This window comes from Somniosus microcephalus, chromosome 18 (assembly GCF_052327205.1).
Source record: "Somniosus microcephalus isolate GS21.2 chromosome 18, FLI_Smic_1.0, whole genome shotgun sequence".
Classification (NCBI taxonomy): domain Eukaryota; kingdom Metazoa; phylum Chordata; class Chondrichthyes; order Squaliformes; family Somniosidae; genus Somniosus; species Somniosus microcephalus.
The window spans coordinates 73232511-73304599 of NC_141004.1; the positions used below are offsets into that span (position 1 = coordinate 73232511).

At 47.5% G+C, this 72089-nt stretch overlaps 1 protein-coding gene across 2 annotated transcripts; it reads right to left on the reverse strand.

Annotated features, from left to right (window-relative positions):
- Positions 1–5130: 5130 nt before the first annotated feature.
- LOC147105381 (mitochondrial carrier homolog 1-like) lies at positions 5131–60177 on the reverse strand. 2 transcript variants are annotated; one of them, XM_086011676.1, is made up of 7 exons: positions 60127–60177; positions 59289–59348; positions 58257–58350; positions 40660–40707; positions 30845–30912; positions 15650–15725; positions 5131–12386 (listed from the first exon to the last, which is right to left on the reverse strand). In XM_086011676.1, the coding sequence occupies exons 1-7, from the start codon at positions 60159–60161 to the stop codon at positions 12315–12317; spliced, it is 453 nt and encodes a 150-aa protein (XP_085867802.1). In that variant the 5' UTR covers positions 60162–60177; the 3' UTR covers positions 5131–12314. The 2 variants fall into 2 exon arrangements, with proteins under 2 accessions (XP_085867802.1, XP_085867803.1); XM_086011677.1 differs by lacking the exon at positions 40660–40707.
- Between the last annotated feature and the right edge of the window lie 11912 nt (positions 60178–72089).

The following is a 72089-nucleotide window of genomic DNA, read 5'->3' on the forward strand; positions in this document are numbered from 1 at the left end:
GGCTCCGCCCCTGGCTCCACCCACAGGCCCAGGTATAAAGGTGATTGCCCTGCAGCCCCCTGCCTTCTTGGAACCCAGTCAACCATGAGAGGCATGCTCTGTTCTTTGCTAATAAAAGCCTTTTAGTTACTCTCCTAACTCTCCGTCTTTTATGAGTAATTGATAGCGCATCATGGTCCCATATTGTTCTTTTTGGAGGGCCTCCTGGGCTCTCTGAGTAGAGAATCTTTCTTGCAGTGTAGACCCCTGCACAAAGCTGGGGTGCTGCATGCTAGACCCTGGGTGCCCCTTCCCTGGTTTGTTGAGCCATTTGCGTTAGTGCTGAAGCACCATTTTTTTTAGGTGCGAAAGGCAATTCAGCTTTAAAAGCTGAAGACTCCCATTTGGGAATTTTTAATTTTAATTTTTTTCAGAGGGCAGTTAAGCTCGAAGGGCTAAAAACTGCCTATTTTTAAATGGTTGGTTTTAGTCATTTTAGAAGGCATTTTCCTTTAAGATATCGATACTGCTTTTTAAGATGACAGCTTGCTTTAAGACAGCGCTGTTCTTGCTTCAGGGTCACTACGGCTATGCTACATTGGGCTACCTACTGAGAGTCTGGGCCTGCGACAGGTGGTGAGAGAACCAACACGAGGGAAAAACCTACTTGACCTCGTCCTCACCAATCTACCTGTCGCAGATGCATCTGTCCATGACAGTATTGGTAACAGTGACCATGATGCGCTGTGGGCCATCAGCAGCAGCAGAATTATATTCTGCCACAATCTGTAACCTCATGGCCCGGCATATCCCTCAATCTACCATTACCATCAAGCCAGGGGACCAACCCTGGTTCAATCAGGAGTGTAGAAGAGCATGCCAGGAGCAGCACCAGGCGTACCTAAAAATGAGGCGCCAACCTGGGGAAGCTGCAACACAGGACTACATGCATGCTAAAAAGCAGAAGCAGCATGCTATAGACAGGGGTAAGCAATCCCACAATCAATGGATCAGATCAAAGCTCTGCAGTCCTGCCACATCCAGTCGTGAATGGTGGTGGACCATTAAACAACTAACGGGAGGAGGAGGCTCCATGAATATCCCCATCCTCAATGATGGTGGAGCCCAGCATGTGAGTACAAAAGACAAGGCTGAAGCGTTTGCAACCATCTTCAGCCAGAAGGGCCGAGTGGATGATCCATATTGGCCTCCTCCTGTGGTCCCCACCATCACAGAAGTCAGTCTTCAGCTAATTCGATTCACTCCATGTGATATCAAGAAACAGCTGAGCGCACTGGATACAGCAAAGGCTATGGGCCCTGACAACATCCCGGCTGTCGTGCTGAAGATTTGTGCTCCAGAACTAGCCGTGCCTCTAGCCAAGTTGTACCAGTACAGCTACAACACTGGCATCTATCCGACAATGTGGAAAATTGCCCAGGTGTGTCCTGTCCACAAAAAGCAGGACAAATCCAATCCGGCCAATTACTGCCCCATCAGTCTACTCTCAATCATCAGCAAAGTGATGGAAGGTGTCATCGACAGTGCTATCAAGCGGCACTTACTCACCAATAACCTGCTCACTGATGCCCAGTTTGGGTTCCGCCAAGACCACTCGACTGCCGACCTCATTACAGCCTTGGTCCAAACATGGACAAAGGAGCTGAATTCCAGAGGTGAGGTGAGAGTGACTGCCTTTGACATCAAGGCAGCATTTGACCGAGTGTGGCACGAAGGAGCCCTAGTAAAACTGAAGTCAATGGGAATCGGGGGGAAAACTCTCCACTGGCTGGAGTCATACCTAGCACAAAGGAAGATGGTTGTGGTGGTTGAAGGTCAATCATCACGGCCCCAGGACATTGCTGCAGGAGTTCCTCAGGGCAGTATCCTAGGCCCAACCATCTTCAGCTGCTTCATCAATGACCTGCCCTCCAACATAAGGCCAGAAATGGGGATGTTCGCTGATGGCTGCACAGTGTTCAGCGCCATTCACAACTCCACAGATAATGAAGCAGTCCATGCAGCAAGACCTGGACGACATTCAGGCTTGGGCTGATAAGTGGCAGGTAACATTTGCGCCACAGAAGTGACAGGCAATGACTATCTCCAACAAGCGAGCATCTAAACACCGCCCCTTGACATTCAATGGCATTACCATCATCAAATCCCCCACCATCAACATCCTGGGGAGTTACCATTGACCAGAAACCTAACTGGACCAGCCACATAAATACTGTGGCAACAAGAGCAGGTCAGAGGCTGGGTATTCTGCAGTGAGTGACTCACCTCCTGACTCCCCAAAGCCTTTCCACCATCTACAAGGCACAAGTAAGGAGTGTGATAGAATACTCTCCACTTGACTGGATGAGTGCAGCTCCAACAACACTCAAGAAGCTCGACATCATCCAGGACAAAGCAGCCCACTTGATTGACACCCCATCCATCACCTTAAACATTCACTCCCTCCACCACCAGCGCACTGTGGCTGCAGTGTGTACCATCTACAAGATGCACTGCAGCAACTCACCAAGGCTTCTTCGGCAGCACCTCCCAAACCCGCGACCTCTTCCACCTAGAAGGACAAGGGCAGCAGGCGCATGGGAACACCACCACCTCCAAGTTCCCCTCCAAGTAACACATCATCCTGACTTAGAAGTATATCGCCGATCTTTCATCATCGCTGGGGCAAAATCCTGGAACTCCCTCCCTAACAGCACTGTGGGCATACCTTCACCACACGGACTGCAGCCGTTCAAGAAAGGGGCTCACCACCACCTTCTCGGGGGCAATCAGGGATGGGCAATAAACGCTGGCCTTGCCAGCGACGCCCTCATCCCATAAAAACGAATAAAAAAATAAAGTAGTGCTGGAAAAAGAGGGTTGCACGATAATTTAAATGAGCAGGCAGCACCAAAATACTGGTACAACTGGGCTGCTGAGTATTTCCAGCATTTTCTGTTGTTATACCAAAATACTGGTGCTGCCTGCGCGATGAATTCTGGCTGCTGTTTACTGCGGCCCTTGGTGGTACCAGCAGGTTTTCGGCCTCCTGGAATTTCTAGGCCCATGAATCATAGAATCATAGTACAGAGGGAGGCCATTCGACACTTTGGTAGAGCTATCCAAATCGTCCCATTCCCCTGCTCTTTCCCAGAGACCTGCACATTTTTTCCTTCAAGCATTTTTCCAATTCTCTTTTGGAAGTAACTACAGGTAGACTACCCTTTATCCGAACTTCCGAAAACCGAAACCCTCTAAAAACCGAAGGTTTTTTCATTCAGCGTAAGTCGTGCGCACGACCCCGACCCCCGCCGACCCCCACCCTTTCGGATAAGGGATAGTGTATCCTTTATCCGCACTTCCGAAAACCGAAATCCTCTGAAAACCGAAAGGTTTTGTTCAGCGTAAGTCGTGCGCACGACCCCGACCCCCGCCGGCCCCCACCCACGACCCCCCGCCGACCCCGACCCCCCCCCCGCCGTCCCCCACCCCCGACAAATTTCCCAGTCTTATAAAATACCTTCTGAAATCCGAAATTTTCCGAAAACGAAACATGGCTGGTCCCGAGGTTTTCGGATAAAGGATAGTCTACCTGTATTGAATCTGCTTCCGCCGCCCTTTCAGGCAGTACATTCCGGATCACAGCAACTCGCTGCACACAAAGTCTTTCCTCATGTCGCCTCTGGTTCTTTTGCCAATCACCTTAAATCTGTGCCCTCTGGTTATTGACCCCACTGCCTCTGGAAACAGTTTCTCTTTGTTTACTCTATAAAACCATTCATGATTTTTGAACACCTCTATCAAATCTCCTCTTAACCTTCTCTGTTCTAAGGGGAACAACCCCAGCTTCTCCAGTCTCTCCACATTCAATTGAAGTCCTTCATTCCTGGAACCATTCTAGTAAATCCAAAGTATCCAAGGTTGCTGACGATACATAGCTAGGTGGGAAAGTAAGCTGTGAGGAGGACACAAAGAGCCGGCAAAGGGATATAGAGAGGTTAAATGAGTGGACAATAAGGTGGCAGATGGAGTATAATGTGGGGAAATGTCAGTGTTGTGTCGGTACCTTTCTACCTAGACACAATTTAGGACTCAGAACTCAGAGATTCAAACATGAAGTGCTTTATTGGAAGGAAAGGAAGTTCTGGAAAGTTCCGAACAAAGAGAGCTAAAACTTAACAGAGAACACCCAACCATTTATCTCCTGTGACAGCGCCACCACAGGTGGGAGGAGAACACACAATACATAACAGTCAGGTTATTCACTTTGGTAGGAAGAATAGAAAACAGAATATTTTTTGAATGGTGAAGAACTATTAAATGTTGGTGTTCAGAGAGATTTAGGTAAGAGACTAGTAAATGTTGGTATGCAGAGGGATTTGGGCGTCCTTGTACATGAATCACAGAGAGTTAGCCTGTAGGTACAACAAGCAATAAGGAAGGCAAATGGCATGTTGGCCTTTATTACAAGGGGGTTGGAGTACAAGAGTAAGGAAGTCTTGCTACAATTGTACAGGGCTTTGGTGAGACCACGCCTGGAGTACTGGGCACAGTTCTGGTCCCCTTATCTAAGGAAGGATATACTTGCCTTAGAGGCGGTGCAACGAAGGTTCACTAGATTGATTCCTGGGGTGAGAGGGTTGTCCTGCGAGGAGTGATTGGGCCTATACTGGAGTTCGGAAGAATGAGAGGGGGTCTCATTGAAACATATAAGATTCTGAGGGGGGTTGACAGGGTAGATGCTGAGAGATTTTTTCCGCTGGCTGGAGTGTCTAGAACTAGGGGGCATAGTCTCAGGATAAGGGGTCGGCCATTTAAGACTGAGATGAGGAGGAATTTCTTCACTCAGACAGTTGTGAATCTTTGGAATTCTCTATCCCAATGGGCTATGGATGCTGAATCGTTGAGCATATTCAAGGCTGAGATAGATAGATTTTTGGACTCTAGGGGAATCAAGGGATATGGAGATCGGGCAGGAAAATGGAGCTGAGGTCGAAGATCCGCCATGATCTTATTGAATGGCGGAGCAGGCTTGAGGGGCCGTACGGCCTACTCCTGCTCCAATTTATGTTTTATCATTTCTGCACCCTCGCCAAGGCCTTGAGATCCTTCCTAAAGTGTGGTGCCCAGAATTCAACACAGTACTACAACTTGCATTTATATAGTGCCTTTAATACAGTAAAACGTCCCAAGGTGCTTCACAGGAGTGTTATCAAACAACATTTGACACTGAGCCACATAAGGAGGTATTAGAACAGATGACCAAAAGCTTGATCATAGAGGTCGGTTTTAAGGAGTGTCTTAATGGAGGATAAAGAGGTAGAGGGGTTTACAGAATCACAGAAACCCCACAGTGCAGATAGAGGCCATTTCGGCCCATCGAGCCTGCACCGACACATATCCCACCCGATCCCCGTAACTCCTACACCAACACATATCCCACCCGATCCCCGTAACCCCTACACCAACACATATCCCACCCGATCCCCGTAACCCCTACACCAACACATATCCCACCCGATCCCCGTAACCCCTACACCAACACATATCCCACCCTATCCCCGTAACCCCACGTATTTAATCCCCCTAACACTAAGGGTCAATTTATCATAGCCAATCAACCTAACCCGCACATCTTTGGACTGTGGGAGGAAACCGGAGCACCCGGAGGAAACCCACGCAAACACGGGGAGAATGTGCAAACTCCACACAGTCGCCCGAGGCCGGATTCGAACCCGGGTCTCTGGCGCTGTGAGACAACAGTGCTAACCACTATGCCACCGTGCTGCCCTAGAGAGGGTGTTCCAGAGCTTAGGTCCTCAGCAGCTGAAGGCATGGCCGACAATGGTGGAGCGGTTAAAATCGTGGACACGCAAGAGGCCAGAATTGGAGGAGTGCAGATATCTCTGACAGTTGCAGGGCTGGAGGAGGTTACAGAGATAGGGAGGATAGAGGCCATGGGGAGAGTTGAAAACAAGGACGAGAATTTTAAAATCGAGGCTCAACCAGGAGCCAACATAGGTCAGCAAACATAGGGGTGATGGGTAAACAGGACTTGGTGCGAGTTAGGATATGGGCAGCAGAATTTTGAATGAGTTTAAGTTTATGGAGGGTCCAGGAGAGCATTGGAATAGTCAAGTCTAGAGGTAACAAAGACATGGATGATGGTTTCAGCAGCAGATGATCTGAGGCAGGGGCAGAGTTGAGCAATGGTATGGAGGTGGAAATAGGCGGTCTTAGTGATGGCGCGGATATGTAGTCGGAAGCTCATCTCAGGGTCAAATATGACACCAAGGTTGCGAACAGTCTGGTTCAGCCTCAGACAGGTGCTAGGGAGAGGGGCTGAAGTCGGTGGCGAGGGAACGGAGTTTGTGGTGGGGACCGAAGACAATGGCTTCGATCTTCCCAATATTTAGTTGGAGGTAATTTCTGCTCATCCAGTACTGGATGTCGGACCAGCAGTCTGACAATTTAGAGAGTGGAAGGGTCGAGAGCAGTGGTCGTGACGTAGAGCTGGGTGTCATCAGCGTACATGTGGAAACTGACGCCGTGTTTTCAGATGATGTCACCGAGGGGCAGCCTGTCGATGAGAAATAGGAGGGTGCCAAGGATAAATCCTTGGGGGCCACCAGAAGTATCGATGCGGGAGCGGGAAGAGAAGCCACTGCAGGTGATTCTCTGGCTACGATTAGATAGATAAGAATGGAACCAGGCGAGCGCAGTCCCACCCAGCTGGACGACGGTGGAGAGGCATTGGAGGATGATGGAGTGGTCAACCGTGTCAAAGGCTGCAGATAGGTCGAGAAGTACAAGGAGGGATAGTTTACCTTTGTCACAGTCACATAGGATGTCATTTGTGACTTTTAGAAGAGTTGTTTCAGTACTGTGGCAGGGGCGGAAACCTGATTGGAGGGATTCAAACATGGAAAGATGGGCACGGATTTGGGAGGTGACAACAAGTTCAAGGACTCGAGAGGAAAGGGAGGTTGGAGATGGAGCGGTAATTTGCAAGGACAGAGGGGTCAAGGGTTGTTTTTTTGAGGGGTGATGACGGCAGATTTGAAGGAGGGGGGACAATACCTGAGGAGAGAGAACCATTAACAATATCAGCTAACATGGAAGCCAGAAAAGGAAGCTGGGTGGTCAGCAGTTTAGTGGGAATAGGGTCGAGGGAGCAGGAAGTAGGTCTCATGGACAAGGTGAGTGCGGAGAGGGCATGAGGGGAGATTGGAGTGAAACTGGAGAAAGATAAGAGTTCAGGGCTGGGGTATAGGTGAACACTAGAGGAAGTTTGGCCATGGGGAAAGAAGGGAAGTGGCAGAGGCAGCTGATCGGATGGTCTCAATCTTAGAGACAAAGAAGTCCATGAGCTCCTTGCACTTGTTGTTGGAGGTGAGGATGGAGGAGTCAGTGGAGAGGCGTTTAAGAAGATGGTTTTCAGTAGAGAAAAGAAGCCTGGGGTTATCTTTGCATTCCAGAATCATCCTGGAATAGTGAGCAGTTTTGGCAGACGAGGGCAGGACCCGATGATGCTTTATGTGGTCCAGCCAGATCTGGCAGTGAATGGCTAAACCAGTTGTCCGCCATATCCGTTCAAGTCTACGTCCCTTGGACTTAAGGGAGCACAGGTAGCGGGGGGGGGGCGTTCAGCCAGAGTGAGAAAGAGTAATGGTTTTAATAGGAATCATGGCATCAAAGGTGGTGGTGAAGGTGTGGTTGAACAGATCGGTTGCTTCAGAAATGTCGTGGTAAATGGAGGGCCAAAGGCTGGACAATTGGGATTTCGTAAGTGCAGTTGTAAGTGAGTTGGGAGAGTTTTTTTCCAGGAGCGGACAAAGAAGTAGGGTTGCGGGGGAGGTGGGTGGAGAGCTATACAAGGAAGTGGTCAGAGATGGCCTTGTCTGTTATTGACACGATGGGAGTAGCGAGGCCACGTGAGATGGCAAGGTCAAGGGGGTGACCATGAATATGGGTTGGGGAGTTTACATGGAGGGAGAGATTAAGGGAGGATAGGAGGGCAATGAGCTCGGAGGAGAGAGAGCATGATGAATTGAGATGGAGGTTGAAATCAATGAGGATGAGAAGTCGCTCAGTGCAGAGGCTGAGGGAGGAAAGTAGTGAAGATATCTGTGTGAGAAAAGTTTTTGGTACTTGGGTGGGCGGTAGAGAATGAGAATTTTAAATGAGAGGTGAGAGGGGTGGAACAAGGTGAGATGTTCAAAGGAGGAGAAAGTGCCGGACGAGTAGGTGTGATTTGGTGATGAGATCCATACCACCGCTGCGACGGTCTGGGCGGGGCAAGTGGTGGAAGGTATAGTCAGATGGGGAGGCTTCATATAGGGGTAAGGTGTCACCACCCCTCAACCAGGTTTCCGTCAAGGCCATAATGACGATGTAATCGTCCACAATAAGCTCATGGATGGCAAGGGCCTTGTTCACAAGTGAACGGATATTCTGGAGGGAGAGGGGCAATGATGGTTGATCTACTGCCAAAGTAAACAGGGTCAACACTGGGAAGGGTGAGTTGGACGGGGAAGAGATTGGCAAGATTAGCCCCCAGTACGCGTGGTGGGCGGGAAGGTTGGCTGAGGGTAGGATGGGACAGTTGGGGTTGCTGCCCATGAGAAGGCAGCGACGAGTGCCTTGATGGGTCCTTTGGAGGATGCCAAGAGAGGCAAAGAGGGAAGCTGTACGGTTACCGAAGAGGGGGTCAAGCTTGGGACGGCGGCAGTAGAGTAGAAAGGTCGAAGAGTAATGAAGGGTTGAGGTAGGGATTTGGGAGGGTAGAGTACCCGAGAGAGGAGAAATGAAAGGAGGCAGGACACAGGAGTGGTCAAGGAGGTAGCGGTTCGGGTCGAGTGGCAGCAAAAATGCGCTCGCGAATGGACACAGGGAAAACATAGGCCTGGTTATGTAGCAATTATTAGGATAGCTATTTCCTGGTAGTAAAAGGGACTAGATAGGAGACTATAGGAGGGAGTCCAGAGTTAAAGTCAGAGGTTCTGTGGAGGGTTAAAGTTGACGTAGGTAGGGTGGAGTCGGCATGGAGTATCTCAGTCCTAAATGGCCAACCCCTTAAATCTCTATTGTAGAATGGGTTTAATCTTCTCCCCATGTTGTACAGGAGCTGAGTACATCACTAGTGTGCAATGTGTGTAATTCTTGCACCATCTCGTAGAAGAGTTGATTACATCACTATTGTACAATATATTTAATACTCTCTCCAGGATCTAGAAGATTTGATTACGTTGCTATTATACAATGGGTTGAATCCACTCACCATGTTATAGCAGAGCTGATTGTATCGGTTTAATACTTTCACCATGTTGCACAAGAGCTGATTACATTGCAATTGTACAACGGGTTTAATCCTCTGACCATGATCAACAGGAGCTGATTACACAATTATTGCACAATGGTTGAATCTTCTCACCGCGTTCCAGAAGAGTTGATTAGATCATTATTTTACAATGGATTTAACCCTCGCTCCTTGTTCTACTGGAACTAACATTGCTGTTGTACAATGGGTTTAATCCTCTGACGATGTTCTACAGAAGCTGAATACTTCACTTTTGCACACTGTGTTTAATCCTCTCACCAGTTTCTGGAAGAGCTGATTACATCGATATTGCACAATGGTTGGATCATGTCACGATGTTCTATAGAGTTGATTAGATCACTCTGTACACAATCCTTTTCCCAGCTTCTACTGGAATTGATGATATCGTTATTGTAGAATGGGTTAATCCTCCCAACATGTTCTAGTAGAGCTGATTACATTACTATTTTACAATGGATTTAATCTTCTCTCCATTTTCAAGAAGATCTGAATACATCATTATTGTAAACTGGGTTTAATTCTCTAACCAGGTTCTAGAAGATCTAATTACATTGCTATTGCACAGTGTGTTTAATACACTTACCATGTTCTTTACATGGGCTGATTAAATAGCTATTGTACAATGGGTTAAAATTCTCACCATTTCTAAAAGAGCTGATTACATCGCTATTGTGCAATGAGTTTAATCCTCTCACCATCTTGTATTAGAGTTGTTTACATCGCTATTGTACAATGGGTTTAATCCTCTCTCCATCTTGTATTAGAGTTGTTTACATCGCTATTGTACAATGGGTTTAATCCTCTCTCCATCTTGTATTAGAGTTGTTTACATCGCTATTGTACAATGGGTTTAATCCTCTCTCCATCTTGTATTAGAGTTGTTTACATCGCTATTGTGCAATGGGTTTAATCCTCTGACCATCTTGTATTAGAGTTGTTTACATCGCTATTGTACAATGGGTTTAATCCTCTGGCCATCTTGTATTAGAGTTGTTTACATCGCTATTGTGCAATGGGTTTAATCCTCTCTCCATCTTGTATTAGAGTTGTTTACATCGCTATTGTACAATGAGTTTAATCCTCTCACCATCTTGTATTAGAGTTGTTTACATCGCTATTGTACAATGGGTTTAATCCTCTGACCATCTTGTATTAGAGTTGTTTACATCGCTATTGTACAATGGGTTTAATCCTCTCTCCATCTTGTATTAGAGTTGTTTACATCGCTATTGTGCAATGGGTTTAATCCTCTGACCATCTTGTATTAGAGTTGTTTACATCGCTATTGTACAATGAGTTTAATCCTCTGACCATCTTGTATTAGAGTTGTTTACATCGCTATTGTGCAATGGGTTTAATCCTCTGACCATCTTGTATTAGAGTTGTTTACATCGCTATTGTACAATGAGTTTAATCCTCTCTCCATCTTGTATTAGAGTTGTTTACATCGCTATTGTGCAATGGGTTTAATCCTCTGACCATCTTGTATTAGAGTTGTTTACATCGCTATTGTACAATGGGTTTAATCCTCTCTCCATCTTGTATTAGAGTTGTTTACATCGCTATTGTACAATGAGTTTAATCCTCTGGCCATCTTGTATTAGAGTTGTTTACATCGCTATTGTACAATGGGTTTAATCCTCTCTCCATCTTGTATTAGAGTTGTTTACATCGCTATTGTACAATGGGTTTAATCCTCTCACCATCTTGTATTAGAGTTGTTTACATCGCTATTGTACAATGGGTTTAATCCTCTCACCATCTTGTATTAGAGTTGTTTACATCGCTATTGTGCAATGGGTTTAATCCTCTCTCCATCTTGTATTAAAGTTGTTTACATCGCTATTGTGCAATGGGTTTAATCCTCTGGCCATCTTGTATTAGAGTTGTTTACATCGCTATTGTACAATGGGTTTAATCCTCTCTCCATCTTGTATTAAAGTTGTTTACATCGCTATTGTACAATGAGTTTAATCCTCTGGCCATCTTGTATTAAAGTTGTTTACATCGCTATTGTGCAATGGGTTTAATCCTCTGGCCATCTTGTATTAGAGTTGTTTACATCGCTATTGTACAATGGGTTTAATCCTCTGACCATCTTGTATTAGAGTTGTTTACATCGCTATTGTACAATGAGTTTAATCCTCTGACCATCTTGTATTAGAGTTGTTTACATCGCTATTGTACAATGGGTTTAATATGCTCCAGAATCCAGAAGATTTGATTACACTATTGTACAATGCGTTTAATCCTCAGACATTGCTCTACAGGAGCTGATTACATTGCAATTGTGCAATGGGTTTAATCCTCTCACCATGTTGTACAGGAACCGATTACATCGCTATTGTAAATCATGTCTCCAATGGCTCAGTTGGGACTACTCTTGCCTCTGAGTCAGAGATGTAGGTTAAAGTTCGACTCCAGAGACTTGAGCGCAAAATCTAGGCTGACACTTAAGTGCAGTACTGATTGAGTGCTGCACTGCCAGAGGTGCCATCTTTGAGATGTTAAACCAAGGCCCAGTATGCCCTCTTAGGTGGATGTAAAAGATCCCATGGCATTATTTGAAGGAGGGCAGGGGAGTTCTCCCTGGTGCCCTGGCCAATATTTATCCTTCAACCAATCACTACTTAAACAAAGTTCTGTTTGCAGCAGCTCGCTGTGTGCAAATTGGTTGCAATATTTCCTACATTACAGTGACTACACTTCTGCCTGTAATTCATTGACTGTGAAGCACTTTGGAATGTTCTGAGGTTGTGAATGGTGCTATATAAATGCAACTCTTTCTTGTATATTGGGTTTAATCCCTCTCCAGAATAGCAGAATGCCGGATTTCTATACCATGATTCTACATGAAGACATAATGATTCCAAGGAGCGTAGTGAGAAGCACGGGGTAATAGTCCAGTGACGGGGATGCAGTATGTCTTATAGACATCGCCAGGTGTGCTTTCTTCAATGTCCCATTCTACTACGGTAACAAGTGAGCAGAAACATCATTCAATAACTGCGAGCTTGTCCATAGCAACTCTGCGAAAGAACAGGCTGGAGCCTCGAAATAACTGCCCCTGGGGATTAATACAGGAACAGGCATTACCTATTAATACAGTGCAAGTGTACAACACCCGACTGAAGCTTTTAACAATGGAAATGTTGACATTATTGGGGAACAGTTTGGCAAACAAAGATTGGTGCCCTTCGATTAAAAAAACAATTTTATATTCCCATATACTATACACACACCCATATATATAGATAGACACCCATATATGCTATACACACCATATACACACACACCCATATATACTATGCACACCCATTTATATATATATTATATAAGTATACGCACACCCATTTATACTATACAAACCCAAATATTACATCTACCCATATACTATACACACCCATATATACTATGCACAACCACATATACTGTACACATGCCCACATATACTATGTGCACGCCCACATATACTATGCGCACGCCCACATATACTATGCGCACACACATATACTATACACACACATATACTATGCACACACACATATACTATGTGCACGCCCACATATACTATGCGCACGCCCACATATACTATACGCACACACATATACTATGCACACACACATATACTATGCGCACGCCCACATATACTATGCGCACGCCCACATATACTATGCGCACGCCCACATATACTATACGCACACCCATATACTATGCACACACCCACATATACTATACGCACACCCACATATACTATGCACACACCCACATATACTATACACACACCCACATATACTATGCACACACCCACATATACTATACACACACCCACATATACTATGCGCACGCCCACATATACTATGCACACACCCACATATACTATACACACACCCACATATACTATACGCACACCCACATATACTATGCGCACGCCCACATATACTATACACACACCAAATATTACATCTACCCATATGCTATACACACCCATATATACAATCCGCACACCCACATATACTATACACACACCCACATATACTATACGCACACCCACATATACTATACACACACCCACATATACTATGCGCACGCCCACATATACTATACACACCAAATATTACATCTACCCATATGCTATACACACCCATATATACAATCCGCACACCCACATATACTATACACACACCCACACATACTATACACACACCCATACATACTATACACACCAAATACTACATCTACCCATATATACTATATGCACATCCATATATATTATACACACCCATATATACTATACTGTTTACATACAAGGTATACATACCCATATACTATATATACACCTATATATACTATTTACATATAAGACAATAGATACAACCATATACTGTATTACAAAGTACAGCACAAAAACAGGCCATTCGGCCCAACTCGTCCGTGCCGGTGTTTATGCTCCACACGAGCCTCCTCCCACCCCTCTTCATCTCACCCCATCAACATATCCTATTCCTTTCTCCCTCAGGTGTTTATCTAGATTCCCCTTGAATGCATCAATTATGTTATTCGCCTCAATTACTCCCTATGGTGGCAAGTTCCATATTCGAACCAATCTCTGGATAAAGACGTTTCTCCTGATTCTCGCCTTCGAGTCAGAAGGTTGAGGGTTCATGTTCCACTCCAAAGACATCAGCACAAAAATCTAGGCTGACACTCCAGTACTGAGGAAGTGCTGCACTGTCGGAGGTGCCGTCTCTCTGTCTCAGTGTATTACAGTCCCAAAGTCCGACTCTCTCTGTCTCAGTGTATTACAGTCCCAAAGTCCAACTCTCTCTGTCTCTGTGTATTACAGTGCCAAAGTCCGACTCTCTCTGTCTCAGTGTATTACAGTCCCAAAGTCCGACTCTCTCTGTCTCAGTGTATTACAGTCCCAAAGTCCGACTCTCTCTGTCTCAGTGTATTACAGTGCCAAAGTCCGACTCTCTCTGTCTCAGTGTATTACAGGGCCAAAGTCCGACTCTCTCTGTCTCAGTGTATTACAGTGCCAAAGTCCGACTCTCTCTGTCTCAGTGTATTACAGTGCCAAAGCCCGACTCTCTCTGTCTCAGTGTATTACAGTGCCAAAGTCCGACTATCCCTGTCTCGGTGTATTACAGTGCCAAAGCCCGACTCTCTCTGTCTCAGTGTATTACAGTCCCAAAGTCCGACGCTCTCTGTCTCAGTGTATTACAGTGCCAAAGTCCGACTCTCTCTGTATCAGTGTATTACAGGGCCAAAGTCCGACTCTCTCTGTCTCAGTGTATTACAGGGCCAAAGTCCGACTCTCTCTGTCTCAGTGTATTACAGTCCCAAAGTCCGACTCTCCCTGTCTCAGTGTATTACAGTCCCAAAGTCCGACTCTCTCTGTCTCAGTGTATTACAGTCCCAAAGTCCGACTCTCCCTGTCTCAGTGTATTACAGTGCCAAAGTCCGACTCTCCCTGTCTCAGTGTATTACAGTGCCAAAGTCCGACTCTCCCTGTCTCAGTGTATTACAGTGCCAAAGTCCGACTCTCTCTGTATCAGTGTATTACAGTCCCAAAGTCCGACTCTCCCTGTCTCAGTGTATTACAGTGCCAAAGTCCGACTCTCCCTGTCTCAGTGTATTACAGTGCCAAAGTCCGACTCTCTCTGTCTCAGTGTATTACAGTCCCAAAGTCCGACTCTCCCTGTCTCAGTGTATTACAGTGCCAAAGTCCGACTCTCCCTGTCTCAGTGTATTACAGTCCCAAAGTCCGACTCTCTCTGTCTCAGTGTATTACAGTGCCAAAGTCTGACTCTCTCTGTCTCAGTGTATTACAGTCCCAAAGTCCGACTCTCTGTCTCAGTGTATTACAGTCCCAAAGTCTGACTCTCTCTCTCAGTGTATTACAGTGCCAAAGTCTGACTCTCTCTGTCTCAGTGTATTACAGTCCCAAAGTCCGACTCTCTGTCTCAGTGTATTACAGTCCCAAAGTCTGACTCTCTCTCTCAGTGTATTACAGTGCCAAAGTCTGACTCTCTCTGTCTCAGTGTATTACAGTCCCAAAGTCTGACTCTCTCTGTCTCAGTGTATTACAGTCCCAAAGTCTGACTCTCTCTCTCAGTGTATTACAGTGCCAAAGTCCGACTCTCTCTGTCTCAGTGTATTACAGTCCCAAAGTCTGACTCTCTCTGTCTCAGTGTATTACAGTCCCAAAGTCTGACTCTCTCTGTATTACAGTCCCAAAGTCCGACTCTCTCTGTCTCAGTGCATTACATCCCAAAGTCCGACTCTTGCCCTATGTTAGGCTATTTGTTTTTCCAATGCTTGCCTTACCTCTGCTCCGAGTTGGGTCCAGCACTGAATCCAGGAATTATAGACAGGGGAATGAGGGGGAAGGCCAGCAGCAAGGCTGAAAATAAAACAAATCAAGCATTAAAGAGAAAGTGGGTAGGATTGTATTTTTACTCCTCCAAACCTTCCCTCATGCTCTCTGCTGATCATCGACTAAGCAGGCTGTCTAACTGACCACGGGAGATAGTGGAGGGAGCTCCGGCAGTCTTGTAGCTCAGTCTCTTCTGATTCAGCCCATCTTCTCGCAGTGAATGGCTGTTTTTCAGGCTGGAGGGAAGTGTGGAGTGGTGTTCCCCAGGAGTCGGTGTTGGGACCACTACTCTCTGATATATATTAATGACCTGGACTTAACACAAGAACATAAGAATTAGGAGCAGGAGAAGGCCATACGGCCCCTCGAGCCTTCTCCACCATCCAATAAGATCATGGCTGAACTTCTTCCTCAATTCCACTTTCCCGCCTTATCCCCATATCCCTTGAAGCCTAAAAATATATCCATCTGTCTTGAATATACTCAACGGCTGAGCATCCACAGCCCTCTGGGGGTAGAGAATTCCAAAGATTCACAACCCTCTATGAGTGAAGAAATTTCTTCTCATAGAAACATAGAAGATAGGAGCAGGAGTAGGCCATTCGGCCCCTCGAGCCTGCTCCGCCATTCAATGAGATCATGGCTGATCATCCAAATTCAGTACCCTGTCCCTGCCTTTTCCCCATATCCCTTGATCCCTTTAGCCTTAAGAAATATATCCAACTCCTTCTTGAATATATTTAATGAATTGGCCTCAACTGCCTTCTGTGGTAGAGAATTCCACAGGTTCACCACTCTCTGGGTGAAGAAATTCCTCCTCATCTCTGTCCTAAATGGCTTACCCCTTATCCTTAGACTGTGACCCCTGGTTCTGGACTCCCCGGCCATCGGGAACATCCTTCCTGCATTTAGTCTGTCTAGTCACAGAATCACAGAAGCCCCACAGTGCAGATAGAGGCCATTTTGGCCCATCGAGCCTGCACCGACACATATCCCACCCGATCCCCGTAACCCCGACACCAACACATATCCCACCCTATCCCCATAACCCCACGTATTTAATCCCCCTAACACTAAGGGTCAATTTATCATAGCCAATCAACCTAACCCGCACATCTTTGGACTGTGGGAGGAAACCGGAGCACCCGGAGGAAACCCACGCAAACACGGGGAGAATGTGCAAACTCCACACAGACAGTCACCCGAGGCCGGATTCGAACCCGGGTCCCTGGCGCTGTGAGGCAACAGTGCTAACCACTATGCCACCGTGCTGCCCTGTTAGAATTTTATAAGTTTCAATGAGATCCCCTCTCATTCTTCTAAACTCCAGTGAGTATAAGCCCAATCGACCCAATCTCTCCTCATACATCATTCCTGCCATCCCAGGTATCAGTCTGGTGAATCTTCGCTGCACTTCCTCCATGGCAAGAACATCCTTCCTCAGGTAAGGCGACCAAAACTGCACACAATACTCAAGATGTGGTCTCACCAAGGCCCTGTACAACTGCAGCAAGACATCCTTGTTCCTGTACTCGAACCCTCTCGCTATGAAGGCCAACATACCATTTGCCTTCTTAACTGTCTGCTGCACCTGCATGCTTACATTCAGCGAGTGGTGCACAAGGACACCCAGGTCTCCTTGCACTTCCCCTTCTCCCAATCTATTGCCGTTCAGATAATAATCTGCCTTCCTGTTTTTGCCACCAAAGTGGATAACCTCGCATTTATCCACATTATACTGCATCTGCCATGCATCTGCCCAATCACCCAACCTGTCCAAATTATACTGGAGTTTCTCGGCATCCTCCTCACAGCACACATGCCCACCCAGCTTTGTGTCGTCTGCAAACTTGGAGATATTACATCTAGTTCCCTCGTCTAGATCATTAATATATATTGTGAATAGCTGGGGTCCTAGGACCGATCCCTGCAGTACCTCACTAGTCACTGCCTGCCACTCGGAAAAAGACCCGTTTATTCCAAATCTTTGCTTCCTGTCTGCCAACCAGTTCTCTATCCAAGTCAGTACCTTGCCCCCAATCCCATGTGCCTTAACTTTACACGCTAATCTCTTATGCGGGACTTTATCGAAGGCCTTCTGAAAGTCCAAATACACCACATCCACTGGTTCTCCCTTAACTATTTTACCAGTTACATCCTCAAAAAATTCCAGTAGATTAGTCAAGCACGATTTACCTTTTGGAAAACCATGTTGACTTTGTCCGATCCTGTCACTGTTTTCCAAGTGCTCTGCTATTACATCTTTTATAATCTCATCTCAGTCCTAAATGGCCAAGCCCTTTTCTGGAGACTATGCCCCCTAGTTCTAGATTCTCCAGCCAGGGGAAAGAGTCTCTCAGCATCTACCCTGTCAAGCCCTCTAAGAATTTTATATGTTTCGATGAAATCACCTCTCATTTCTTCTAAACGTCAGAGAGTATAGCCCCATTCTACTCAATCTCTCCTCATTAGGACAGCCCTCTCATCCCAGGAATCAATCTAGTGAACCTTCGTTGCACCGCCTCCAAGGCAAGTATATCCTTCCTTAGATAAGGAGACCAAAACTATGCCCAGTGCTCCAGGTGTGGTCTCACCAAAGCCCTGTATAATTGCAGCAAGACTTCCTTAGTCTTATACTCCAACCCCCTGCAATAAAGGCTAACATACCATTTGCCTTCCTAATTTCTTGCTGTACCTGCAGGTTAACTTACTGAGATTTGTGTACAAGGACCCCCAAATCCCTTGGCATACCAACATTTACTTGTCTCTTACCTTTTAAAAAATATTCTGCTTTTCTATTCTTCCTACCAAAGTGGATAATTTCACACTTCCCCACATTATAATCCATTTGCCACCTTTTCACCCAATCTTCTTCTTAGTCAGTCCCTCGGAACCGAGGGTGACTTGCTTCCACATTAAAAATGAGTTCTCAAATGACTGATGAGTCCAATGCGGGACCTACAGTCTCTGTCACAGGTGGGGCAGACGGTGATTGAAGAGGCGGGTGGGGGTGCTTGGGTTGATGTGCACTTCTTGCACTTGGCTTCCGCTTGCTCACCGCGAAGAGACTCGAGGTGTTCGGCGCCTTCTTCTCCACTTTGTGCGGTCTTGGGCCAGGGATTCCCAGGTGTCAGTGGGGATGTTGCACCTTTTCAAGGAGGCTTTGAGGGTGTCCTTGAAGCATTTCCTCTGCCCACCTGGGGCTCTCTTGCCGTGTCGGAGCTCCGAGTAGAGCACTTGTTTTGGGAGTCTCTTATCGGGAATGCGGACGATGTGACACGTCCATCGGAGCTGATCGAGCGTGGTCAAAGCTTCGATGCTGGGATGTTGGCCTGAGCGAGAACACTGACGTTGGTGCGCCTATCCTGCCAATGCATTTGCAGGATCTTGCGGAGGCAGCATTGGTGGTACCTCTCCAGTGCTTTGAGGTGCCTGCTGTACATGGTCCATGTCTCTGAGGCATACAGGAGGGTGGATATCACTGCAGCTCTGTAGACCATGAGCTTCGTGCCAGGTTTGAGGTCCTGGTCTTCAAATACTATCTTCCTCAGGCGACCGAACGCTGCACTGGCACACTGAAGGCGGTGTTGGACTTGGTCATCGACTTAATCACTTAACCGGTCTATATCCCTTTGCAGTCTTTCTGCGTCCTTCTCACTGCTTACTTTCCCACCTAGCTTTGTATTGTCAGCAAACTTGGATACATTACACTCAGCCCCCTCATCTAAGTCATTGATATAGATTGTAAATAGCTGAGGCCCAAGCACTGATCCTTGCGGCACCTCACTAGTTACACCCTGCCATCCTGAAAATGACCCGTTTATTTCTACTCTCTCTTTTCTGTCCATTAACCAATCCCCAATTCTTGCTACAGGAAACTCTCGATTTACCGGCACCCAATCAACCGGAAATCTCGGTTAAGCGGCAAAATTCAGGAGTAGGTTCAGTTAAGTTTTTCTTCATATTAGTGGCTGTTTCTTGATTCTTGGCTGTGTAATCGGGGGTTCCTGCACTTGTTGCTAAGCAACAGGGACGCTTGGTCTGTGGTCAGGCTTCTTGCAGCTGTTGCTAAGCAACAGGGAAGCTTGGATTTGTTACTGTGTATGGAGCTCTCATACCTTTTAACTATAACTCTCTGTAATCCGGACTTTTTGATAAGCCGGCACCACGCCGGTCCCGGATAAAAAAAAAGTTTCCTGTAATATATTACCCCAATCCCATCAGCCCTAATCTTGTCTAACAATCTCTTCTCTGGCACCTTATTGAATATACCTTAGTGCTTTCTGAAAATCCAAATATACTACATCCACTGGTTCCCCCTTATCTACCCTGCTAGTTACACGCTCAAAAACCTCTATTCGTCAAACAAGATTTCCCTTTCATAAAACGGTGTTAACTCTGCCTAATCATAGTGATCATAGTCTCTGTCATTTCCTTGTTCCCCATTATAATTTCTCCTGTCTTTGCCGTGAAGGGACTCACGTTTACTTTTGTTAATCTCTTCCTTTTTACATACTTGTAAAAGCTCTTACAATCTATTTTTCTTTTTCTTGCTAGTTCACTCTCATATTCTATTTTCTCCTGCTTTATCAATTTCTTGGTCATCCTTTGCTGATTTTTAAATCCCTCCCAATCCTCAGGCTTGCTACTCTTTTTGACAACACTGTAAGCCTCTTCTTTTAATCTAATACTAACCTTAACTTCTCTAGTTAGCCATGACTATACCACTTTTCAGTGGAGTTTTTATTCCTCAAGGGAATGTATATTCATTGAAAATTATCAATTATTTCTTTAAATGTTTGCCATTGCTTATCTACCATCATATCTTTTAATCTAATTTCACAAGCTATCTCAGCCAACTCACTCCTCATACCTCTAATTGGCTTTGTTTCGTACTTAACCACATCTGTCTCAAAGTTACATGAAATTCTATCATATCATGATCACTCTTCCCCGGAGGATCCTTTACTACAAGACTGCTAATTAGCCCTGTCTCATTACACAATACTAGATTTAAAATAGCCTGTTCCCTAGTTGGTTCTTCGACATATTCATGGTGTGGTCTGTTTTTTGTTTTTCATACAGACCTCAGCATCTGCAACATTTGACCCCTTGTGACCCCGCCTCATTGTTCTTTGATGTAATGTTTTCCTGACTAACCTGTTTGGACACCATTCACACCTTTGATCGCTGTGATTATCTCTCTGCCGAGGTGCGACAAATGGCAGTTAGAAAGATTACCTGTAATCATCTGGCATTATTCTCTGACTATATAATCTGTCTATAGGCACCTCTCCACTTCACCTGACAAAGGAGCAGCGCTCCGAAAGCTTGTGATTTCAAATAAAACTGTTGGACTATAACCTGGTGTTGTGTGACTTCTTACACTTCGACATATTGTTCTAGGAAACTGTCTCGAATGCATTCCATGAACTTGTCCTCCAAGCTACTTTTACCAATTTGGTTTAACCAGTCTATAAGAAGATTAAAGTCCCCCAGGATTATTGCATTACCCTTGTTACATGCTCCTCTAATGTCCTGATTTATACTCTGTCCAACACATGATTACTGTTAGCGGGCCTATAAACTACTCCCACCAGTGTTTTCTGCCCTTTGTTATTTCTTAGCTCCACCCATGCGGATTCTATATCCTGATTTTCCGGGCTAAAAGCATTTCCCCCTACTGCCTTTCTCTCATCCTTTATCAGGGCTACCCCACCTCCTTTTCCATTTTGCCTATCTTTTCTAAAAGTTATGTACCCTGGAATATTTAGTTCCCAACCTTGGTCACCCTGTAACCACGTCTCAGTAATGGCTACTGGATCAAATCCATTTATCTCTATTTGTGCCATTAATTAATTTATCTTTTTTACGAATCCTTTGTGCATTCAGATATAGTGCCTTTAATTTGAACTTTTTACATTTTTCCCCCTGATGTGGCCTTAGTCGCTAATGCCCTATTACCGTTATTAAACTTTCTGTCCCTTCCTGACACAATCTGCTTGATTTTACCCAAGTTACTACTCTGCTCTACAGCCTTGACTTTGCTCTTCAGACGTATAAATTTACTGTTACCTGAACCCTCCCTCCCCCTTATTAGTTTAAAGCCCTATCTACCACTCTAGTTATTCAATTTGCCAGGACACTGGTCTTAGCCTGGTTTAAGTGGAGTCCGTCCCAACGGAACTGCTCCCTCTTTCCCCAGTACTGGTGCCAGTGCCCCATGAATTGAAACCCCTGCCTCCCACACCACTCTTTCAGCCTCACATTTAAATCTCTAATCAGTTTGACCCTATGCCAATTTGCACATGGCTCAGGTAGTAATCCAGAGATTATTACCTTTGAGGTTCTGCTTTTTTAATTTGGTCCCTAGCTCCTCAAACTCCCTTGGCAGAAACTCAATGCAAGCTCTACCTATGGTTCCAACTTGGACTACAACAACAGGATCCTCCCCCAAGTTCTTCTCCAGCTGCGAGGCGATATCCTTAACTGGGCAGGCAACACAGCCTTCGGGACTCCCCGTCGCGGCTGCAGAGAACAGTATCTATCCCCTGACTATACTATCCCCTACCACATTCCTTTTCGCTCTCCCCACTTGAGTGGCCTCCTGTACCACGGTGCCGTGGTCCATTTGCCCATCCTTCCTGCAGTCTTTGTTCTCATCCACACTGGTAGCAAGTACCTTGTACCTGTTCACCACTGCACCTGCGGTCCCCTTAACTGCCTGAATCACAGTCACATCCTCCTGTCCCTGACCACTAACCAAATCTAAACTACTACCTAACCTAAGGGTTGTAACTGTCTCCTGGAACAAGGTGCCCAGGTAACTCTCCCCCTCCCTGATGCATCGCAATGTCTGCACCTCGGACTCCAACTCAACAACTCTGAGCTGCAGTTTGAGTTGCAGACGCTTACTAAAGATGTGGTTCCCTGGGATCTCGCTGCTCTCCACAAACTCCCACATGCTGCAGATGTGGCACACCGCCTGCACTGCCATCTCTATCGAACATTGTTTTATATATTTAATTGAAGTTTTATGCAATTAATTCACTTGGTTTATTTTTAATTTAAAAAAAACGAATTAATTTAACTAGTTAAAATTATTAATTTAATAAAGTATTAGTTATAGGTTCCTAGTTTTAGATACATATTACCTCAAGCTTATACAAACCACTACAAGTGTTAAAAGACAAAAAGGAGCACCTCCTTCTCCCTCTGCACCGAATTCCCACTCTCACCAAATTCTCAACTTTCCATTCTTTTTACGATGCACTCATGATCTGTGGTTACACACTGTGCCTCAGCTGATAAGGTCATTAGCAATAGAGCAGAGGCGACATGAGGAAGAAAAATGTTACGCAGTGCGTTGTTATGATCTGGAATGCACTGTCTGAAATGGTGGTGGAAACAGATTCAAAAATAACTTTCAAAAGGGAATTGGACAAATACTTGAAAAGGAAACATTTGCTAGGCTCTGGGGAAAGAGCAGGGGAGTGGGACTAATTGGATAGCTCTTGCAAGGAGCCGGTACAGGCATGATGGGCTGAATGGCCTCCTTCTGTGCTGTATCATTCGATGATTCTCTGCGGTCTAACCAGCGACCTGTATAATCACATTGAGGACACCCTCCATCGTGTTGTGTGGCACTACCACCGTGCTAAATGAGATAGATTCAGAACAGATCTAGCAGCTCAAAACTGGATATCCATGAGGCGCTGTGGGCCATCAACAGCAGCAGAATTGTATTAGAGTCATAGAGTCATAGAGTTTTACAGCACAGAAAGAGGCCCTTCGGCCCATCGTGTCTGCGCCGCCCATCCATCCCTGTCCAGTCTAATCCCATTTTCCAGCATTTGGTCCATAGCCTTGTATGCAATGGCATTTCAAGTGCTCATCCAAATGCTTCTTGAATGTTGTGAGGGTTCCTGCCTCCACCACCCTTTCAGGCATTGAGTTCCACATTCCAACCACCCTCTGGGTAAAAAAGTTCCTCCTCAAATCCCCTCTAAATCTCCTGCCCCTTACCCTGAATCTATGCCCCCTTGTTATTGACCCCCCCACTAAGGGGAAAAGTTCCTCTTTATCTACCCTATCTATGCCCCTCATTATTTTGTACACCTCAATCAGGTCCCCCCTCAGCCTTCTCTGCTCCAAGGAAAACAACTCCAGCCTGTCCAGCCTCTCTTCATAGCTGAGGCGCTCCATCCCAGGTAACATCCTGGTGAATCTTCTCTGCACCCTCTCCAAAGCAATCACATCCTTCCTATAGTGAGGCGACCAGAACTGCACACAGTACTCCAGCTGTGGCCTCACCAGCGTTTTGTACAGCTCCATCATAACCTCCCTGCTCTTATATTCTATGCCTCGGCTAATGAAGGCAAGTATCCCATATGCCTTTTTAACCACCTTATCTACCTGCTCCGCTGCCTTCAGGGATCTATGTACATGTACACCAAGGTCCCTCTGACCCTCTGTACTTCCTAGGGTCCTACCACTCATTGTGTATTCCCTTGCCTTATTTGTCCGTCCAAAATGCATCACCTCGCACTTTTCAGGGTTAAATTCCATTTGCCACTTTTCCGCCCATCTGACCAACCCGTTTATATCGTCCTGTAGCCGGAGGCTTTCCTCCTCGCAATTTACCACCCCACCAATTTTCGTGTCATCTGCGAACTTACTGATCATACCTTTTACATTTTCATCCAAATCATTTATGTAGATCACAAACAATAAGGGACCCAGCACCGATCCCTGAGGTACCCCACTGGACACAGGCTTCCAGTCACAAAAGCAACCTTCGACCATCACCCTCTGCCTCCTGCCACTCAGCCAGTTTAGGATCCAACGCGCCAAGGCACCCTGGATCCCATGGGCTCTTACCTTCTTGACCAGTCTCCTATGCGGGACTTTGTCAAAAGCTTTACTGAAGTCCATGTACACCACATCCACAGCATTTCCCTCATCCACCCCACTAGTCACCCCCTCGAAAAATTCGATCAGATTTGTTAGACATGATTTACCCTTAACAAAGCCATGCTGACTATCCCCGATTAATCCTTGCCTCTCCAAGTGGAGATTAATTTTGTCCCTCAGAATTTTTTCCAATAATTTCCCCACCACAGATGTTAGACTCACTGGCCTGTAATTCCCTGGTTTATCCCTGCTACCCTTCTTGAATAATGGTACTACGCCACAATTTGTAACCTCATGGCCCAGGATATCCCTCACTCTACCATTAACGTTAACCCTGGTTTAATGAGGAGTATAGAAGAAGAGCATGCCAAGAGCAGCACCAGGCGTACCTGAAAATGAGGTGTCAACCTGGTGAAGCTGCAACACAGGACTACATGTACGCTAAATCATATCATACAATCTTATAGCACAGAAGGGGGCCATTTGGCCCGCCATGCCTATGCCGGCTCTTTGAAAGAGCTGTCCAATTTAGTCCCACAGCCCAGCTTCTTCCCCATAACCCTGCAAATTAGTCCTCTTCAAGGACATGTCCAATTGCCTTTTGATAATTCTTATGGTATCCGATTCCACCACCCTTTCAGGTCGTGCGTTCCAGATCTTAACAACCCTGAGTCAAGAAATTTCTCCTCATTTCCCCTCTAGTTCTTTTGCCAACTATTTTAAATCTATGACCTCTGATTACCGACCCACTTACCAGAGGAAAACAGTTTCTACCTACGTGCTTTATCAAAACCCCTCATAATTTTGAATACCTCTATTAGATCTCCCCTTAACCTTCTCTGCTCTAAGGAAAACAATCCCAGCTTCTCCAATCTCTCCACATAACAGAAGTCCCTCATTCCTGGTAACATCCTGGTAAACCTCCTCTGTATGCTTTCCAAGGCCTTGACATCCTTTCTAAAGTGTACTGCCCAGAATTGTACACAATACTCAAGCTGAGGCCTAACCAGAGATTTGTAAAGGTTTAACATGACTTCCTTGTTTTTGTATTCAATGCCCCTATTTACAAAGCCAAGTATCACATGCGCTTTCTTAACCGTCTTATCAACTTTCCCTATTGACTTCAGGGATTTGTGAATATGCACCCTCCGATCCCTCTGTTCTTGCACTTCCCTCAAAATAGTACCATTTAGATTATACTGCCCCTGAATGTTGTTTCTCTCAAAGTGCATCACTTCACACTTCGCCACATTAAATTGCATCTGCCATGTGTCTGCCCAATTCACCAGTCTGTCTATGTCCTCCTGAGGTCTGCTCCTATCCAGCTCACTATTTACAACGTTGCCAAGTTTTGTATTGTCCGGAAACTTCAAAACTGAACTCCCTATACCAAGTCCAGTTCATTTATATATAACAAGAGAAGCAATGGTCCTAATACCGACACCAAGGGGACCCCATTGTATCCTTCTCTCCAATCAGAACATCCGTTCACCACTGCTCTCTGCCTCCTATCCCATAGCCAACTTTGTACCCAAGTTACCACCGTCCCTTTAATACCGTGTGCTTCTATTTTCCAAAGAAGTCTGTTATGAGGTATTTTATCAAATGCCTTTTGAAAATCCATATATACAATACCTACTGCACTACCTTCATCAACCTTCGCTGTTACTTCATCAAATAAATTAATCAGGTTAGTCAGACACGATTTGCCTTTAACAAATCTGTGCTGGCTGTCCCTTATTAACCCATGCTTCTCCAGATGCATTTAAGGGGAGGTGAGATAAGCATGAGAGGGTGAAGGGAACAGAGGGTTATGCTGATAGAGTTAGATGAGGAAAGACGGGAGGAGGCTCGAGTGGCAGGCATGGGCTGGTTGGGCCGAATGGCCTGTTTCTGTGCTGTATGTCCTGTGTAATCCTATGCAAAGGGAGAATTAATTTTGTCCTTGACAATGGTCTCTAGTAGTTTTCCAACTACTGATGTTAGACTGATTGGCCTGTACTTACCAGGTTTATTCCCCTCTACTTTTTTTGAACAGCAGTGTAACATTTGCAATCTTCCAGTCCTCTGATACTACTCCAACATTCAAGGAGGACTAAAGATTGTGGTCACAGCTTCTGGAGTACTGTGTACAATTTTGGTCTCCTTACCTAAGGAAGAATATACTTGCCATAGAGGGAGTGCAACGAAGGTTCACGAGATAATTCCTGGGATGGCAGCACGGTGGCATAGTGGTTAGCACTGTTGCCTCACAGCGCCAGGGACCCGGGTTCGAATCCGGCCTCGGGTGACTGTCTGTGTGGAGTTTGCACATTCTCCCCGTGTTTGCGTGGGTTTTCTCCGGGTGCTCCGGTTTCCTCCCACAGTCCAAAGATGTGCGGGTTAGGTTGATTGGCTATGATAAAAATTGACCCTTAGTGTTAGGGGGATTAAATACGTGGGGATAGGGTGGGATACGTGTTGGTGTAGGGGTTACGGGGATCGGGTGGGATATGTGTCGGTGCAGGCTCGATGGGCCGAAATGGCCTCTATCTGTACTGTGAGGTTTCTGTGATTTCTGTGATTCTGTGACTGTCGTATGAGAAGAGATTGAGTAAGCTAGGCCTGTATTCTCTTGAATTCAGAAGAATGAGAGGGGATCTCATTGAAGCATACAAAATTATTACAGGGCTTGATAGGGTGGATGCTGGGAGAATGTTTCCCTTGGCTGGGGAGTCTAGAACCAGGGGCCACAGCCTCAGGGTAAAGGGTAGGCCATTCAGGACTGAGATGAGAAGACATTTCTTCACACACAGGGTGGTGAATCTTTGGAATTCTCTACCCCAGAGGGCGGTGGAGGCTCAGTCATTGGGTATATTCAAAACAAAAGTCGCTAGATTTCTGACTAGTAAAGGCATCAAGAGATATGGCGATAGGGCCGGTGAATGGAGTTGAGGCAGAAGATCAGCCATGATCTCATTGAATGGCAGAGCAGGCTCGAAGGCCTACTCCTGCTCCTACTTCTTATGTTCTTATGTTCTGCTAGCTCCACCCTAGCTTCCCTCAGCAACGTAGGATGCATCCCATCTAAACTGGGTGACTTGTGACTAAACAGAGGAAGCAGCATGCTATAGGCAGAGCTAAGCGATCTCTCAACCAACAGATCAGAACAAAGAGCTGCAGTCCTGCCACATCCAGTTGTGAATGGTGGTGGACTGAGGCTGTAATGAGATCTGGAGCCATTACTTTGCTGATGATTGCGAGTAGACGGATGGGGCGGTAATTGGCTAGACTGGATTTTTCCTGCTTTTTGTGGACAGGACGTACCTGGGCAATTTTTCTACTTTGTCGGGTAGATGCCAGTAGCTATACTGGAACAGCTTGCCTCGAGGCACAGATAGTTCTGGAGCACAAGTCTTCAGCACTACAGCCGGGATGTTGTCAGGGCCCATAGCCTTTGCTGTATCTAGTGCGCTCAGCCGTTTCTTGATATCACAGGGAATTGGCTGAAGTCTGGTTTCTCTGATGGCGGGGACCTCAGGAGGAGGCCGAGATGGATCATCCACTTGGCACTTCTGGCTGAAGATGGTTGCAAATACCCTTTAATATCCCACCCAGTCTAATCTCATTTCCCCTTTACTCCTTTAATATCCCAGCCAGCTTCATCCAACTCTCCTGCTCACTCCCCACAGCCTTTAATATCCCACCCAATCTAATCCACTCTCCTCAATCCCCATACATTTTAATATCCCACCTAGTCTATTCCACTCTCCTCAATTGCCATACCCTTTAATATCCAACCTAGTCTAATCCCACTCTCCTGCTCCCTTTAATGTTCCTCTTTATTGAGCAACTATTTAATTGCCTTTTATAATAATTCCTGGACTCTGCTTCACCAACGGTTTGTGACAGACTATTTGCTATTCTAACCCCTCTCTGTTTACCGACATGTTTATCTACTGCCCCTTTAACCTGTGTGATGATTATCTTCAGTCTGTGTCCTCTTGTTACTGTCTCACTGACCAATGGAATCAATCGCTCACTATTTAGCTCATCACAACCCTTCATAACTGGGAGGAGCTCTATCAGCTCACCCTGCAACCTAGTCAAAAACTGGTGAATAAAGCCACACCTTCCTGACTAAAGTAGTGGGCAGGGGAACTTCTACAGATGTTATGTATATGGACTTCCACATGGCATTTGATAAAGTCCCAGATAAGAGGCTGTTAACTAAGGTTGAAGCCCACGGAATTGAGGGCAAATTATTGACCTGGTTAGGAAATTGGCTGAGCGGCAGGAGACAGGCAGTAGGGATAATGGGTAGGTACCTAGGTAGACAGGAGGTGACTAGTGGTGTCCCGCAGGGATCTGTGTTGGGGCCTCAACTATTCACAGTATTTCTTAATGACTTAGATGATGGCTTATAAAGTCATATATCCAAATTTGCCGATAGGTGGAATTGTAGGCAGTGTAGACGGAAGCATAAAATTACAAAGGGATATTGAAAGATTAAGTGAATGGGCAAAGTTATGGCAAATTGATTTCGATGTAGGCAAATGTGAGGTCATCCACTTTGGACCTAAAAAGGATAGAACAGGGTACTTTCTAAATGGTGAAAGGTTAAAAACAGTGGATGTCCAAAGAGACTTGGGGGGCCCAGGTGCATAGATCATTAAAATGTCATGAACAGGTACAGAAAATAATCAAAAAGGCTAATGGGATGCTGGCCTTTATATCTAGAGGACTAGAATACAAGGGGGTAGAAGTTATGCTGCAGCTACAGAAAGCCCTGGTTAGACCACACCTGGAGTACTGTGAGCCGTTCTGGGCACCACACCTTAGGAAGGATATATTGCCCTTGGAGGGAGTGCAGCGTAGGTTTACCAGAATGATACCTGGACTTCAAGGGTTAAGATACAAGGAGAGATTACACAAATTAGGGTTGCATTCCCTAGAATTTAGGCTAAGGGGTGATCTGATCGAAGTTTTCAAGATATTGGCCCAGAAATTCAGGTCCCAACGCATGAGTACGCACGGGGTACTCACGCATAGGCCCAATGAAAGTGCCGGTTTCGTGCATGCACTGCGCATGCGCGGGAAACCGGCACTTCCGTCCCCCTGAAAGAAGGGGTTCAGTGGTCGAACGCGTGCGCTGGAGAGGCAGCGCGTGCGCATTGAACTTACATTTTTTTTTTTTTGCAGGTTTCTCCGGGAGGGTAAGTCTCCAGCAGTTACACTTTAAAAAGCAGGCGCAAGGCCGGCTTTTAACAAGGTAAGTGGTGAATTAATTAAAATTTAAACATTTTTTCCACAGGTTTATTATTTTTAAATACCTTAAAGAAAGGTAAGTTGATTTTTAGCCCCGTTAGAAAATGCAATTAATTTTTTCAAAAATTTAAATTATTGTTTAAAATAGTTATTTCATGTAATTTTTAGTTATTTTAAAAATGTGATGTTTTTAAACAATTTATTTGAAGTTTTAGTGAAGTTTTGGGGCTTATAGTATTTATATAGGTTTGACAGCTCTTCCTGTCAAACTTATGAATGAAGCATTCCCTGCTACCATTGGCTCTCCATGGCCCAGGGGACGCTTTGAACTAACTGCGCCCCGGGATATGCAAGCACTGCGCGCCGGCAGTTGAAGGAGGCCCAGGATCGGAATCCACGCGGGCCCACAGCTCAACGGCCGGCGCGCTAGGTAAGTGCAGGTCGGGGACTTGCACCCGCGGGAAGCCCCCGACCCGAATTTCTGGGCCATTAAGGGGAACAAATAGGGTAGATAGAAACTATTTCCGCTGGTTGGGGATTCTAGAACTAGGGGGCATTGTCTAAAAATTAGAGCCAGACCTTTCAGGAGTGAAATTAGGAAACACTTCTACACACAAAGGGTGGTAGAAGTTTGCAACTCTTCCGCAAATGGCAACTGATGCTGGATCAATTGTTAATTTTAAATCGGAGATTGATAAATTTCTGTTACCCAAAGGTATTAAGGGATATGGGCCAAAGGTGGGTATATGGAGTTAGGTCGCAGATCAGCCATGATCTCATCGAATGGCGGTGCAGGCTCGAGGGGCTGAATGGCCTACTCCTGTTCTTATGTTCCTGTGTCTCTTTTGACAACAGTAGCCCCTCATCCCATGTAACATGCCAGCGAATCTGCGCTGCACCTGTTCCATCCTTCCTGTGATGGTGCAGTGATCTGTTTACACTGATTTTCACGCTTGTGTTCACACCTGTTGAACACATGGACTTACCCACAATCATTGACGGCCATGAGATCAGCGACTAACAGGAACGGGTAGGTCAGGATAGTGACGCCAATCTAGAGACAGAACAAAAAGATAATCAGCAAGCACTGACTGCAGCTCCCCAGCAATCATCTGCCTGGCTGCCTGTGTCAGACTGCTGTCTCTGTCAAACTGGGCCTCGACTGGGGCCAAACATCGTACAATTGGAGTTTTCTAACCAATCAGCAGGGGTGACTCATTTGGCTGTAAACAAACAAACAGTATAAAAAGACCAGTGCTAGTGCGAGCAAGCACTGAGTGCGAGTCAGCAGAGAGTGCTGTGAGTTTGGGTAAGTGTGAGTTAGGGTAAGTGGGGTGTTAGGTGCTCTTTTCAAACTTTAACTCTGTGGGTTGTAGTTAATAAGGCCTTTCTGGTGCAGAGTGACTGTTGGTAAACCATTTAACTGGTGTAATTAGAGGGATTGATTTAATTTAAATCCAATTAATTAAAGGGGACACTAGCATCTAAAGTCGGGCAGAGGGTGTCCATAACTAACAATAAAAAATTTAATTAATTACATAGAATGGAGCAGGTGATGTGTTACTGTTGTGAGATGTGGGAGCCGGTGGACCCCATTGAGGCTCACGGTGATTACGTCTGTGACAAGTGCCTGCTGCTACAGGAACTCCAGCTCCGTGTTGATGAGCTGGAGTCTGAGCTTCAGACACTGCGACACATCAGGGAGGGGGAGAAGTACCTGGAATCTGTGTATCAGGAGGTGGTCACACCTATGAAGTTAAGTAATTCAGATGTAGCCCATGGTCAGGGACAGGACGGTGTGACTACGAGTGAGGCAGGTATGGGGCTCCAGGAGGTAGTGTTGGAGGAGCCGCAGCCCTTGCTCTTGTCCAACAGGTTCGAGGTTCTTACTCCCTGTGGGGACAGGAGCAGGGACTGCAGGGAGGATGAGCAACCTGGCCACAGCACCATGGAACGGGGGGCCATTCAAGAGGGGGGAGTAAATAGAAATGTTGTAGTGGTAGGGGATAGTATTATTAGGGGGATAGATAGAGTTCTCTGCAGCCGAGAGCGAGAGTCCCGAAGGCTGTGTTGCCTACCCGGTGCCAGGGTTAAGGACATCTCCTCTGGGCTGGAAAGAAACTTGCAGTGGGAGGGGGTGGATCCCGTTGTCGTGGTCCATGTTGGTACAAACGACGTAGATAGGACTAGGAAGCCGGTTCTGTTAAAGGAGTATGAGCAGCTAGGGGTCAAATTAAAAAACAGAACCTCAAGGGTAATAATCTCTGGATTATTACCTGAGCTGTTAGATCCGTGTGTTAATGGAGACACGGAATGCAGGAGTTGATTTAACAAGTGTTTACTGAACAAAGTCTGGAGGTGAACTAACAACACAAGCCGCTACACAGGCTTATATACCTGAGTGGTCACTACTGGTACTACAGTATACAGGGGCTTCAAAAACATAGTTCCTCTTAAAGGTACATACACTACAATTCCTCCCCTTTTAGATAAATAGTACATAACATTTTAAGTAATCATTAAATAACATTTTTACAAGAACAATAATATACACATTTGCTGAAGTTAATCAATTACAAATTCAGTCCCTCTGGAGGCTTCCTGACTCGGTCCGGATAACGCCTCGGTGGTGTAGTAGGTTCTTTTGGCAAGGTTGATTCGGCTTCAATGCTAGTGTCGGGTTCATCTGGTTCCAGTATCACCAGATCGGAGGTAGATACTATGGGTATCTCTGCTTCATCACTAGGTGTATAGAGTTGTGGTGTAGGTTGTCCTTTTTCGGATGACTCTATGATCTGGTCAGCATGGCGCCTTATTATGCTTTCTCCAATGTCCACGGTATACATCAGCGGTCCTAGTCGTGTGCAAATAGTTCCAGGCTGCCATTTCTCGGTACGGTAGTCCCGGGCCAAAACTGGTTGACCTATCTGGAAGGTTCTAGTTGGCCTTTCATTCATGCTTTGAAATTGCCGTTTCTCTACGTCCCTTCTGACGTTTGGCTTGACCAAATCCAGCCGGCATCTTAGTCTTCTGTTGAAAAACATCATGGCGGGGGTTTGGTTTGTAACCACATGTGTTGCATTCCTGTACGCAAACAAGAAGTTATTTACCTTATGTTGTAGATTTATGTCTTCATTACCCATGGCCTTTATGGCCTTCTTGACGGTCTGGACAAACCTTTCAGCCAATCCATTGGTGGCGGGATGGTATGGGGCGGGCGTGTAGTGCTTAACCCCATTGTTTTTTTAAGAACTTCCTGAATTCTTCGGATACAAATTGCGGTCTATTATCAGAACAGATCTGTTCAGGCAGCCCATTCCTGGCGAATATGGTCCTTAATACTGTGATGGTTTTTTCCGTGGTGGTGGAGGACATCTTTATTACCTCCGGCCACTTGGAGTGTGCATCCACCGCGATTAAGGACATTGAGTCCATAAATGGACCAGCAAAGTCAATATGTACCCTTTGCCATGGAGATGAGGGCCACTCCCATGGATGTAGAGGGGCTTGTGGTGAGGCGTTTTGGACCTTCTGGCATCCTAGACAGCTCTTGGTCATTTCTTCGATGTCTCCATCGATACCTGGCCACCACACAAACGCTCTGGCTAAGTTCTTCATTTTCACTCCACCCAGATGCCCCTCGTGAAGCTCCTTTAGCACTCTATCCTCGAGTTTGGGTGGAATCACCACTCTGGATCCACACATCAAGGTTCCTCGGCACACTGACAGCTGTTTTCTTTGCGAGAATGCTGGCAACAGTGGTTCGCCATGTGCTGGCCATCCCTTCACCGTTAAATCGTAGACTCGTGAGAGAGTCGGGTCATTTCGCGTTTCCTTTTCAATGGTAGAATTTGTTACCGGTAGACATTCCACTATGATCGAGTGGAATATCTCCACTGGGTCCACTGTAGGCGCCTCTTCCACCGTTGGCAACGGTAGGCTCGATAACCCGTCAGCATTCCCATGCTGTTTTGTTCCTTTGTACTCTGTCATATTGGTGTGCCCCTAGGAAAAGGGACCACCTCTGTAGCCTTTGCGCTGTCATAATGGGAACGCCCTTTTTAGGGTTGAATATGGAGATGAGGGGTTGATGGTCAGTCAACAAGGTAAACTTTTGTCCGTGTAGGTAATGGCTGAATTTCTTCACCCCCCACACCAGGCTGAGTGCCTCCCTGTCGATCTGGGCATAGTTACGCTCAGCTGAGTTCAATGAGCGTGACGCAAAAGCTAGCAGCCGCTCCGAGCCATCAGGGAATCTATGCGATAATACCGCTTCCACGCCGTAAGGGGATGCATCGCACGCCAGTCTGATTGGCAGTGATGGGTTGTAATGAGCCAACACTTCCCTGGACGTGATCAAGCCTTTGCATTTATGGAAGGCACGTTTACAGTCTTCGCTCCATTTCCAAACCACTCCCATTTGTAGCAGTGCGTTAAGCGGGTGCAGAACCGTCGACAAGTTTGGTAAAAATTTATGATAGTAATTTACTAATCCCAGGAACGACCTTAATTGTGAGACATTTTCAGGCGCTGGGGCCTTTACGAGTGCTTCAATTTTTTCAGGTGACTTATGCAACCCTTCTTCGTTAATGACATGGCCACAATATGATATTTATTTCTGCAAAAATTCGCATTTGGGGCGATTTGCTCGTAGGCCCCGTTCTCTCAGCCTCGTGAGCACCTGCTCCAAGTTGGCAAGGTGCTCGTTGTCATTTTCTCCTGTTACAAGGATGTCGTCTAGGTAGCATTGAGTCCCCGGAATCCCTTGCAGGACTTGCTCCATAGCTCTTTGCCAGATAGCCGGAGCTGATGCCACTCCGAAAACCAGTCGATTGTACTGGTACAGGCCTTTGTGTGTGTTTAGCGTGATATACTTTTTAGAGGCCTCCTCAACCTCCATCTGTAGATATGCCTGTGGTAAGTCAATTTTGGTGAAACGTTTCCCTCCGGATAGTGAGGCGAAAATATCTTCTATCCTCGGAAGAGGATACTGTACAGTGTGAAGAACCGGGTTTACAGTCACCTTGAAGTCCCCACAGATGCGAACTTTTCTCTGTTCTTCAGATTTATCATTATTCAACGTTTTCTTCATGACCGGGACGATGGGTGTTGCCCACTCGCTCCAATCTACCTTGGATAACACGCCTGCTTTTTCCAAATTCTCCAGCTCTGCCTCGACGGCTGGACGAATTGCGTATGGCACCGGCCTTGCCTTAAAAAACTTGGGAATTGCCGCATCTTCCACTTTTATTGAGGCGGTGGCGCCTTTCAGGGTTCCTAGTTCCTGTTGAAACACTTCTTTGGCGTTAGCCAAGATTTCTTTTAATCGTCCAAGTATGACGTCATCATAGTTTTTTTTCTTACTGGTCACCGTCAGTGCCTGAATGAAGTGCCAGTCTAAACGTATCTTTCTGATCCATTCACGTCCCAACAACGGCGGACCACCATCTTGCAGAACGTATAAATACAACTTCTGTATTTCCTTGCCGTTGTATACAACAGGCACCCTTATTTTCCCTCTGGGGTATACTTTCTGCCCCGTATATGTCTTCAAGACAATGGATGTGTCTTTCAAAGGTAGATGCGGAAATAGCCGCTCGTAATCCCGTCGACACATGACGGTCAGAGCTGATCCTGTATCTAGCTCCATTTTGACTGGGGACCCCGCTATCGTGAGGGTAACCCAAATGGTCTGGTAATCTTCTTTGGCAATTACATTATGTAATTTGAGACAGCTTAGTCTCTTGTTTCCGGAGTCGCTATCGCTCTTCTGGTCTTCGGAGCTACTGTCCGTCATCATTTGTACCTTTCTGTACTTTTCCTTATTGACCTTTTTACTGTCAGCGGATTTCTTTCCAGATCTGCATACACGTGCAATGTGTCCCATCTTTCCGCATTGCCTGCATGCTTTGTCCTTGAACCAGCAGTCCTTCTGGTCATGGGTGGATCTGCCGCAGCGATAACATCTCTCGAAACCCCGTGTCATTTCATGGGTGCCGAAGTCCTGTGGCTTTTGCTGTATCTCTGCAGCTCCTCTTGCTGCTGCTTCGTATGATACAGCCACACTGAAAGCCTTGTCCAGTGTCAAATCTTTCTCAGAAAGTAGTCTTTTCTGTGTTCCTTCGCTTAGGAGACTGCAGACGAATTTGTCTCGTAGAGAATCTGCCAGTCCTGCCCCGAATTGGCAGTGCTTTGACAGCTTTCGTAATTCGGTGAGGTAATCAGCGTTACTTTCATTCTTGTGCTAATTCCTCCTGAAGAATTTGAATCGTTCCGCTATCAGCAGCGGTGTTGGGTTTAAGTGCTCCTGTAAGGTATCAACAATCTCCTTAAAATTCTTGTCCATCGGTTTGGCTGGAGTGATCAAGTTTCGTAACAGCCTGTATGTCCTTGCGCCCATCAGATTTAGAAGTACCGATGCCTTTTTATCATCCGCTACTTCATTCGCCTTGCAATATACCTCCATTCTTTCCACATGTGGTCCAATCTTCTATGTCACTATCGAAAGCAGTAATATTGCCAGTCTTCGGCATCTTGAAAATCTAAAATGGCGCTTCCCGCGCTTTTCTTTCTTCCCCGAGTTAAGATGGCGCCTCCCGCGCTTTCCCGCCGCTGCCGCTGCTGCCAACGCTGTTCCCGTTGCGACCTGCAGCTTTTCGTGGTATTTCTATTTTTTTTAATATATCGCTACAATAGTTTCTCCGTTACTTGGAGAACCGTTCCCGTCGTGGAGCGGACCCTCTGGGACTTTCCCCTCCCTCTGCTCGGTCCGAACGCTGACCTGCTTTGCAGCACCAGCCGCGCCCTGAGTGCTCCACCCTCTCTCTCTCTTTGCTTCTGCTTCCCGACTAGCTGCCCGGCCCCGTTGCAGAGCCACCCGATCGAGCTCTAGCCCGCCGCAGCCCAGGAAGGATCAGTGCACTACCTGCCACCAGCCCGTTTAGCTGGGGAAACCACAGACTGGAGACCAAGCCTGGCCCTCGTTTTCGAGTTTCTTCGAGTTATTTATTTATTTATTTTCTTCTGGCTTCGACCTTCGTCTGAGGAATCGATCCCCTTGAGGTGCTGCCGAATTGCAGGTAAGTTTGTTTCTAACTCGTCGCCACTGTTAGATCCGTGTGTTAATGGAGACACGGAATGCAGGAGTTGATTTAACAAGTGTTTACTGAACAAAGTCTGGAGGTGAACTAACAACACAAGACGCTACACAGGCTTATATACCCGAGTGGTCACTACTGGTACTACAGTATACAGGGGCTTCAAAAACATAGTTCCTCTTACAGGTACATACACTACATGAGCCACAAGCGAATTTGGCTAGGATAAATAAAATTAGAGAGTTAAATGCGTGGCTCAAAGACCGGTGTGGGAGAAATGGGTTTTGCTTCCTGGGACACTGGCACCAGTACTGGGGCAGGAGGGAGCTGTATCGTTGGGACGGGCTTCACTTGGCCAGTGCTGGGACTAGAGTCCTGGCGGATCATATAACTAGGGCTGTAGAGAGGGCTTTAAACTAACTAGTGGGGGGAGGTTCCTAGAGAGCAAATAATAAAAATGACAACAGAGAAGGTCATAGACTTAGGTAGCAGTGGGGAAATTAAAAACCAGAGCATGTCAGGAAGGGGCAGAAGGTATGGAGTAAAAGGTAAAGTAATAAAAAGGGCAAAAGCAGGAACTAAGTGTCACCAAACATATTTGAAAGTTCTCTATCTGAATGCACGTAGCAGTCGTAACAAAATAGACGAGTTAATGGCAGAAATAACTACATATGGGTATGATCTTGTGGCCATTACAGAAACATGGCTGCAGGGTGACAATGCCTGGGAATTAAACATACCAGGTTATTTAACGATCAGGAAGGACAGGCAGGAAGGAAGGGGAGGTGGGGTGGCTATATTAATAAAGGAAGGAATCACTGTAATACAGAGAAATGATATTGGGTCAAAAGATCAGGATAATGAAACAGTTTGGGTGGAGGTAAGGAATAATAAGGGGAAAAAAACACTAGTGGGCGTAGTCTGTAGGCCTCCGAACAGTTGCAACTCTGTTGGACGGAGTATCAATCAGGAAATAGTTGAGGCTTGTAATAAGGGAACATCTATAATTATGGGGGATTTTAACTATCATATTAATTGGACAAATCAAATTGGGCAGGGCTGCCTTGAGGATGAGTTCATTGAGTGTATTAGGGATGGGTTTCTTGAGCAGTATGTAACTGAACCGACCAGGGGGCAAGCAACCTTAGATCTGGTCCTGTGTAACAGAATCATAGACTCACAGAAACCCCACAGTGCAGATAGAGGCCATTTCGGCCCATCGAGCCTGCACCGACACATATCCCACCCGATCCCCGTAACCCCTACACCAACACATATCCCACTCTATCCCCGTAACCCCACGTATTTAATCCCCCTAACACTAAGGGTCAATTTATCATAGCCAATCAACCTAACCCGCACATCTTTGGACTGTGGGAGGAAACCGGAGCACCCGGAGAAAACCCACGCAAACACGGGGAGAATGTGCAAACTGCACAAGGAGACTATGAAGGTATGAGAGTGGAATTGAGTAGAGTGGATTGGGAAAATAGATTAAAGGGTAAGATGATACATGATCAGTGGTGTACATTTAAGGAGTTATTTTACAACTTCCAAAAAAAATATATTCCACTGAGAAGAAAAGGGTATAAAAGAAAAGACAGCCATCCGTGGCTAAGTAAAGAAATTAAGGATAGTATTCGACTAAAAACAAGGGCATATAAGGTAGCCAAATCTAGTGGGAGGATAGAGGATTGGGAAAACTTTAAAAGACAGCAAAAAATAACAAAAAGATTGATTAAGAAAGGGAAGATAGATTATGAAAGTAAATTAGCAAAAAATATAAAAACAGATAGTAAGAGTTTTTATAGTTATATAAAAAGAAAAAGGGTGGCTAAAGTAAATGTTGGTCCCTTAGAGGATGAGACCGGGAAATTAATGGTGGAAATATGGAGATGGCAAAAACACTGAATGAATATTTTGTATCAGTCTTTACAGTAGAAGATACTAAGAATATCCCAACACTGGACAAACAGGGGAGGAGCTAAACACGATCAAAATCACTAAGGAAGTGGTACTCGGTAAAATAATGGGACTCAAGGCGGATAAATCACCTGGACCTGATGGCTTACATCCTAGGGTCTTGAGGGAAGTGGCGGTAGGGATTGTGGATGCATTAGTAATAATTTTCCAAAACTCCCTGGACTCAGCAAAGGTCCTGGCAGACTGGAAAACTGCTAATGTAACACCCTTATTTAAAAAGGGCAGTAGACAGAAGGCTGGAAACTATAGACCGGTTAGCCTAACATCTGTGGTAGGTAAAATTTTGGAGTCCATTATTAAGGAGACAGTAACAGGACATTTGGATAATCATAATTTAATAGGACAAAGTCAGCATGGTTTTATGAAGGGGAAGTCATGTTTGACAAATTTGCTGGAGTTCTTTGAGGAAGTAACATATAGGGTGGATAAAGGGGAACCAGTGGACGTAGTGTATTTAGACTTCCAAAAGGCATTTGACAAGGTGCCACACAAAAGATTATTGCTTAAGATAAAAAATCACGGGATTGGGGGTAATATTCTGGCATGGATAGAGGATTGGCTATCTAACAGAAGGCAGAGAGTTAGGATAAATGGTTCATTCTCAGACTGGCAATCAGTAACTAGTGGTGTTCCGCAGGGGTCAGTGCTGGGTCCCCAACTCTTTACAATCTATATTAACGATTTGGAGGAGGTGACCGAGTGTAACGTATTAAAGTTTGCAGATGATACTAAGATGGGAGGGAAAGTAGTGAGTGAGGAGGACATAAAAAACCTGCAAGGGGACATAGACAGGCTAAGTAAGTGGGCAGAGATTTGGCAGATGGAATACAATACTGGAAAGTGTGAGGTTATATTGGTGAGACCGCACCTGGAATACTGCATACAGTTTTGATGTCGATACTTAAGAAAAGACATACTTGCTCTCGAGTCAGTACAAAGAAGGTTCACTCGGTTAATCCCGGGGATGAGGGGATGGACATATGAGGAGAGGTTGAGTAGATTGGGACTCTACTCATTGGAGTTCAGAAGAATGAGAGGCGATCTTATTGAAACATATAAGATTGTGAAGGGGTTGGATCGGGTGGATGCAGGATGTCCCCGATGATGGGTGAAACTAGAACTAGGGGGCATAGTCTTAGAATAAGGGGCTGCTCTTTCAAAACTGAGATGAGGAGGAACTACTTCACTCAGAGGGTGGTAGGTCCATGGAATATGCTGCCCCAAAAAGCTGTAGAAGCTACATCATTACATAAATTTAAAACAGAAATAGACAGTTTCCTAGAAGTAAAGGGAATTAAGGGTTACGGGGAGCGGGCAGGAATTTGGACATGAGTCTAGGTTCGGATCGGACATGGCCCTGTGGGTAGCGGAGCGGGCCCAGGGGCCGTGTAGCCTGATCCTGCTCCTATTTCGTGTGTCTAATTCTGTTAGATTCAGGAGATGGTTCTGTGATAGTAGATTGGCGGTTAGGATCAGATCAGCCATGATCTTATTGAATGGCGGAGCAGGCTCGAGGGGCCGATTGGCCTACTCCTGCTCCTATTTCTTATGTTCTTATGAACAGAAACCAGGCAGAGAGCAGGAGAAAAATACAGACAGAAAGACAGAGTATAGAGAGCAGGTGACCAGGACATACAGAGACTGAAACACCACATCCTCAAACAACTTCAACTCTTCTCACTTCTAAACATCCAAGAACAGGTTTCAGTAACTGCACTCACCCCCATAACGAACTTTGTATAGCTTCTGACAGCAGCAGCATGATTGAACTATGGAGAGAGAGAGCGAGTGGATCAGAGCAAGATCACTGGTCAACAAGCTAAATCTGTAAGTTAACATTTCAAACAAGTACCTGATTGGAAAGACACAGGAAATGGACAATCAAACTAATCCTTCCTCCGGATAGGATGCGAGTTAAATACTCATGGGCACTCACAATGCTCATGAGGTAACTAGAAAAAATGACAGAGATATAACAGTACCTGAGTCAGAGCTTCGGCCCAGTGTCCCTCCCCCACTCCCTACAGTGAAGGGTCTCTGAGCTCGGTCAACCTCCACAGTGAAGGGTCTCTGAACTCGGTCAACCTCCACAGTGAAGGGTCTCTGACCTCGGTCATCCTCCACAGTGAAGGGTCTCTGACCTCGATCATCCTCCACAGTGAAGAGTCTCTGACCTCGGTCATCCTCCACAGTGAAGGGTCTCTGACCTCGGTCATCCTCCACAGTGAAGGGTCTCTGACCTCGGTCAACCTCCACAGTGAAGGGTCTCTGACCGCGGTCATCCTCCACAGTGAAGGGTCTCTGACCTCGGTCATCCTCCACAGTGAAGGGTCTCTGACCTCGGTCAACCTCCACAGTGAAGAGTCTCTGACCTCGGTCAACCTCCACAGTGAAGGGTCTCTGACCTCGGTCATCCTCCACAGTGAAGGGTCTCTGACCTCGGTCAACCTCCACAGTGAAGAGTCTCTGACCTCGGTCAACCTCCACAGTGAAGGGTCTCTGACCTCGGTCATCCTCCACAGTGAAGGGTCTCTGACCTTGGTCAACCTCCACAGTGAAGGGTCTCTGACCTCGGTCATCCTCCACAGTGAAGGGTCTCTGAACTCGGTCAACCTCCACAGTGAAGGGTCTCTGACCTCGGTCATCCTCCACAGTGAAGGGTCTCTGAACTCGGTCATCCTCCACAGTGAAGGGTCTCTGACCTCGATCATCCTCCACAGTGAAGAGTCTCTGACCTCGGTCAACCTCCACAGTGAAGGGTCTCTGACCTTGGTCAACCTCCACAGTGAAGGGTCTCTGACCTCGATCATCCTCCACAGTGAAGGGTCTCTGACCTCGGTCATCCTCCACAGTGAAGGGTCTCTGACCTCGGTCATCCTCCACAGTGAAGGGTCTCTGACCTCGGTCATCCTCCACAGTGAAGGGTCTCTGACCTCGGTCAACCTCCACAGTGAAGGGTCTCTGACCTCGGTCATCCTCCACAGTGAAGGGTCTCTGACCTCGGTCACCCTCCACAGTGAAGGGTCTCTGACCTCGGTCAACCTCCACAGTGAAGGGTCTCTGACCTTGGTCATCCTCCACAGTGAAGGGTCTCTGACCTCGGTCATCCTCCACAGTGAAGGGTCTCTGACCTCGGTCAACCTCCACAGTGAAGGGTCTCTGACCTCGGTCAACCTCCACAGTGAAGGGTCTCTGAGCTCGGTCAACCTCCACAGTGAAGGGTCTCTGACCTTGGTCATCCTCCACAGTGAAGGGTCTCTGACCTCGGTCATCCTCCACAGTGAAGGGTCTCTGACCTCGGTCATCCTCCACAGTGAAGGGTCTCTGACCTCGGTCATCCTCCACAGTGAAGGGTCTCTGACCTCGGTCAACCTCCACAGTGAAGGGTCTCTGACCTCGGTCATCCTCCACAGTGAAGGGTCTCTGACCTCGGTCATCCTCCACAGTGAAGGGTCTCTGACCTCGGTCAACCTCCACAGTGAAGGGTCTCTGACCTTGGTCAACCTCCACAGTGAAGGGTCTCTGACCTCGGTCATCCTCCACAGTGAAGGGTCTCTGACCTCGGTCAACCTCCACAGTGAAGGGTCTCTGACCTCGGTCATCCTCCACAGTGAAGGGTCTCTGACCTCGGTCATCCTCCACAGTGAAGGGTCTCTGACCTCGGTCAACCTCCACAGTGAAGGGTCTCTGACCTCGGTCATCCTCCACAGTGAAGGGTCTCTGACCTCGGTCATCCTCCACAGTGAAGGGTCTCTGACCTCGGTCAACCTCCACAGTGAAGGGTCTCTGACCTCGGTCATCCTCCACAGTGAAGGGTCTCTGACCTCGGTCATCCTCCACAGTGAAGGGTCTCTGACCTCGGTCATCCTCCACAGTGAAGGGTCTCTGACCTCGGTCAACCTCCACAGTGAAGGGTCTCTGACCTCGGTCATCCTCCACAGTGAAGGGTCTCTGAGCTCGGTCAACCTCCACAGTGAAGGGTCTCTGACCTTGGTCATCCTCCACAGTGAAGGGTCTCTGACCTCGGTCAACCTCCACAGTGAAGGGTCTCTGACCTCGGTCATCCTCCACAGTGAAGGGTCTCTGACCTCGATCATCCTCCACAGTGAAGGGTCTCTGACCTCAGTCAACCTCCACAGTGAAGGGTCTCTGACCTCGATCATCCTCCACAGTGAAGGGTCTCTGACCTCGGTCAACCTCCACAGTGAAGGGTCTCTGACCTCGGTCATCCTCCACAGTGAAGGGTCTCTGACCTCGGTCAACCTCCACAGTGAAGGGTCTCTGACCTCGGTCAACCTCCACAGTGAAGGGTCTCTGACCTTGGTCATCCTCCACAGTGAAGGGTCTCTGACCTCGGTCAACCTCCACAGTGAAGGGTCTCTGACCTCGGTCAACTTCCACAGTGAAGGGTCTCTGACCTCGGTCAACCTCCACAGTGAAGGGTCTCTGACCTTGGTCATCCTCCACAGTGAAGGGTCTCTGACCTCGGTCAACCTCCACAGTGAAGGGTCTCTGACCTCGGTCAACTTCCACAGTGAAGGGTCTCTGACCTCGGTCAACCTCCACAGTGAAGGGTCTCTGACCTCGGTCACCCTCCACAGTGAAGGGTCTCTGACCTCGGTCACCCTCCACAGTGAAGGGTCTCTGACTTTGGCCAACCCCCATGGGATGTCCAGGGTTCCCCCATTGGGATGTCCGGAGTTCCCCCAAGGCAGGGTTCACAACCGTTTTGCTTCCAAGGCACCCCCCATCCCGTGTCATAAAAATTCCACGGACCCCCTGTAACACAAGTATTTTCTCTCTATAAAAATTAGTTATCAATAGCTCAATTACACCTTACATAAAGAAGAATTTATTGAGTCCTAAATTTACATAAGCAAAATACTGCGGATGCTGGAAATTTGAAATAAAAACAGAAAATGCTGGAAATACTCTGCAGGTCAGGCAGCATCTGTCGACCTGAAACATTGGGCTCGAATTTCCAAGCCCCGTGGAGGCAGGTTTGGAGGTGGGAGTGGGGGGAAAATTGCAGAATGGGGGGGCACGAACCCTTCCCATCTCCATGCCCGTTTCCCAGGAGGCGGGTACCCGACCTGTGCTGGGATCCGCCTCCCCGAGGCGGGAAGGGGATTAGTGCCAGTTAACTGCCTGTAGACAGGTAGTTAACAGGCAGTTTTTGGCCTAATCCCTATTTTTAGCCCTGAAGTGTGGGCTGCCCGGCGGCTCCAAACCACGCCAAGTTAGCGAGGCGGACCGTCTGGCTGAAGGGCTTGGAGGGTTCGAGATGTCCGGTGTTCAGGTGAGTGATGGGTGCATGAGTGCAGAGGTAAGTGTGTTTGGTGTGTGTAAAGTGTTTAAGTAAGTTTTACTTACCTTTACTTACTAATGCAGCCTTCCTTCCTTCAGGTCTCGGGAGTCCCTCATCTCACCGGCACAGAAAGCAGAATGGCAGCGAGCTGTCAAAAGTTGCAGCATTCTGCTTTCTGTTCTGGAAAGATTTCTAACTGAGTCTGTGGAGAAGGACTCAAGTTAGAAGTCAGATTGTCAGTGTTTGACAGCTTCACAGAGCTGTCAAACACTGATTTTTCATCTGTCAAAAGCTCTTGACAGATGAAATGTCAATCCCTGACGTCATCTGTAACCGGGTGACCATTAATTGGCCTGCTGAGCCCGCTGGGCGGGCTCAACAAGGTCAATCAAGGGAATATCGCGTGGGTTGGCCACAAATCGATGGAGGCGGGACTACAACCCAAGAAGTGGGAGTCCCGCCTCCATCACGTCCCCATTGACAAAATCCAGCCCATTAACTCTGTTTCTCGCTCCACAGGTACTACCTGACCTGCTGAGTATTTCCAGCATTTCCTGCTTTTAATCCTAAATTTGTATTATGTGCCCATTTGCTGCCCAAGGTCTGCTTCACCCCCTCAACCATTTGCTTAACAGGAAATGAACCAGGAGTAACAAGGGCAGTGCTTATTACAGTCTCTTTTGTGCACAGTCAGTCGGACTGAACTAAAATTCCAGGTCCACGTCCTCCATTTCGGAAACAGAACTTCCCTCTTATTTCGATACCAAACCCCAACATGGCGGTGAAAGCCAGCGACTTGAATTAACAGCAGCAGTAATGGTGGAGGTGGATGGCACATGAGAAATGGAAAAATAAACAGGGCCCCTGAACAACTTTACCCACCCGACCCCATCACCATAAATCCTTTAGTGACAAAGGCAGCCCCCCCCTCTTTCCTCCTCCTCCCCAACCCTTTCACAAATATCTCAAAGGACACGAGCGCCCAGACTAGGCCTATCCATCCATCAGAGAAGCACATGGCCATGAATATAAAGCTCCGAGTCTGAGGTACGAGGAAAATCGTGATAACGCCTTCAGTTATTTTATTAACACAGGCTGAAGACATTGAAGGAGAGCATCACACCGGATCCCGATTATAACGGCCTTGCCGCAGGCCCAGAGACTGGAAAGACACAGGGCGGCTCCACACGAGGGGAAAGAAAAGGGTTGAAAGGAAGGCTCACACTACCTCGGCCCACGCAATGCCAGACTAACTGGCTGATTTCCCCACCCCCAACTCAGGTTTTAATCCTTAGAAGAGGTTATAACTTCCACTATTTTATTTAATAGTTAAAAGCGGCGAGTGGTTAATGAATGTGGAAACGATTAGGGCTGGATCAAAAAAAAATCTTATCGAGATAAATACTGCTGTAAAAGTCAGTGACACGCAAGGGGACTTATCGAAGCGTTCAAATGGTGTCCAACAGTAAGAACCTGTATTGACTGCGCATGCACAGTCTTTGTATCGCTGAGACTATTCCACGCTTCTCAAAATACGGCGGAGACTACTGACCCCCCAAGGGATGTCTGTGACTCCCACCGCCACCGCCCCATGGGATGTCTGGGGATCCCCCCCTAATGGGATGTCTGGGAATTCCCCCCCCCATAGGATGTCTGGGGATCCCCCCCACCATGGGATGTCTGGGGATACCACCCCCCCCCCTCCAATGGGATGTCTGGGAATTCCCCCCCCAATGGGATGTCTGGGGATCCCCCCCCAATGGAATGTCTGGGGATCCCCCCCAATGGGATGTCTGGGGATCCCCCCCCATGGGATGTCTGGGGATACCACCCCCCCCCCCCTCCAATGGGATGTCTGGGAATTCCCCCCCCAATGGAATGTCTGGGGATCCCCCCCCCAATGGAATGTCTGGGGATCCCCCCCAATGGGATGTCTGGGGATCCACCCCCCCCATAGGATGTCTGGGGATCCCCCCCAATGGGATGTCTGGGGATCCCCCCCCCCCAATGGGATGTCTGGGGATCCCCCCCTCATGGGATGTCTTGGGATCCCCCCCCCCATGGGATGTCTGGGGATCCCCCCCATGGGATGTCTGGGGATTCCCCCCCAATGGGATGTCTGGGGATCCCCCCCCCCCAATGGGATGTCTGGGGATCCCCCCCCCCATGGGATGTCTGGGGATCCCCCCCATGGGATGTCTGGGGAACCCCCCCCAATGGGATGTCTGGGGATCCCCCCCCCCCCATGGGATGTCTGGGGATCCCCCCCTCATGGGATGTCTGGGGATCCCCCTCCAATGGGATGTCTGGGGATCCCCCCCCATGGGATGTCTGGGGATCCCCCCCCCCCATGGGATGTCTGGGGATCCCCCCCTCATGGGATGTCTGGGGATCCCCCCCTCATGGGATGTCTGGGGATCCCCCCCCCATGGGATGTCTGGGGATCCCCCCCCGCAGTGGGATGTCTGGGGATCCCCCCCCCAGTGGGATGTCTGGGGTTCCCCCCCCCATGGGATGTCTGGGGATCCCCCCCCCATGGGATGTCTGGGGTTCCCCCCCCCCCCCCATGGGATGTCTGGGGATCCCCCCAATGGGATGTCTGGGGATCCCCCAATGGGATGTCTGGGGATCCCCCAATGGGATGTCTGGGGATCCCCCCCCAATGGGGTGTCTGGGGATCCCCCTCATGGGATGTCTGGGGATCCCCCCCAATGGGATGTCTGGGGATCCCCCCCCATGGGATGTCTGGGGATCCCCCCCCATGGGATGTCTGGGGATCCCCCCCAATGGGATGTCTGGGGATCCCCCCCCATGGGATGTCTGGGGATCCCCCCCCCATGGGATGTCTGGGGATCCCCCCTCATGGGATGTCTGGGGATCCCCCCCTCATGGGATGTCTGGGGATCCCCCCCAATGGGATGTCTGGGGATCCCCCCCCATGGGATGTCTGGGGATCCCCCCCCATGGGATGTCTGGGGATCCCCCCCCCCATGGGATGTCTGGGGATCCCCCCTCATGGGATGTCTGGGGATCCCCCCCTCATGGGATGTCTGGGGATCCCCCCAATGGGATGTCTGCCCCCCCCCCCATGGGATGTCTGGGGATCCCCCCAATGGGATGTCTGGGGATCCCCCCAATGGGATGTCTGGGGATCCCCCTCCCATGGGATGTCTGGGGATCCCCCCCCCCCATGGGATGTCTGGGGATCTCCCCAATGGGATGTCTGGGGATCCCCCCCTCATGGGATGTCTGGGGATCCCCCCAATGGGATGTCTGCCCCCCCCCCCCATGGGATGTCTGGGGATCCCCCCAATGGGATGTCTGGGGATCCCCCCAATGGGATGTCTGGGGATCCCCCTCCCATGGGATGTCTGGGGATCCCCCCCCCCATGGGATGTCTGGGGATCTCCCCAATGGGATGTCTGGGGATCCCCCAATGGAATGTCTGGGGATCCCCCCCTCATGGGATGTCTGGGGAACCCCCCCCAATGGGATGTCTGGGGATCCCCCCCCCAATGGGATGTCTGGGGATCCCCCCCCCAATGGGATGTCTGGGGATCCCCCCCCCCAATGGGATGTCTGGGGATCCCCCCCCATGGGATGTCTGGGGACCCCCCCCCATGGGATGTCTGGGGATCCCCCCCCATGGGATGTCTGGGGAACCCCCCCCAATGGGATGTCTGGGGATCCCGCCCCCGCCAATGGGATGTCTGGGGTTCCCACTCCCACCTCCCCCCCCCCCCCCCCCATGAGATGTCTGGGGCTTCCTCCATCCATCCGCACCCCCCCCCCCACCATGGGATGTCTTGGGTTCCCACCCCATCCCCCAATGGGATCATAGAAAGTTACAGCACGGAAGGAGGCCATTTCAGCCCATCGTGTCCAATATCCAGCCTAATCCCACTTCCCAGCTCTTGGTCCGTAGCCCTGCAGGTTAGAGCATCCCAACTGCACTTCCAAGTACTTTTTAAATGTGGTTAGTGTTCCTGCCTCTACCATCCTTTCAGGCAGTGAGTTCCAGACCCCCACAACTCTGAGTGAAGAAATTTCCCCTCAAATCCTCTCTAAACCTTCCACCAATTACTTTAAATCGGTGCCACCTGGTTTTTGACCCCTTTCTATCCACTCTATCTAGGACCCTCGTAATTTTATACACCTCAATAAGGTCTCCCCTCAGCCTCCTCTGTTCCAAGGAAAACAGACCCAGCCTATCCAGTCTTTCCTCATAGCTAAGATTCTCTACTCCCGGCAACATCCTTGTAAATCTCCTCTGTACCCTCTCTAGTGCAATCACATCTTTCCTGTAATGTGGTGACCAGAACTGCACGCGGTACTCTAGCTGAGGCCTAACTAGTGTTTTATACAGTTGAAGCATAACCCCCCTGCTCTTGTATTCTATGCCACGGCTAATAAAGGCAAGCATTCCGTATGCCTTCTTAACCACCTTATCTATCTGGCCTGCTACCTTCAGGGATCTGTGGACATGCACTCCAAGGTCCCTTTGTTCCTCTACATTACTCAGTGTCCCACCATTTAATGTGTATTCCCTTTCCTTGTTAGCTCCCTCCAAATGCATTACTTCACACTTCTCCGGATTGAATTCCATTTGCCACTGTTCTGCCCACCTGACCAATTTATTGATATCTTCCTGCAGTCTACAGCTTCCTTCTTCAGTATCAACCACTCAGCCAATTTTAGTATCATCTGCAAACTTCTTAATCATACCCCCTATATTCAAGTCTAGATCATTGATATATACCACGAAAAAGCAAGGGACCCAGTACTGAGCCCTGCAGAACCCCACTGGAAACAGCCTTCCAGTCACAAAAACACCCATCAACCATTACCCTCTGCTTCCTGTCTCCGAGCCAGTTTTGAATCCAACTTGACACTTTGCTCTGGATCACATGGGCTTTTAACTTCATGACCCGTCTACCATGTGGAACCTTATCAAAAGCCTTGCTAAAGTCCATATACACTAAATCAAACGCACTACCCTCATCTACCCTCCTTGTTACCTCCTCAAAAAATTCAATCACATTTGTCAGACACGACCTTCCCTTAACAAATCTGTGCTGACTATCCTTGATTAATCAATGTCTTTCTAAATGAAGATTTATCCTGTCCTTCAGCATTCTTTCCAATAATTTTCCCACCACCGAGGTTAGGCTTGTGGTGTATGTGCCTTTAAGAGCCCCCTGTGTACTGTAATGCCGGTAATGGCCACTCGGGCTATATAAGCCTGTATATTGTCTTGTATCTGTTAGTTCACCTCCAGACTTTGTTCAGTAAACACCTGTGAAACCAACTCCTGCATTCCGTGTCTCTATTAACACACGGATACAACAGTGGCGACGAATTGGAAACGGACTTACCTGCAATTCGGCAGCACCTCAAGGAGATCGATTCCTCAGACGAAAGTCGAAGAAAAGCAAGAAAGAAAAAAAAAAACTGTGGTTTCACCAGCTAGCCGAGCTGGTGGCAGGTACTGCAATAATCCTTCCTGGGCGGCGGGCTGGGGCTCCATCGGCTGGCTCTGCAGTGGGGCCGAGCAGCGAAGGCGGAGGCAAACAGAGACAGAAGGGGGGAGCACTCGGGAGACGGGCGGCGCTGCAAAGCAGGTCGGCGTTCGGACCAAGCAGGGGGAGGGAAAAGTCCCAGAGAGTCCGGCGGGAACGAGTCTCCACCTGTAAATAAAAACCGCAGAAAACAGTGTTGTCAGCAGCAGCGGCGGGAAAGTGCGGGAAGCGCCATTTTTTTTCTGCAGGGAAGAAAGGAAAGCGCGGGAGGCGCCATTTTTTTTTCAGGATGCCTAAGGCTGGCAATATTGATGCTTTCGATAACGATATAGAGGATTGGACCACATATGTGGAAAGAGTGGAGGTATATTGCACAGCAAATGGAATAGAAAATGATAAAAAGGCATCAGTACTTCTAAATCTAAAGGGCGCAAGGACATACGGGCTGTTACGAAACTTAATCACTCCAGCCAAAGCAAAGGACAAGAATTTTAAGGAGATTGTTGATACCCTACAGGAGCACTTAAACCCAACACCGCTGCTGATAGCGGAACGATTCAAATTCTTCAAGAGGAATCAGCACAAGAATGAAAGTAACGCTGATTACCTCACCGAATTAAGGAAGTTATCAAAGCAGTGCCAATTCGGGGCAGGACTGGCAGATTCTCTTCGAGACAAATTCGTCTGCGGTCTCCTAAGTGAAGGAACACAGAAAAGGCTACTTTCTGAGAAAGATTTGACACTGGACAAGGCTTTCAGTATGGCTGTATCATACGAAGCAGCCACAAGAGGAGCTGCAGAGATACAACAAAAGACACAGGACTTCGGCACCCATGAAATGACACAGGGTTTCGAGAGATGTTATCGCTGCGGCAGATCCACCCATGACCAGAGGGACTGCTGGTTCAAGGACAAAGCATGCAGGCAATGCGGAAAGATTGGACACATTGCACGTGTATGCCGATCTGGACACAAAAAATCCACGGACAGGGTAAAAATCAATAAGGAAAAGTACAGAAAGGTACAAATGATGACGGACAGTAGCTCCGAAGACCAGAAGAGCGATAGCGACTCCGGAAACAAGAGACTAAGCTGTCTCAAATTACATAATGTAATTGCCAAAGAAGATTACCAGACCATTTGGGTAACCCTCATGATAGCGGGGTCCCCAGTTAAAATGGAGCTAGATACAGGATCAGCTCTGACCGTCATAAGTCGACGGGATTACGAGCGGCTATTTCCGCATATACCTTTGAAAGACACATCCATTATCTTGAAAACATATACGGGGCAGAAAGTATACCCCAAAGGGAAAATAAGGGTGCCTGTTGTATACAACAGCAAGGAAATACAGAAGTTGTATTTATATGTTCTGCAAGATGGTGGTCCACCGTTGTTGGGACGTGAATGGATCAGGAAGATACGTTTAGACTGGCACTCCATTCAGGCACTGACGGTGACCAGTAAGAAAAAAAATGATGATGACGTCATACTTGAACGATTAAAAGACATCTTGGCCAACGCCAAGGAAGTGTTTCAACAGAAACTAGGAACCTTGAAAGGCATCACCGCCTCAATAAAAGTGGAAGATGCGGCAATTCCCAAGTTTTTTAAGGCAAGGCCGGTGCCATACGCAATTCGTCCAGCAGTCGAGGCAGAGCTGGAGAATTTGGAAAAGGCAGGCGTATTATCCAAGATAGATTGGAGCGAGTGGGCAACACCCATCGTCCCGGTCATGAAGAAAACGTTGAATAATGATAAATCTGAAGAACAGAGAAAAATTTGCATCTGTGGGGACTTCAAGGTGACTGTAAACCCGGTTCTTCACACGGTACAGTATCCTCTTCCGAGGATAGAAGATATTTTCGCCTCACTATCCGGAGGGAAACGTTTCACCAAAATTGACTTGGCACAGGCATATCTACAGATGGAGGTTGAAGAGGCCTCTAAAAAGTATCTCACGATAAATACACACAAAGGCCTGTACCAGTACAATCGACTGGTTTTCGGAGTAGCATCAGCTCCAGCTATCTGGCAAAGAGCTATGGAGCAAGTCCTCCAAGGGATTCCGGGGACTCAATGCTACCTAGACGACATCCTTGTAACAGGAGAAAACGACAACGAGCACCTTGCCAATTTGGAGCAGGTGCTCACTAGGCTGAGAGAACAGGGCCTACGAGCAAATCGCACCAAGTGCGAATTTTTCCAGAAACAAATATCATATTGTGGCCACATAATTAACGAGGAAGGGTTGCATAAGTCACCTGAAAAAATTGAAGCGGTCATAAAAGCCCCAGCACCTGAAAATGTCTCACAATTAAGGTCGTTCCTGGGATTGATAAATTACTATCATAAATTTTTACCGAACTTGTCAACTCTTCTGCACCCTCTTAACGAACTGCTACAAACGGGAGTAATTTGGAAATGGAGCGAAGACTGTAAACGTGCCTTCCATAAATGCAAAGGCTTGATCACGTCCAAGGAAGTTTTGGCTCATTACAACCCATCACTGCCAATCAGACTGGCGTGCGATGCATCCCCTTACGGCGTAGGAACGGTATTATCGCATAGATTCCCTGATGGCTCGGAGCGGCCAATAGCTTTTGCGTCACGCTCATTGAACTCAGCTGAGCGTAACTATGCCCAGATCGACAGGGAAGCACTCAGCCTGGTATGGGGAGTGAAGAAATTCAACCATTACCTACACGGACAAAAATTTACCTTGTTGACTGACCATCAGCCCCTCGTCTCCATATTCAACCCTAAAAAGGGTGTTCCCATTATGACAGCGCAAAGGCTACAGAGGTGGTCCCTTTTCCTAGGGGCACACCAATATGACATAGAATACAAAGGATCAAAACAGCATGGGAATGCTGACGGTTTATCACGCCTACCGTTGTCAATGGTAGAAGAGGCACCTACAGTAGACCCAGTGGAGATGTTCCACTCAAACATAGTGGAATGTCTACCAGTAACAAATTCTGCCATTGAAAAGGAAACGAGAAATGACCCGACTCTCTCACAAGTCTACGATTTAACGGTGAAGGGATGGCCAGCACATGGCGAACCACTGTTGCCAGCATTCTCACAAAGAAGAGAACAGCGGTCAGTGTGCCGAGGAACCTTGATGTGTGGATCCAGAGTGGTGATTCCACCCAAACTCCAGGATAAAGTGCTAAAGGAGCTTCACGAGGGGCAGCTGGGTGGAGTGAAAATGAAGAACCTAGCCAGAGCGTTTGTGTGGTGGCCAGGTATCGATGGAGACATCGAAGAAATGACCAAGAGCTGCCTAGGATGCCAGAAGGTCCAAAACGCCCCACCACAAGCCCCTCTACATCCATGGGAGTGGCCCTCATCTCCATGGCAAAGGGTACACATTGACTTTGCTGGTCCATTTATGGACTCAATGGCCTAGAAATTAGCTATAGCCCCGCCAGCTCGCTGGCGGCCAGAATTTACCGCTGGGCGCGGAGCCACTCGCGCCCAGCCGATATTCAGTTTCAGCGCCCAAAGTCGAGGACGGCCGCTGTTCAAGGGTGTGGCCGCCCCCGCTTGGGGCGCTGAAACTGAATATCGGCGCGCTAGTGGCCGCAGCGCCACCCGCAGCGGAGCGGCAGGCTGCGGTACTGCAGGCCTTCCTCCCTCTCTTAAGGGGGAGGTGCCTGCAGCAGCCGGAGCCCCGATTGCGAGTGCCGGCAAAAGAGCCCGGCACAACGGAGAAGTGCCGGGCTCCCGGAAACCAGCCGGCAATGCCGCGGTGGGGGGGGGGAGGAGGCCGGGGAAGGAGGTGCGGGCGGCCGGCCGCACCTCCACCTTAAAGCGCCCCACCAAGGCTGCTGTACGGACCCGGTCTCCGAATGTTATTAGCGGCCGCCACGGAAGAGGTGGCCGCTACTGAAGATGGGGGTCGGGCCGGTGTCGGGGCGGTACGTCATCGGTGGCAGCGCAGCGCTAACGGCTACCGCCGCAATTAGCGCGTCAATGAAGTTCGCCCGAAGTTTGCAGACTGGCGCAGAAGCCCTCTTTGGGCGGTAACTGGGCGCAAAGCCCACTGAATTTCTAGGCCAGTGTTCTTAATCGCAGTTGATGCACACTCCAAGTGGCCGGAGGTAATAAAGATGTCCTCCACCACCACGGAAAAAACCATCACAGTATTAAGGACCATATTTGCCAGGAATGGGCTGCCTGAACAGATCTGTTCTGATAATGGACCGCAATTTGTGACCGAAGAATTAAGGAAGTTCTTAAAAAACAATGGGGTTAAGCACTACACGTCCGCCCCATACCATCCCGCCACCAATGGATTGGCTGAAAGGTTTGTCCAGACCTTCAAGAAGGCCATAAAGGCCATGGGTGATGAAGACATAAAACTTCAGCATAAGGTAGATAACTTCTTGTTTGCATACAGGAATGCAACACATGTGGTTACAAACCAAACTCCCGCCATGATGTTCTTCAATAGAAGCCTAAGATGCCGGCTGGATTTGGTCAAGCCAAACATCAGAAGGGACGTGGAGAACCGGCAATTTCAAGGCATGAATGAAAGGCCAACTAGAACCTTCCAGATAGGTCAACAAGTTTTGGCCTGGGACTACCGTACCGAGAAATGGCAGCCTGGAACTATTTGCACACGACTAGGACCGCTGATGTATACCGTGGACATTGGAGAAAGCATAATAAGGTGCCATGCTGACCAGATCATAGAGTCATCCGAAAAGGGACAACCTACACCACAACTCTATACGCCTAATGATGAAGTAGAGATACCCATAGTATCTACCTCACATAAATGCGAGGTTATCCACTTTGGGGGTAAAAACAGGAGGGTAGATTATTATCTAAATGGCAATAGATTGGGAGATGGGGAAGTGCAGAGGGACCTGGGTGTTCTTGTGCACCAGTCACTGAAGGAGAGCATGCAGGTGCAACAGGCGATTAAGAAGGCAAATGGTATGTTGGCCTTCATATCAAGGGGGTTCGAGTATAGGAATAGGGATACCTTACTACAGCTGTACAAGGTGCTGGTGAGACCGCATCTGGAGTATTGTGTACAGTTTTGGTCGCCCCATCTGCGGAAGGATGTTCTTGCCATGGAAAGAGTGCAGCGGCGATTCACCAGGCTGATACCTGGAATGGCGGGAATGACCTACGAGGAGAGATTGAATAGTTTGGGCTTGTACTCACTGGAGTTTAGAAGATTGAGAGGGGATCTCATCGAAACATATAAAATTATGGCAGGCCTGGACAGGCTGAATTCAGAGAGAATGTTTCCAATGGCAGGGGAGCACAGAACCAGGGGCCACAGTCTAAAAATAGCGGGCAAATCATTTAAAACAGAGATGAGGAAGAATTTCTTCACTCAAAGAGTGGTGAGCCTGTGGAATTCCCTGCCACAGAGGGCTGTGAAGGCTAATTCAATAAATATTTTCAAGAGAGAATTGGATATATTTCTGAAGGCTAAGGGGATTAAGGGTTACGGAGAAAAGGCGGGGACGGGGTACTGAACTGGTAAGATCAGCTAAGATCTCAGATGAAGATCAGCCATGATCTCATTGAATGGCGGAGCAGGCTCGAAGGGCCGAATGGCCTACTCCTGTTCCTATCTCTATGTTTCTATGTTTCTATGTTTCTACCTCTGATCCAGTGATACTGGAACCAGATGAACCCGACACTGGCATTCAAGCCGAATCAGCCTTGCCAGAAGAACCTACTACACCACCAGAAACTACTACACCACCGAGGTGTTATCCGGACCGAGTCAGGAAGCCTCCAGAGAGACCGACTTATAATTGATTAACTGCAGCAAATGTGTAGATTATTGTTCTTGTAACATGTTAATTAATGATTACTTAAAATATTATGTACTGGTTGTCTAAAAGGGGAGGAATTGTGGTGTATGTGCCTTTAAGAGCCCCCTGTGTACTGTAATGGCCACTCGGGCTATATAAGCCTGTATATTGTCTTGTATCTGTTAGTTCACCTCCAGACTTTGTTCAGTAAACACCTGTGAAACCAACTCCTGCCTTCCGTGTCTCTATTAACACACGGATACAACAAGGCTGACTGGCCTGTAATTACTAGGTCTATCCTTTTCTCCCTTTTTAAACAAGGGTACCACATTAGCAGTCCTCCAGCACCACACCTGAAGCCAGAGAGGATTGAAAAATGATGGTCAGGGCCTCTGCTATTTCCTCTTTTGCCCGCTTAACAGCCTGGGATACATTTCATCCGGGCCTGGGGATTTATCCACTTTTAAAGCTGCTAAACCCCTTAATACAGGTCCACAATCTCTTATCCGCAATCCCGAAAACCGAAAACCTCAAGTTTCCCCCCCCTCACGCTCGCACCCCGACCTCTCCCTCGCGCCCCGACCTCCCCCTCGCGCTCACACCCCGACTTCCCCCCTCGCGCCCCGACCTCCCCCCTCGTGCTCGCACCCCGACCTCCACAAAAAAACGTTCAAGTATCACATTTCAGTTTGTGAATGTGCAGCAGCAATGGGACCAAATTGACACAAGATCCAATACTGAGAATGGTAATAAGAACAAAATTCTATCGGGAAACAAAAGTAAATAGGTGAACTTCAAACACAATGTCTGAATAAAAGAGGAACAATTTACAGTGATCTACTTACAGTATGACCTTGCTCAATCATCAGGGCTTTTTTTTAAAAAGCTCAATTCATTTTGTACCGTTCTGAAATCCGAAAAATTCCGAATTCCGAAACACATCTGGCCCCAAGGGTTTCGGATAAGGGGTTGTGGACCTGTACTTCCTCTCTCACTATGTTTATTTCATCTAATATTTCACACTCCTCCTCCCTGATAACAATGTCTGCTTCGCCCCTCTCCTTTGTGCAAACAGACGCAAAGTATTCATTAAGAACCCTACCGACACCTCCACACACAGATTACCCTTATGATCTCTTTAGTTATCCTCTTATCTTAATATATTTATAAAACATCTTTGGGTTTTCCTTGATTTTACTTGCCAAGAATTTTTCATGCTCTCTCTTTGCTTTCCTAATATCCTTTTTAATTGCACCCCTGCACTTTCTGTACTCCTCTAAAGATTCTGGAGTATTTAGCCCTCGGTATCTGTCATAACCCTCCCTTTTTTTCTTTATCCTACCCTGTATATCCCTAGACATCCAGGGGACTCTAGATTTGTTAGTCCCACCTTTTTTCTTTAAGGGCACATGTTTGGTCTGAACCCTCCGGATCTCGTCCTTGAATGCCTCCCACTGCTCTGACACTGAGTTACCTTCAAGTAGCTGTTCCAGTCCACTATGGCTAACTCCCCTCTGAGCTTAGCAAAATTTGCTTTTCCCCAATTTAGAATTTTTATGTCTGGGGCTCTCCTCTCCTCCCCCATGGGATGTCTGGGGCTCTCCTCTCCACCCCCATGGGATGTCTGGGGCTCCCCCCCACCCCCATGGGATGTCTGGGGCTCCCCCCCACCCCCATGGGATGTCTGGGGCTCCCCCCCCACCCCCATGGGATGTCTGGGGCTCCCCCCCACCCCCATGGGATGTCTGGGGCTCTCCTCTCCTCCCCCATGGGATGTCTGGGGCTCCCCCCCACCCCCATGGGATGTCTGGGGCTCTCCTCTCCTCCCCCATGGGATGTCTGGGGCTCCCCCCCACCCCCATGGGATGTCTGGGGCTCCCCCCCACCCCCATGGGATGTCTGGGGCTCCCCCCCCACCCCCATGGGATGTCTGGGGCTCCCCCCCACCCCCATGGGATGTCTGGGGCTCTCCTCTCCTCCCCCATGGGATGTCTGGGGCTCTCCCCCCACCCCCATGGGATGTCTGGGGCTCTCCCCCCACCCCCATGGGATGTCTGGGGCTCCCCCCCACCCCCATGAGATGTCTGGGGCTCCCCCCCCACCCCCATGAGATGTCTGGGGCTCCCCCCCCCACCCCCATGGGATGTCTGGGGCTCCCCCCCACCCCCATGGGATGTCTGGGGCTCTCCTCTCCTCCCCCATGGGATGTCTGGGGCTCTCCCCCCACCCCCATGGGATGTCTGGGGCTCTCCCCCCACCCCCATGAGATGTCTGGGGCTCCCCCCACCCCCATGGGATGTCTGGGGCTCCCCCCCACCCCCATGGGATGTCTGGGGCTCCCCCCACCCCCATGGGATGTCTGGGGCTCCCCCCCACCCCCATGGGATGTCTGGGGCTCTCCTCTCCTCCCCCATGGGATGTCTGGGGCTCCCCCCCCACCCCCATGGGATGTCTGGGGCTTCCCCCCACCCCCATGAGATGTCTGGGGCTCCCCCCCCACCCCCATGAGATGTCTGGGGCTCCCCCCCCCACCCCCATGAGATGTCTGGGGCTCCCCCCCCACCCCCATGGGATGACTGGGGCTCCCCCCCCCACCCCCATGGGATGTCAGGGGCTCCCCCCACACATGCCAGTGTAAGCAGACTCACTATACTGGGTTATCAGAGTGAACAAAGAGTGAGATGGATGTAGGCAGGACTCACGTTATCATCCACAACATAAGTGTTGATGAGGTGGGAGAGCAGGTTACAGCACCACAGAAAGACCATGTCACTCAGCAAGGACGGAACGAAGCCCCTGGAAACGGGAAAGTAAGAGGTCAGAGTTCTCAATGGTGTCAACCATCAATAATTATTAAACAGGTCAGCCCACCAGACAGACATTCAGCCAGACCGAGACAGACATTTAACTAGACTGAGACAGAGACAGACACAGACATTCACCGAGGTACGGACAGGCATTCAGCCAGGCCAAGAGAGACAATCAGCCAGACCAAGACAGTCAGACCAGACTGGTGCCCCACACGCGCATGCACCTACAGCCCGTCCGCGCACCCACCGGACAAACAGCCCACACACCGGACACCGGTCACACACTGCTCCAGGGAACCCGCGCAGCCGGCATTTCGATGTAAAAACTGTGCATGCGTGGTATCTTGAATGGCCCGGGCAGGGCCAAAAAAATGACAGGGAACATAGACGGGCACACAGACACACACGGACACTGACACACACATACAGCTGATAGAAAGACACACGGACAGCCGACACACTGCTGACCGACAGACACACAGACAGCCCCTTCAGATAGCCCAGAGACAGACACACACTTCACCGGCGATGCCGAGGTCCCACAGTAACCAGCTCCACCAACTGTACCACCAGGCATGGCTGCTCACTGAAGTCACTGCCACATCACACAGGGAGCTGCTCACACCAGCCTGGGGTCTCCCAGGGCATAAAGTGGAGTCTCTGGGTTAGTCCCAGGTGGCTTTGGATCTGACATCACCGGCCTGTGAGAGCTGCATAACATTCCAGGGATCACATCTGGAAAATAGCAGACCAAAACACTTTGGGTGACCTCATTTACCCAGGCTGTGGGTTACTGTCCGTCTACTCCCCGGGCTGGTTTCTGGGCACCATGGGGTGAAGAGGTCAGAATGGAGGAGTTGAAAGTAACATTGTTGAGAGAAATATTTCAACACAACATAAAGGCAAGGGATGAAAGTGACTCACGCGAAGAATCCCAGGAACCCTTCTTCTTTATAGATGCTCCGAATGGAAGTGAACAGCCCACTATTAGAGGGAAGCAGACACAGCAGCAACTTGCATTTATATAGTGTGTTGAATGCAGTAAAATATCCCAAGGCGCTTCACCGGAGCGATTATCAAACAAAATTTGACAGCGAGCCACATTAGGGGATATTAGGGCAGGTGACCAAAAGCTTGGTCAAAGAGGTCGGTTTTAAGGAGCGTCTTAAAAGGAGAGAGAGGCAGAGAGGCGGAGAGATTTAGGGAGGGAATTCCAGAGATTAGGACCCAGGCAGCTGAAAGCACGGCCGCCAATGGCGGAGCGATTAAAGTCAGGGATGCTCAAGGGACCAGAACTGGAGGAGCACAGATATCTCGGAGGGTTGTAGGGCCGGAGGAGATTACAGAGATAGGGAGCGGCGAGGCCATGGAGGGATTGGAAAACAAGGATGACAATTTCAAAATTGAGGCGTTGCCGGACTGGGAGCCAATGTAGGTCAGCAAGCACAGGGGTGATGGGTGAACGGGGCTTGGTGCGAGTTAGGACACAGGCAGCAGAGTTTTCGATGAGCTTAAGGTTATGGCGGGTGGAAGATGGGAGGCCGGCCAGGAGTGTGTTGGAATAGTCAAGTCTAGAGGTAACAAAGGCAGGGATGAGGGTGTCAGCAGCTGATGAGCTGAGGCAGGGGTGGAGTCGGGCGATGTTACGGAGGTGGAAATAGGCGATCTCAGTGATGGTGCGGATATGTGGTTGGAAACAGACAGACACAGTCAGCATCGAGATCGACTGAACAGGACATATTGGACTCGCCGCAACACTGACCTGTACTTGGTCTCTCGTCCCACAAACTGGACCATGCAACGAGCAGAAATAACTGCAAGGGAACAAGAGAAACACGTCAGTGCAGAGACAGTGCAGTGATTCAATGTGACCACCCTGAGAGACGCAGCATGGGTCCAGGGACAAAACGGGTTTCCAAAAAAAGAAACTGCAGTTAGAGACAAACAAAGACAGTACAAAGGGAATGGCAGTCAGAATCAGAATCAGAATCAATTTTATTGTCATTGTTAGTGCACAAGTGCAGTACAACGAAATGTAGGCTTGCGGCTCCCGAGAGTGGACATTTAGATTAAGACATTTAAACATTCAACATACATTTGGCTTGTAATACATTAACATAAACATAACCCTAATAAAGTGCATTGGCAGATGTGCAGGCTTCAGAGTTTATTTGTGGAGTTCAGTAGGATGACAGCCCTGGGAAAGAAGCTGTTCCTAAATCTGGTCGTACGGGTGCGAATGCATCTGTAGCGTCTCCCAGATGGCAGGAGGGCTAACAGACTGTGGCTGGGGTGGGTAGGGTCTTTGATGATGAACCGTGACCTCCGTAAACAGCGTTTCTGGTATATGTGCTCTATGGTCGGTAGCCGGGTGCCGGTAATGCGTTGGGCAGTTTTGACTACCCGCTGCAGGGCTTTCCGGTCATAGTAGCTACAGCTGCCATACCATACTGTGATACAGTTAGTCAGGATGCTCTCTATTGTGCAGCGGTAAAAGTTAGAGAGGATCAGGGGTGACAGGTTACATCCCTTCAGCCTCCTTAGGAAATATAGGCGCTGCTGGGCCTTCTTCACCAGAGAGGAGGTATTGAGGGACCAGAAGAGGTCTTCCGTGATGTGGACTCCGAGGTACTTAAAGCTCCTGCAGATAATCTGTATCATACTGTGAGAGGGGAATCAGACACTCTTTAGCTCACACTGTATCAGTGTGTGGAATCAGGCACTCTTTAGCTCACACTGTGTCAGTGTGTGACGGAATCAGACACTCTTTAGCTCACACTGTATCAGTGTGTGGAATCAGACACTCTTTAGCTCACACTGTATCAGTGTGTGGAATCAGACACTCTTTAGCTCACACTGTATCAGTGTGTGGAATCAGACACTCTTTAGCTCACACTGTATCAGTGTGTGGAATCAGACACTCTTTAGCTCACACTGTATCAGTGTGTGGAATCAGACACTCTTTAGCTCACACTGTATCAGTGTGTGGAATCAGACACTCTTTAGCTCACACTGTATCAGTGTGTGGAATCAGACACTCTTTAGCTCACACTGTGTCAGTGTGTGACGGAATCAGACACTCTTTAGCTCACACTGTATCAGTGTGTGGAATCAGGCACTCTTTAGCTCACACTGTATCAGTGTGTGGAATCAGACACTCTTTAGCTCACACTGTATCAGTGTGTGGAATCAGACACTCTTTAGCTCACACTGTATCAGTGTGTGACGGAATCAGACACTCTTTAGCTCACACTGTATCAGTGTGTGGAATCAGACACTCTTTAGCTCACACTGTATCAGTGTGTGGAATCAGACACTCTTTAGCTCACACTGTATCAGTGTGTGGAATCAGACACTCTATAGCTCACACTGTATCAGTGTGTGGAATCAGACACTCTTTAGCTCACACTGTATCAGTGTGTGGAATCAGACACTCTATAGCTCACACTGTATCAGTGTGTGGAATCAGACACTCTTTAGCTCACACTGTATCAGTGTGTGGAATCAGACACTCTTTAGCTCACACTGTATCAGTGTGTGGAATCAGACACTCTTTAGCTCACACTGTATCAGTGTGTGGAATCAGACACTCTTTAGCTCACACTGTATCAGTGTGTGGAATCAGACACTCTTTAGCTCACACTGTATCAGTGTGTGGAATCAGACACTCTATAGCTCACACTGTGTCAGTGTGTGGAATCAGACACTCTTTAGCTCACACTGTATCAGTGTGTGACGGAATCAGACACTCTTTAGCTCACACTGTATCAGTGTGTGGAATCAGACACTCTTTAGCTCACACTGTATCAGTGTGTGTGGAATCAGACACTCTTTAGCTCACACTGTATCAGTGTGTGGAATCAGGCACTCTTTAGCTCACACTGTATCAGTGTGTGTGGAATCAGACACTCTTTAGCTCACACTGTATCAGTGTGTGGAATCAGGCACTCTTTAGCTCACACTGTATCAGTGTGTGTGGAATCAGACACTCTTTAGCTCACACTGTATCAGTGTGTGGAATCAGGCACTCTTTAGCTCACACTGTATCAGTGTGTGGAATCAGGCACTCTTTAGCTCACACTGTATCAGTGTGTGGAATCAGACACTCTTTAGCTCACACTGTATCAGTGTGTGGAATCAGACACTCTTTAGCTCACACTGTATTAGTGTGTGGAATCAGACACTCTTTAGCTCACACTGTATCAGTGTGTGGAATCAGACACTCTTTAGCTCACACTGTATCAGTGTGTGACGGAATCAGGCACTCTTTAGCTCACACTGTATCAGTGTGTGGAATCAGACACTCTTTAGCTCACACTGTATCAGTGTGTGGAATCAGACACTCTTTAGCTCACACTGTATCAGTGTGTGGAATCAGACACTCTTTAGCTCACACTGTGTCAGTGTGTGGAATCAGACACTCTTTAGCTCACACTGTATCAGTGTGTGACGGAATCAGACACTCTTTAGCTCACACTGTATCAGTGTGTGGAATCAGACACTCTTTAGCTCACACTGTATCAGTGTGTGGAATCAGACACTCTTTAGCTCACACTGTATCAGTGTGTGTGGAATCAGACACTCTTTAGCTCACACTGTATCAGTGTGTGACGGAATCAGACACTCTTTAGCTCACACTGTATCAGTGTGTGACGGAATCAGACACTCTTTAGCTCACACTGTATCAGTGTGTGGAATCAGACACTCTTTAGCTCACACTGTATCAGTGTGTGGAATCAGACACTCTTTAGCTCACACTGTATCAGTGTGTGGAATCAGACACTCTTTAGCTCACACTGTATCAGTGTGTGGAATCAGACACTCTTTAGCTCACACTGTATCAGTGTGTGGAATCAGACACTCTTTACCTCACACTGTATCAGTGTGTGGAATCAGACACTCTTTAGCTCACACTGTATCAGTGTGTGGAATCAGACACTCTTTAGCTCACACTGTATCAGTGTGTGGAATCAGACACTCTTTAGCTCACACTGTATCAGTGTGACGGAATCAGACACTCTTTAGCTCACACTGTATCAGTGTGTGACGGAATCAGACACTCTTTAGCTCACACTGTATCAGTGTGTGGAATCAGACACTCTTTAGCTCACACTGTATCAGTGTGACGGAATCAGACACTCTTTAGCTCACACTGTATCAGTGTGTGACGGAATCAGACACTCTTTAGCTCACACTGTATCAGTGTGTGGAATCAGACACTCTTTAGCTCACACTGTATCAGTGTGTGGAATCAGACACTCTTTAGCTCACACTGTATCAGTGTGTGGAATCAGACACTCTTTAGCTCACACTGTGTCAGTGTGTGGAATCAGACACTCTTTAGCTCACACTGTATCAGTGTGTGGAATCAGACACTCTTTAGCTCACACTGTATCAGTGTGTGACGGAATCAGACACTCTTTAGCTCACACTGTATCAGTGTGTGGAATCAGACACTCTTTAGCTCACACTGTATCAGTGTGTGGAATCAGACATTCTTTAGCTCACACTGTATCAGTGTGTGGAATCAGACATTCTTTAGCTCACACTGTATCAGTGTGTGGAATCAGACACTCTTTAGCTCACACTGTATCAGTGTGTGGAGTCAGAGACTCTTTAGCTCACACTGTATCAGTGTGTGACGGAATCAGACACTCTTTAGCTCACACTGTATCAGTGTGTGGAGTCAGAGACTCTTTAGCTCACACTGTATCAGTGTGTGACGGAATCAGACACTCTTTAGCTCACACTGTATCAGTGTGTGGAGTCAGAGACTCTTTAGCTCACACTGTATCAGTGTGTGACGGAATCAGACACTCTTTAGCTCACACTGTATCAGTGTGTGGAATCAGACACTCTTTAGCTCACACTGTATCAGTGTGTGGAATCAGACACTCTTTAGCTCTCACTGTATCAGTGTGTGGAATCAGACACTCTTTAGCTCACACTGTATCAGTGTGTGGAATCAGACACTCTTTAGCTCACACTGTATCAGTGTGTGGAATCAGACACTCTTTAGCTCACACTGTATCAGTGTGTGGAATCAGACACTCTTTAGCTCACACTGTATCAGTGTGTGGAATCAGACACTCTTTAGCTCACACTGTATCAGTGTGTGTGGAATCAGACACTCTTTAGCTCTCACTGTATCAGTGTGTGGAATCAGACATTCTTTAGCTCACACTGTATCAGTGTGTGGAATCAGACACTCTTTAGCTCACACTGTATCAGTGTGTGTGGAATCAGACACTCTTTAGCTCTCACTGTATCAGTGTGTGGAATCAGACACTCTTTAGCTCACACTGTATCAGTGTGTGGAATCAGACACTCTTTAGCTCTCACTGTATCAGTGTGTGTGGAATCAGACACTCTTTAGCTCTCACTGTATCAGTGTGTGGAATCAGACATTCTTTAGCTCACACTGTATCAGTGTGTGGAATCAGACATTCTTTAGCTCACACTGTATCAGTGTGTGTGGAATCAGACACTCTTTAGCTCACACTGTATCAGTGTGTGGAATCAGACACTCTTTAGCTCTCACTGTATCAGTGTGTGTGGAATCAGACACTCTTTAGCTCTCACTGTATCAGTGTGTGGAATCAGACATTCTTTAGCTCACACTGTATCAGTGTGTGGAATCAGACATTCTTTAGCTCACACTGTATCAGTGTGTGTGGAATCAGACACTCTTTAGCTCTCACTGTATCAGTGTGTGGAATCAGACACTCTTTAGCTCACACTGTATCAGTGTGTGGAATCAGACACTCTTTAGCTCACACTGTATCAGTGTGTGTGGAATCAGACACTCTTTAGCTCACACTGTATCAGTGTGTGGAATCAGACACTCTTTAGCTCACACTGTATCAGTGTGTGACGGAATCAGACACTCTTTAGCTCACACTGTATCAGTGTGTGGAATCAGACACTCTTTAGCTCACACTGTATCAGTGTGTGTGGAATCAGACACTCTTTAGCTCACACTGTATCAGTGTGTGGAATCAGACACTCTTTAGCTCACACTGTATCAGTGTGTGGAATCAGACACTCTAGCTCACACTGTATCAGTGTGTGGAATCAGACATTCTTTAGCTCACACTGTATCAGTGTGTGGAATCAGACACTCTTTAGCTCACACTGTATCAGTGTGTGGAATCAGACACTCTTTAGCTCTCACTGTATCAGTGTGTGGAATCAGACACTCTTTAGCTCACACTGTATCAGTGTGTGACGGAATCAGGCACTCTTTAGCTCTCACTGTATCAGTGTGTGTGGAATCAGACACTCTTTAGCTCACACTGTATCAGTGTGTGTGGAATCAGGCACTCTTTAGCTCACACTGTATCAGTGTGTGGAATCAGACACTCTTTAGCTCACACTGTATCAGTGTGTGACGGAATCAGACACTCTTTAGCTCACACTGTATCAGTGTGTGGAATCAGACACTCTATAGCTCACACTGTATCAGTGTGTGGAATCAGACACTCTTTAGCTCACACTGTATCAGTGTGTGGAATCAGTCACTCTTTAGCTCACACTGTATCAGTGTGTGGAATCAGACACTCTTTAGCTCACACTGTATCAGTGTGTGGAATCAGTCACTCTTTAGCTCACACTGTATCAGTGTGTGGAATCAGTCACTCTTTAGCTCACACTGTATCAGTGTGTGGAATCAGACACTCTTTAGCTCACACTGTATCAGTGTGTGACGGAATCAGACACTCTTTAGCTCACACTGTATCAGTGTGTGACGGAATCAGACACTCTTTAGCTCACACTGTATCAGTGTGTGTGGAATCAGACACTCTTTAGCTCACACTGTATCAGTGTGTGGAATCAGACACTCTTTAGCTCACACTGTATCAGTGTGTGACGGAATCAGACACTCTTTAGCTCACACTGTATCAGTGTGTGACGGAATCAGACACTCTTTAGCTCACACTGTATCAGTGTGACGGAATCAGACACTCTTTAGCTCACACTGTATCAGTGTGTGGAATCAGACACTCTTTAGCTCACACTGTATCAGTGTGTGACGGAATCAGACACTCTTTAGCTCACACTGTATCAGTGTGTGACGGAATCAGACACTCTTTAGCTCACACTGTATCAGTGTGTGACAGAATCAGGCACTCTTTTGCTCACACTGTATCAGTGTGTGACGGAATCAGACACTCTTTAGCTCACACTGTATCAGTGTGTGGAATCAGACACTCTTTAGCTCACACTGTATCAGTGTGTGGAATCAGACACTCTTTAGCTCACACTGTATCAGTGTGTGACGGAATCAGACACTCTTTAGCTCACACTGTATCAGTGTGTGGAATCAGACACTCTTTAGCTCACACTGTATCAGTGTGTGGAATCAGACACTCTTTAGCTCACACTGTATCAGTGTGTGACGGAATCAGACACTCTTTAGCTCACACTGTATCAGTGTGTGGAATCAGACACTCTTTAGCTCACACTGTATCAGTGTGTGGAATCAGACACTCTTTAGCTCACACTGTATCAGTGTGTGGAATCAGACACTCTATAGCTCACACTGTATCAGTGTGTGGAATCAGACACTCTTTAGCTCACACTGTATCAGTGTGTGGAATCAGACACTCTTTAGCTCACACTGTATCAGTGTGTGGAATCAGACACTCTTTAGCTCACACTGTATCAGTGTGTGACGGAATCAGACACTCTTTAGCTCACACTGTATCAGTGTGTGGAATCAGACACTCTTTAGCTCACACTGTATCAGTGTGTGGAATCAGACACTCTATAGCTCACACTGTATCAGTGTGTGACGGAATCAGACACTCTTTAGCTCACACTGTATCAGTGTGTGACGGAATCAGACACTCTTTAGCTCACACTGTATCAGTGTGTGACGGAATCAGACACTCTTTAGCTCACACTGTATCAGTGTGTGACAGAATCAGGCACTCTTTAGCTCACACTGTATCAGTGTGTGACGGAATCAGACACTCTTTAGCTCACACTGTATCAGTGTGTGACGGTATCAGACACTCTTTAGCTCACACTGTATCAGTGTGTGGAATCAGACACTCTTTAGCTCACACTGTATCAGTGTGTGGAATCAGACACTCTTTAGCTCACACTGTATCAGTGTGTGACGGAATCAGACACTCTTTAGCTCACACTGTATCAGTGTGTGACGGAATCAGGCACTCTTTAGCTCACACTGTATCAGTGTGTGACGGAATCAGACACTCTTTAGCTCACACTGTATCAGTGTGTGGAATCAGACACTCTTTAGCTCACACTGTATCAGTGTGTGGAATCAGACACTCTTTAGCTCACACTGTATCAGTGTGTGGAATCAGACACTCTTTAGCTCACACTGTATCAGTGTGTGGAATCAGACACTCTTTAGCTCACACTGTATCAGTGTGTGGAATCAGACACTCTTTAGCTCACACTGTATCAGTGTGTGACGGAATCAGACACTCTTTAGCTCACACTGTATCAGTGTGTGGAATCAGACACTCTTTAGCTCACACTGTATCAGTGTGTGGAATCAGACACTCTATAGCTCACACTGTATCAGTGTGTGACGGAATCAGACACTCTTTAGCTCACACTGTATCAGTGTGTGGAATCAGACACTCTAGCTCACACTGTATCAGTGTGTGGAATCAGACACTCTTTAGCTCACACTGTATCAGTGTGTGACGGAATCAGACACTCTTTAGCTCACACTGTATCAGTGTGTGGAATCAGACACTCTTTAGCTCACACTGTATCAGTGTGTGGAATCAGACACTCTTTAGCTCACACTGTATCAGTGTGTGACGGAATCAGACACTCTTTAGCTCACACTGTATCAGTGTGTGACGGAATCAGACACTCTTTAGCTCACACTGTATCAGTGTGTGGAATCAGGCACTCTTTAGCTCACACTGTATCAGTGTGTGGAATCAGACACTCTTTAGCTCACACTGTATCAGTGTGTGGAATCAGACACTCTTTAGCTCACACTGTATCAGTGTGTGGAATCAGACACTCTTTAGCTCACACTGTATCAGTGTGTGGAATCAGACACTCTTTAGCTCACACTGTATCAGTGTGTGGAATCAGACACTCTTTAGCTCACACTGTATCAGTGTGTGGAATCAGACACTCTTTAGCTCACACTGTATCAGTGTGTGGAATCAGACACTCTTTAGCTCACACTGTATCAGTGTGTGACGGAATCAGGCACTCTTTAGCTCACACTGTATCAGTGTGTGGAATCAGACACTCTTTAGCTCACACTGTATCAGTGTGTGGAATCAGACACTCTTTAGCTCACACTGTATCAGTGTGTGACGGAATCAGACACTCTTTAGCTCACACTGTATCAGTGTGTGGAATCAGACACTCTTTAGCTCACACTGTATCAGTGTGTGGAATCAGACACTCTTTAGCTCACACTGTATCAGTGTGTGGAATCAGACACTCTTTAGCTCACACTGTATCAGTGTGTGACGGAATCAGACACTCTTTAGCTCACACTGTATCAGTGTGTGGAATCAGGCACTCTTTAGCTCACACTGTATCAGTGTGTGGAATCAGACACTCTTTAGCTCACACTGTATCAGTGTGTGGAATCAGACACTCTTTAGCTCACACTGTATCAGTGTGTGGAATCAGACACTCTTTAGCTCACACTGTATCAGTGTGTGGAATCAGACACTCTTTAGCTCACACTGTATCAGTGTGTGGAATCAGACACTCTTTAGCTCACACTGTATCAGTGTGTGACGGAATCAGACACTCTTTAGCTCACACTGTATCAGTGTGTGGAATCAGACACTCTTTAGCTCACACTGTATCAGTGTGTGGAATCAGACACTCTTTAGCTCACACTGTATCAGTGTGTGGAATCAGACACTCTTTAGCTCACACTGTATCAGTGTGTGTGGAATCAGACACTCTTTAGCTCACACTGTATCAGTGTGTGACGGAATCAGACACTCTTTAGCTCACACTGTATCAGTGTGTGACGGAATCAGACACTCTTTAGCTCACACTATCAGTGTGTGGAATCAGACACTCTTTAGCTCACACTGTATCAGTGTGTGTGGAATCAGACACTCTTTAGCTCACACTGTATCAGTGTGTGACGGAATCAGACACTCTTTAGCTCACACTGTATCAGTGTGTGGAATCAGACACTCTTTTGCTCACACTGTATCAGTGTGTGACGGAATCAGGCACTCTTTAGCTCACACTGTATCAGTGTGTGGAATCAGACACTCTTTAGCTCACACTGCATCAGTGTGTGACGGAATCAGACACTCTTTAGCTCACACTGTATCAGTGTGTGGAATCAGACACTCTTTAGCTCACACTGTATCAGTGTGTGACGGAATCAGACACTCTTTAGCTCACACTATATCAGTGTGTGACGGAATCAGACACTCTTTAGCTCACACTGTATCAGTGTGTGGAATCAGACACTCTTTAGCTCACACTGCATCAGTGTGTGACGGAATCAGACACTCTTTAGCTCACACTGTATCAGTGTGTGGAATCAGACACTCTTTAGCTCACACTGTATCAGTGTGTGACGGAATCAGGCACTCTTTAGCTCACACTATATCAGTGTGTGACGGAATCAGACACTCTTTAGCTCACACTGTATCAGTGTGTGGAATCAGACACTCTTTAGCTCACACTGTATCAGTGTGTGGAATCAGACACTCTTTAGCTCACACTGTATCAGTGTGTGGAATCAGACACTCTTTAGCTCACACTGTATCAGTGTGTGGAATCAGACACTCTTTAGCTCACACTGTATCAGTGTGTGGAATCAGACACTCTTTAGCTCACACTGTATCAGTGTGTGACGGAATCAGACACTCTTTAGCTCACACTGTATCAGTGTGTGACGGAATCAGACACTCTTTATCTCACACTGTATCAGTGTGTGGAATCAGACACTTTTTAGCTCACACTGTATCAGTGTGTGACGGAATCAGACACTCTTTAGCTCACACTGTATCAGTGTGTGGAATCAGACACTCTTTAGCTCACACTGTATCAGTGTGTGACGGAATCAGACACTCTTTAGCTCACACTGTATCAGTGTGTGACGGAATCTGACACTCTTTAGCTCACACTGTATCAGTGTGTGACGGAATCAGACACTCTTTAGCTCACACTGTATCAGTGTGTGACGCAATCAGACACTCTTTAGCTCACACTGTATCAGTGTGTGGAATCAGACACTCTTTAGCTCACACTGTATCAGTGTGTGACGGAATCAGACACTCTTCAGCTCACACTGTATCATTGTGTGGAATCAGGCACTCTTTAGCTCACACTGTATCAGTGTGTGGAATCAGACACTCTTTAGCTCACACTGTATCAGTGTGTGACGGAATCAGACACTCTTTAGCTCACACTGTATCAGTGTGTGGAATCAGACACCCTTTAGCTCACACTGTATCAGTGTGTGGAATCAGACACTCTTTAGCTCACACTGTATCAGTGTGTGGAATCAGACACTCTTAAGCTCACACTGTATCAGTGTGTGGAATCAGACACTCTTTAGCTCACACTGTATCAGTGTGTGGAATCAGGCACTCTTTAGCTCACACTGTATCAGTGTGTGGAATCAGACACTCTTTAGCTCACACTGTATCAGTGTGACGGAATCAGACACTCTTTAGCTCACACTGTATCAGTGTGTGGAATCAGACACTCTTTAGCTCACACTGTATCAGTGTGTGGAATCAGACACCCTTTAGCTCACACTGTATCAGTGTGTGGAATCAGACACTCTTTAGCTCACACTGTATCAGTGTGTGGAATCAGACACTCTTTAGCTCACACTGTATCAGTGTGTGGAATCAGACACTCTTTAGCTCACACTGTATCAGTGTGTGGAATCAGGCACTCTTTAGCTCACACTGTATCAGTGTGTGGAATCAGACACTCTTTAGCTCACACTGTATCAGTGTGTGGAATCAGACACTCTTTAGCTCACACTGTATCAGTGTGTGTGGAATCAGACACTCTTTAGCTCACACTGTATCAGTGTGTGGAATCAGACACTCTTTAGCTCACACTGTATCAGTGTGTGGAATCAGACACTCTTTAGCTCACACTGTATCAGTGTGTGGAATCAGACACTCTTTAGCTCACACTGTATCAGTGTGTGGAATCAGACACTCTTTAGCTCACACTGTATCAGTGTGTGACGGAATCAGACACTCTTTAGCTCACACTGTATCAGTGTGTGACGGAATCAGACACTCTTTAGCTCACACTGTATCAGTGTGTGACGGAATCAGACACTCTTTAGCTCACACTGTATCAGTGTGTGGAATCAGGCACTCTTTAGCTCACACTGTATCAGTGTGTGGAATCAGACACTCTTTAGCTCACACTGTATCAGTGTGTGGAATCAGACACTCTTTAGCTCACACTGTATCAGTGTGTGGAATCAGACACTCTTTAGCTCACACTGTATCAGTGTGTGGAATCAGACACTCTTTAGCTCACACTGTATCAGTGTGTGGAATCAGACACTCTTTAGCTCACACTGTATCAGTGTGATGGAATCAGGCACTCTTTAGCTCACACTGTATCAGTGTGTGGAATCAGACACTCTTTAGCTCACACTGTATCAGTGTGTGGAATCAGACACTCTTTAGCTCACACTGTATCAGTGTGTGACGGAATCAGACACTCTTTAGCTCACACTGTATCAGTGTGTGACGGAAT

Excerpts from the sequence above, each read along its gene's own strand:
- LOC147105381 (XM_086011676.1), bottom strand. The coding sequence starts at position 60,161 with ATGGTCCAGTTTGTGGGACGAGAGACCAAGTACAG. Across the intron at positions 40,708-58,256 it reads CTTATGTTGTGGATGATAAC|TTCAATCATGCTGCTGCTGT; the intron begins GTGAGTCCTGCC and ends CTCTCTCCATAG. Across the intron at positions 15,726-30,844 it reads ATGGCCGTCAATGATTGTGG|CCTTGCTGCTGGCCTTCCCC; the intron begins GTAAGTCCATGT and ends TTTTATTTTCAG.